Raw genomic sequence first — 72089 nt, 5'->3', positions numbered from 1 at the left:
TCCCATGAGGTTTTACTCAACAGATTGTCCACTTGGTGGGAACTCTGATCCATCCAATTAAAAACACATCAGGATCTCAATTATAATTTAAAACCCAGATTTGTGAATCAACCATTTGGTTCCTGCACCTCAGGTACAGAAATAAAAATTTTTGTTTTAAGTTGGCCAGCAAAATCCTAACAAGATCAAAGTCATAATCAAATATCTTCATTTTAATGGCCACACATTCTGTTAAATAAACCAAAATACTCCAGCAATGGCTCCGAATTGACTTCCAAATTTCACTTGCTTATTAATTAGATCTGAAGCTACTTTTCACACATTCTTATTATTAATAATGAGCTGTCCATAAATTTTCCTGCACTTTTACATAGGTACTGCTTTAAAAATACTTACCATGTTGGAGTCCCAAGAAGAACAGATAAACATCAATTATTCTTTTTTTTTAAGAAAAAGGAGAATATCCTTTACTTTTCTTAGTGCTTTGTTAGCTAAATTCAACATCTGTGGTCCTGCCACTCAGTACAGCAATGGGGAAACTTTTGCATCTTGTTAATATTAATTGAGTCTATGTGTCTTGAATTTCAATGCATTTTACCTTGATAAGCCAGTCATTACAGTTCTCTGTAGAAATAGTTAACAGGAAGAGCTATGCATTCAATATAATTAGAATATTACTGTTTATACAAGATGGACTCTGTTCATTTAGAACAAAGATGCTACATTTAATTAAATTTCTCAGTTAGTAATAACTAACGCCCCATCCTTTAATAATCACCCTCATTCTTATCTTCAGATTTTTTTTTGTTTAATAGACTTGCACTGGAATCCTAAAACAGGTCAACCATAAAACTATTAGATAAAAATGTTTACTGTATTTCTGATCATCTGATCACCCTGACACATACTCACTTGGTTCTCCAAAACAGCCGACATGTGCCTGGGCTTCTGATATTGTAACTAAGTACATCAAAATGGACTGGGTTTTAAGTGTGTTTTACCTTCTTCTTTTCCTGGATCTAGTTTTGCAAGAAATATTTGACAACCAGATCATAATATTAAACTAACATTTGAGGTATTTCAAGAACAGGTTCTTTCTTTTAATTCTCTGCTAAAACTTCCGGATCTAGCCACTTACTCTGCAGCTGCAATGCTTGCATATATAAAAAAAAACATTATTTCGTGTGACAGGTTTCTATTTCCTTCCTGTTCCTTCTCAGATGTAAGTCAGTGGAGTGCAGTGGTCAGATTGGAACCAAGGTTCGCCCAGGTTTAAAAAGACAGATTTCTTTCAGCTCAACATATGTGCAGGCATAACGTAAATCAGGAATGAGAGTAAATATCCAATCATTCCTGTGATTTTTTTGGACTACAGGGTTTTCTGGTTGCCAACCAAAAATAATAATCTGGCATCTACTTCATTAAGTGCCTGCATATCTCAGTTACTCACATGTGATTAGTCCAATACTGATATAACAAATTTACTGAGGGTTGCCATTACATCTTTTTAGACTCTTTACCTGACAATTAACTCTCACAACTTCTTTTCCCAACCCTTTAATATTGGAGGTTTGATCTCAATTTGAAATGTAAAACAAAAGAATGCAATAGACGGAACTGAGCAATCTCATAACGAATGGTTCTGATCAAAGCTCTGCTGTCCCATTACTTCCAGTCATACATAATGACAGACAATTAAACAGCTAAAGGAAGAATATCCACATCCTCAACAACAACAGGGTCCAGTGTGTCAGTGCCAAATATAACCCTAAAGCATTTGTAATCATATTCCCTCAAAAATGCTGAAGAGATGATCTATTCCAGCTTCAAATGACAGGGAAGCAAGGGAAAATCTTATCTTCCTACTGCATTCTACTCTCTTGGGATGGCTCCTCAAAATTTTCAGCAGCAATTATTGTGTCCTTCATGCAAAACAGTATTTATTACCCTGCTGCTGCCTCTGTGTGCCATCTTATCCTGAAAGAGAGGAGGAAGATTCTCTGTGAACATCAGGCAGTCTGCTAGGGTGATGAGGCTGTCATCGAAAAATAGCTGACCATCTGTACAAGCTATTCTCCTGCAAGAGTGACAATTGCTGCAGCTCTAATTATGTGATGTTAGGTGAAGCATATGAATGCTAAGTATCTGCTTATCTGGTGATGGGTGTGGCATTCTGATAAATATCTGAGACTGATTGTTAAGTTGGTAGCATATTGTATTTGAAGATGTAATCTCTGTCCTCAACAATTAATGTGATGTCAATAAACATCTTGTAATACTTCAATCTGGGTCATTGGCTCCCAGTGCCACTGAAAGGAGTGGCTGGAAGTTCTCCTGGTCCCCTGTAGATGGGGGATATATTTCCCACAGATCTAAACATTGAGGAAGCTACATTCTGTATTTGGTATCAGCTATATCTGAACCAGTGAAGTTTTTTTCACCGATGTTGGATGTGAGAAATGGAAAAACGCTCCATCTTCCAGTACATATATCTTCCCTCCTGCTCAATTTAAAATCTCATTTAACTTTGCAGAGGTTTTAAATTAAGAAATGTTATTGGCATTCCAACCAATTTTTAAGCCCGAGACTTGAACTGGCAAATTTAATTAAATGCATTCTGAGGCAAAATGGCACTTAGTTATATCAGCATGTACAGAAGGCTTGAAATCACTCTGGTGCACAACATTAAAAGGTAATTTTATGAATTTGCCTTCCAGAAATTCAAATCCAAAAGTCAGTTGGCCCAGAGGAATGTAACATAACTAATTTCAATTGAAAAATAATGTACTCTTTCGTCTACATCTAGGAAGGCTGGGTTAAGCTGTATGCCGATGACTGCACAGTGACAATAAAATCTCTGCTTACAGAATATCTTAGGTCCTACTGTTTTCTGGATACTTAAAAGAATGCTATACAAATAACTATTACAAAACTTCTCACATTTATTTTGAAAATTCTAGCTGTGCAATCGTTCAGAGATTCAGAACATCAAAATGATCAGGATCTATTACTAGTAACAGCATGGTTATTAGTCCTGTTTGTTCATTTCTCCTCTCTTATTCTCACTTCCATACACGACATGGAGTAGGCTAGTTAGTCCATCCAGTTTAGTCACCATTGTATCAGATCTTGGCTGATCCAGTCTTGACCTCAACATCAATTTTCCACTCTATCCTCATACCCCTTGACGTGCTAATCCATTTATCAGCAAATTAGACTGCTGTACACTCAGTCTTCATCCAAGCCATCATTATAGATTGCAAATAGTTCAACCCCAGCACTGATCTCTGAGGCACCCCACTATTCTCTGTTTGCCAACCTAAAACTGACCCATTTAAACTCAATGCCACTCACACAAAATGCTCGAGGAACACAGCAGACCAGGCAGCATCCTGAAGAAGGGCCTCGGCTCAAAACGTCGACAGTTTACTCTTTTCCATAGATGCTGCCTTACCCATTGTGTTCCTTCAATATTTTGTGTGTGTTGCTTTAGATCTCCAGCATCTGCAGACTTTCTTGTGTTTGGGCTTTTAAGACCAGTCTCCATTTTGGGTAAGGCAACCAGCCCCTGTTCATATCAATATATTATCCTCAACTTTATATGCTGTTGTGCAGTAACTTAGTATGTGGTACCTTAAGAAATGGCTGTTGGAAAACCAAATGTACAACATCAATGAATCGTCCCTTACCCATCCTACTTGCTACATTGTCAAACAAAATTTACCTTTCACAAAACCTTGTTGACTTTGTTTGATTATCTTTTATTTTCTAAATACCCTGCAATCAATAACTTAATTATAGAGTCCAGCATTTTCCCATGGATAGATGTCAGCGCAATTGTACAATTGTTTCCTACTTCCTATATCCCTCTTTCCTTGCAGCATTTTCTTTCCCTGGAACCTCTCAGAATTGAAAGGAGTTTGGTACATTCGAACTAAACTTTCCATTACATCTGACTTTAGAATCAAAGATGTAAGTAACCAGAGCCAGGGAAGTTGCAGGCCTTGACAGAGTCATAGAGCACCACAGTACAGAACCATGCCATTCGGCCCATCTAGCCTATGCTAAACAACTATTCTGCCTAGTCCCATTACCCTGCACCTGGCTTATAGCCCTCCATACCCCTCTCATCCATGTCCTTATCCAAAAATTGAACCCGCATCCACCGCTTCCACTGGCAGCTCATTCCACACTCTCAGCACCATCTGAGTGACGAAGTTTCCCCTCATGATCCCCTTAAACATTGGTACATACGGTAGAACCAAACATCCCAATACATCTGCCTTCAGAACCAAAGATGCAGGCCATCAGAGCGAGAGAACTTGTGGGCCTTTAGCTCCTTTTATTTGTTTAGTATTTTCTTTTAGTGAGAACCTTAGCTTTAAGTCCTTGTAGCCCATGATTATTTATTATTTTTGAAATATTTTGGTGACATTTACCATGAAGATTTATCTAAAAAGTATTTAGAAGCTCCGTCATTTCTTCTATTCGCATTATTAATTCCCCAGTCTCATCATCTAGGGAACCTATGTTTACTTTGGCTACTTTTTCTCTTTTTATACGACTGGAAAAACTCACATCATCCGTTGCATCTTATTTTCATACTCCACCATCTTTATAATGTTTATCATCCTTTACTGATTCTTAAAAATTTCTCAGTGCTCTGCGAATTTGTACTTTTTCTTTCCAACTGAAGCCATCCTCAACCTCTTGAAACGTAAAGTGCTAGGTCCAGTAGGATCTCTGGCAAGCCATCTCACGTGCCCAGCGGCAATTACGGACCAAATCTGAATCACTGAAGGATGCTTGACAGCTGTGGCTGGGCTTGTACACCGTCATCTTCTTCAGTGAAACCAAAAGACATTGGTGACAAGACTTCACTCCCAGATGAGCTCAATGCCTTTTATGCTCGCTTTGACCATCAAAACATGGAGGCAATTTCACAAACTCGCACATCTCCCGATGACCCTGTGACTTCAGTCTCTGAGGCTGATGTGACAGCATCCTTCAAGAGGGTGAACCCACGAAAAGCATCCGGATCAGATGGGCTACCTGGCGGAATACTAAAGACCTGTGCTGATCAACAGGCTGGATATACTGATACCTTTAACCTTTTGCTTTGGCAGACTAAGGTACCCACCTGCTTCAAGCAGGCTTCAATTATACCGGTGCCTAAGAAGAATGGGGCAACCTCCCTCCATGATTATCATCCAGTAGCACTTATACCTACTGTGATGGAGTGCTTTGAGAGTTTGGTGATGAAATATATCAACTCCTGCCAGAGAAGTGAATTGGTTCTGCTCCAATTTGCCTCCCGTCACAACAAGTCCGCCGCAGGTGCCCTTTCACTGGCTCTTCACTCTGGACAGTGAAGGTGCATACATCAGAATGCACTTCATCGACTACAGCTCAACATTCAATACTATCATCCCCTCAAAGCTAATCAATAAGCTTCCAGACCTTGGTTACAATACCTTCTTGTGCAATTGGATCGTCCCAATTCACTTGCAGACCCCAGTCAGTTCAGAATGGCAAAAACATCTCCTCCACAATCTCCATCAGCACAGGTGCACCACAAGGCTGTGTGCTTAGCCCCCTGCTCTACTTGCTTTATTCATATGACTGTGTGGCTAAGCTCATCTCCAATGCCATATTCAAGTTTGCTGTCAACACACTGTCATTGGCCAAGTCAACATATGGGGGAGAGATTGAAAATGTGGCTGAGTGGTGTCACAAAACAACCTCTCACTCAATGTCAGCAAGACCAAGGAGCTGATTATTGACCAGGAGGAGGAAACTGGAGGTCCATGAGACAGTCCTCTTTGAGGGATCAGAGGTGGAGAGGGACATCAACTTTAAATTCTTCAGTGTTATCATTTGGAAGGATCTATGCTGGGAACAGCACTGTAACACCATTACAAAGAAAGCTTGGCAGTGCCTTTACTTCCTTAGATGTTTGCAAAGATTTGGCATGACATCTAAAACCTCGGCAAAACCTCTATAGATGTGTGGTGGAGAGTTGCATCATGGCCTAGTATGGAAACAACAATGTACTTGAAAAGAAAATCCTACAAAAAGTAATGGATACAGCCCAGTCCATCACAGGTAAAGCCCTCCCCACTATTGAGCACATCTACATGAAGCGCTGTTGCTGGAAAGCAGCATCCATCATCAAGGATTCCCACCATCCAGGCCATATTTCTTCTTGTTGTTGCCATCAACAAGCAGGTACAAGAGCCTCAGGATCTACGCCACCAGGTTCAGGAACAGTTATTGTCCCTCAACCATCAGGCTCTTGAACCAGAGGGGTACCTGTGCTCAGCTTCACTCACCCCATCACTGAACTGTTCCCACAACCTATAGACTCACTTTCAAGGACTCTTCATCTCATGTTCTCGATATTTATTGCTTACTTACTTACTATTATTAGTATTTTTGGGTTTTTTTTGTATTTGCAGTTTGTTGTCTTTTGCATATTGGTTGTTTCTCCGCCTTGTTGTGAATTGTTTTTCACTGATTCTATTGTGTTTCTAGTACTTACTGTGAATGCTTCCATGAAAATGAATCTCAGGTTTGTATATGGTGACATATACAGAAAGTACTTTGATAATAAATTTACTTTGAACTTTGAACTAAGTAGCCATGTTTCTGTAATATTCTGATAGAGCCTTTCTTCATCACTAAAATGTAACATTGCTGTTTATGAAGTAGCTCTTCTAATGACAGCAATTGTTGACCTACCATTTTGTTCTTTTATTTATCTCCTTTCTTCCATGCTTCCTCAATTCCCTTCCCACTGTCCCTCATTTCCTTCTCCCTTCATAATGTAAGGATCACTAGGGACAGATATTACAGAGACTTAGGCGATCCAAACAAAATGAAAGATTTATTACAGAAGTTAACCAGCAAAACCAACAAGAACTCAGGCAAACTATACAGAATCTTGGAAGAACTGAAATCACTCATGATACACAGAAGAACTCTGTCAGAGTTTCACCAAACAAGAATCCACACGACTGAGCAAAGAGGGGTGGGCATGTCCCCCGAAATACACCCTGGAACACGTAGGAGTGCAAGACATTGAAAATACCGTGCTAATTAAATTATCCCAAGTTGAATAAAAGAGATAAATACAAAGAGAGCTTAAAAACCCTATGATACCAAATGAGAGACCTGCAGAACAAAGTGAAAACCCAGAGCTAGTCCAAAGACAAACAATGAGACATAAAAGATAAACAATCCAAGGAACACTGCAAACCCGCAAGGTGATACTGAGAAAGTACAATCTACATACTAACTGAAAAACAAATTCATCTTTTTCCTTGAAAAACAACCCCTGGTTGTGACACATAAAGACTGGAAAAAAGGGGGAAGAAGCAAGATTGGCCACAGACGTGCTTTCTTCATAATTGCATAAATGTGTTGAGCCAAGGACAGAATCTCAGAGATGTTGACACCCAGGAATTTAGAAGTGCTCATCTTTTCCACTGTTGACCCCTCAATGAGAATTGGTGTTTGTTCTTCCATCTTTGCCCTCTTGAAATACACACATTCTTTGCCTTCTTGAAATACACACAATGTGTGCCTCCTTGGTCTTGTTATGAATTGTTAAATTGATATTGTTTAAGTCACGATTTAACAGTATTGATGCCATGCTTCAACAATCTCCAAATATTTTATGAGCAGCAAAAGAAGCAATAATTAAATCTTTCTGTGGCTTGACAAAAGAGTTTTCTGCAAATTTGTAACAGTAACACAAATGCTATAAATCTTAGTCTACATTTTCTAATTACAAGTACAGCTTTTTAATTAAGTTGACCAACAGGTTTCCAGCAGCCACAGAAAATTCATTCTCACTGCCCTAGCTTCCAGGTCACCCAATATGAGAGAAAATAAGTGGCTAACCCATTAGATCACAGATCGGGGAAAACTCATATCATTTGTGTCTACGGGCTTGGCATCAGAGTAGTAATAATACTTGAAATAAAAATACTCTCTATTTGGTGGAGACAGTTCTCATGCTCTAATGAGAAATTTAAATTTAAATATACACTATTTGGTAGTCACAACTCAGAACACAGAAGCTAGTTGAGTAGGCTGTAATAGATTAAAGTGCTGCAAAAAAAATCCCATTCAGAGTTTGGAGTAAATTTATTTCAAAAGTACATACAGTCCTGTGCAAAAGTCTTAGGTGCATATATATAACAAGGGCGCTGAACCCTTTTGCGCAGTACTGTATTTGTCAATGTGGAGTGGAGAATGAGTTTGAAACTCTGGTGAAGAAACGAATGTAGGGAATAATGTAGGGAGTGCCAAGAGAGGGGTATGGGACAAGTGGCAGAGAAGTGCAGGGGCAGGGGTTGACACAGACATACCCAACCTGAAACAAGAGACAAGTTCATTTGATTCCAATGATTTAATGACCATTCCAGAAGTCACTCTGGTGCTGCCAGCTCCCTTCTCCTTTCCCCAGCCATGATTCTCCTTTCCCTGCCCCCTTCCCAATCTTAGCAGAGACCCAGATCAGAATCAGGTCATGAAATTTGATCTTCTTTTGCAGCAGTATTGTGCAATACATAAAATTAATGAATAAATATTGAGAATGAGGTGAATAGTCCCCGAAGGTGAGTCCATTGGTTGTGGGAACAGTTTAATGTTGGGGCGAGTGAAATTGAGTGACGTTATCCCCTCTGGTTCAAGAGCCTGATGGTTGTGGGGCAATAACTGTTTCTGAACCTAATGCTGGGGTTCCTGAGGCTCCTGTACCTTCTTCCTGATGGCAGCAGTGAGAAGAGAACATGTTGCGGGTGGTGAGAGCCCTTGATGTTGGATGCTGCTTTACTGTTATAACACTGCATGTAGATATGCTCAATGGTGTGGAGGGCTTTACCCGTGACAAACTCATCCATATCCACTACATTTTTTGTTCAAGGTCATTGGTATTTCCATACCAGGTTGTGATGCACCCAGTCAGTGTACTCTCCACCACACTTCTACAGAGGTTTGGTAAGGTTTTAGATGTCATGCCAAATTTTTGCAAACTGCCAAGAAGTAGAGGCACTGCCATGCTTTCTTCGTAACAGCACTTATGTGCTGGGCACAGGATAAATCCTCTGAAATGATAACACTGAGGAATTTAAAGTTGCTGACCCTCTCCACTTCTGATCTCCTGATGAGCACTGGCTCATGAACCCAGTTTCCTCCTCCTGAAGTCATTAATCAGCTCCTTGGAATTGCTGACATTGAGTAACAGGTTATTGATGTGGCACCACTCAGCAAGATTTCAATCTCCCTCCTATACGCTGATTCATCACCACCTCTGATATGGCCAATGGTTTTGCTAGCAAACTTAAATATGACATTGGAGTTGTGCTCAGCCTTACAGTCAGAAGTATAAAGTGAGTAGAGCAGGGAACTAAGCACACAGCCTTGTGGTGTACCTGTGCTGATGGGAGATTGTGGAAGAGATGTCGTTGTCAATCCGAACTGACTGGGATCTGCAAGTAAGGAAATCAAGGATCCAATTGCACAAGGAGGTATTGAGGCGAAAGTCTTGAAGATAATTGATTAGTTTGAGAGGATGATAGTATTGAATAATGAGCTGTAATCGATAAGGAGCACCCTGATATAGTCTTTGCTCTCCAGAGCAAATGTTTCAGGGTTTAGTGAACAGCCAGTAAAATGGCATCTACTGTGGATGTGTTGTGCCAGAAGGCAAATGGGAGTGGATTCAAGTCGCTTCTCAGGCAGGAGTTGATGTGTTTCATCACCTATCAAAGCACGTCAGCACATTGGATATTGTGGATTCTTTGAAAATATTCCCTCTCTCTCTCTAGGAGAACTGTCCTAGGTTTTCATTCTGCAATTGCCTTGCTATAATTATATATTTATAAAATATGTTAAAATAAGTGTTATTCAGTTCTATCCTTCATGCCAAATAACAATTTTCACAGATCAATTGTTCAAGACAATTATTAAATAAATAAATGAGATTTTCCATCAATGAATAACTCTACTGCAACTACCAGAATAAATTGCACTTACATGATGCATTGCTACTGGAAATTCAGCAGGACTGCACTACGGATGGAGAAATAAATAATTGACTAAATAGAAAAATGTCTAAAGGACATCGCACAAAAAATGGAGTAGACATTGAGCCGTTGTTATAGAGTTTAAAAAATTATCTAATAGCTTTCTCAAAGAGAAGTTTCAACTGCAAATACGTGAAGTTTTGGAATAGGTTTTAATTTTTTCTAGCAGAATTTCTGATGTTGTGGAATCCATGACAGAAGAAAGGAACAGTCAATATTTCAGTTGATGATGTTTCATTTGCAGGTTGATAATGATATCTTCGGATAGTGTTGTATCGGATAGAGGGAGCCAAAGAAAGATTATACCACATTCCAGTAGTAATGACACAGAGGTGACAAGCCAATTTTTACAGGCGTTTCATTCCAGCACGGGAGAAGTTAGTATGGAATCTGACTGAGAACTCTCACTTAGAGGTGTGCGAATTCCTGCAGCATCTTATGACCCTGTGATCTCTGTCTCAGAGGCTGACGTCAGAACATCCTTCAAGAGGATGAACCCTTGCATCAAGCCCTGTTGGTGTACCTGTTAGGTCTCCGAAAATCTTTGCCAACCAGCTGGCAGTAGTGTTCAAGGATATCTGTATCTGTCACTGCTGCAGTCCTAGTTTCCCTTCTGCTTCAAAAGGGCAAAAATCATACTGGTGCCCAAGAAGAGCAGGATGAGCTGCATCAATGACTTTCACTGAATGGCACTCACATCTACGAAACAAAGTGCTTTGAGGGGGTGGTCGACTGTTGCCTAAACAAGGACCTGGACCCACTTTAATTTGCCTTTCATCACAGTAGGACTACAGTGGACTCGTATTCATATAGTTAAAATGATGATTCTACCGAAATTTTTATATTTATTTCAGAATATTCCTGTTTTTTTGACTAAGACGTTTTTTGATCGGATTGATTTTATTATTTTATCTTTTATTTGGAATAATAAAAGACCAAGAATTAGTAAATGTCATTTACAAAAATTGAAAAAGGATGGAGGTCTTGTTTTGCCTAATTTTAGAATGTATTACTGGGCTGTTAATCTGCAATATATGTCTTTTTGGTTATACTGGGTTGATAAGACTGATCGGCCAATTTGGGTAGATCTGGAACTAAAAGTTGTAAAACAGTTTTATTTAACTTCGTTATTGGGGGCTCCTTTACCTATGCAATTAGGTAAAGTTGTTAATTTAAACTCATACCCATGATTAAGTATTCTTTACAAATTTGGCTCCAGTTCCGCAATTCTTTTAATCTTACAAAATTTAAACTTTGTAGTTTAATTTACCTAAATTTCTTTTTTAAGCCTTCTTTGAGTGATCCAATTTTCCTACTTTGGAAAAATAAAGGTATTAATTCTTTTTTGGATTTATTTAAAGAAGATAGATTGATGTCCTTTGAACAATTAACTGATAAATATTCTCTTTCATATTCACACTTTTTGCAATACCTTCAAATTAGACATTTTTTACAAAAATATTTAAGTAATTTCCCTTACATATTGGAGGCTGACCTGTTAGATACTATTATGAATATGAATCCTTTGATTAAGGGTTCTATTGGAAGAATTTATAATGTATTATTACAATGGAATAAGTGTCCTTTGTCTAAGATTAAACAGGATTGGGAAAAGGAACTTAAATTGACTTTTATGACGGAGGATTGGATGCGGATATTGAAGTTGGTTAACTCTTCTTCAACTTGTGCTAGCCATTTATTGATTCAATTTAAAATTGTACATTGTTATCATTTGACAAAAGAGAGACTTTCTAAAATTTTTCCTAATGTTGATAGTCATTGTGATAGATGTAAAACTGAGATAGCTACACTGACACATATGTTTTGGTCTTGTTCTATATTGGAACAGTTCTGGAAGTTGGTTTTCTCAACAATTTCTAAAGCACTTAAAATTAATTTACAACCTAATAAATTAACTGTGCTTTTTGGAATAGTTCCTCAAAATATTCATGGTATTTCTGTGCCTGTCTAACATGTTATTGCATTTGTTACATTGATAGCTAGGAAGGCCATTTTGTTGAAGTGGAAGGATACATCAGCTCCCACTTTGTCACAATGGTTCTCTCAAGTGATGTTATGTCTTAGTTTGGGGAAAATTAGAAGTCGAACCTTTGAACCTTTATTTGATCTTGAGAAAAGATGGGGCTCATTTGCTCGTTATCATCATTTGAGTTAATTGATATAATTTTTCCACGATCTAATTGTAAACTCTTTTAGTATATTTTTTTTTCTCGCTGGTGGTTTGATGTTTATTTTTAGAAGCTTTTTGTATGACGCATGGCTCCGGGGTTGTACACCTAATGGGTTCTCTTTTTTTTTCTCACTTTCCTGCTTAGTAGGTTTTTTTTTGTTATCACAAAATTTTGTTTTCAATCTTTAAGATGATGGGTTTTTTTTGAGGCATTGTAAGTGTTGTTACTTCTATGTACTCATGTTATTTTTCCTATATATATATACAATAAAAAGATTTGAAAAGAGAAAAGGACTACAGTGGATACAATCTCACTGGCATTCCACTCAGCCTTGGATCACCAGAACAATAGCAATACCTATGTCAGTTTTTCTGTCTATTGACTACAGCTCAGCATTCCACACAATCTTACCCATAGTTCTAATGAAAAAACTTAAAATCCTGGGTCTCTGTATCTCCCTCAGCAACTGATCCTTGACTTCCTCACCAGGAGACCACACTCTGTGCAGATCAGAAATACCGTCCCCTCACTGACAATCAACACTGGCGTACCTCAAGGATGCATGCTTAGCCCACTGCTCTACTTTCTCTACACCCACGACTGTGTGGCTCGGCACAGCTCAAACACCATCTATAAGTTTGCTGATGATACAACTATTGCTGGCAGAATTTCACTTGGTGACAAAGAGGTGTACACGAGTGAGGTTGAGTGGCGTCATAGCAATAACCTTACACTCAAGGTCAGGAAGATCAAAGGATTAGTCGTGGACTTCAGGAAGGGTAAGTTGAGGGAACACACATCAGGGATCAGAGTGTGAGCAGCTTCAAGTTCCTGGTTGTCAACATCTCTGAGGATCTATCCTGGGCCCAACATATTGATGTACTTACAAAGAAGGCATGCAGCAGCTATATTTCATTAGAAGTGTGAGGAGACTTGGTATGTCACCAAACAATTTTTTACAAATGTACAGTGGAGAGAATTTTAACTGGTTGCATCACTGTCTGATGTGGAGGAGTCACTGCATAGGATCGGAAAAAAGCTTCAGAAGATTGAGAACTCAGCCAGTTCTATCATGGGCACTACCCTGTCCATTATCGATGAAATCTTCAGAGGGCGATGTCTCAGAAAGATAGCATCCATCACTAAAGACCCTCATCACCTAGGACATTCTCTCATCTCAATGCTACCATCAAGGAAGAGGTACAGGAGCCTAAAGAGATATACTCAACATTTCAGGAACAGCTTCTTTCCCTCCACCAGAAGATCTCTGAATTGAAAATGAAACAATTCCTCAGTATTTTTCACTCTCTTTTTGCATTATTTAATTTATTTTAAGATATATTTCTCATTGCAATTTATAGTTTGTATTACTATGTATTGCCATATACTGCCGCTGGAAAACATTCTGTTTTTGATTCTGATTCACCATGTCAAAAGCTTCAGAGAAGCTGAGGAGAGATAATGCAAAATGGTAAGTACCTAGGAATAATTTGTGTCTTCATTAGGACCGTTTCAGGTAACAATATTATTAAAGGGGATCAAATTTCTGGAAAGATGAAAGTATTTAGAAAGCTATATTATTTATAAAGTATTTATAAAAGAGGATCTGGGCAATAATTTTCGATAATGAGGGTATCCGTTAATGGGAGAAGGCAGCTTTTATTTTATTTTTCCAGTACAGGCATTCTTGCTTGTTGACAACTGTTTATTAACTTCATTATACAATCCTATTCCACAAAAAAAAAGCTTATTGTACTTAAATAATGAAAAAATTCCTTTAAGATAATTTTAACATAAAACTCTCTGTGATATTGCCAACAGGTCATATAATATTCTAAATAAATAATGCTATTTTTTTCCTCAAAAATACTATAATTGGCTCAGCTGTTGCAGTTACATAATCTATGACATAGAGCATGTACCACAACACAGAAACATTCAGAATTGGTTATTTTCTGACATTTCAAGAGAAAAGTCTGTTCAACGGATTACTAATGAGACAGCAATAACCTTTTGATATAACGATTAGAAGAATCCGATGATTTAGCTTGTGTCTTCATTGCCTGCAGTTTTCTCATTGGACAAAGCCTTAAGATCTTACATTTCACAGTCTCATGGTTCATCTGCAGTTTCAAATTAGTTATCACCAAAATTTGAATTGTGTTTAAAGTGCTGGTTAAAGAAAACCATTCACTATGCTTTGTTCTATAATATTATTTTGACATAGTTATATTTGGCATAGGTTTCAGCATTAATAATGTTTTTGTCATCTATATAACTTCTTTCTCCTTCCACAGTCTAAGTTTACTTGGTATTGATTCTGTCATCAATCTTTATTCCCTAGCAGTCCAATATCATTACTTTATTAAGTAAATGCTCCTATTTCTCCCAGTTCTCATTTAAAGCATAACAGAGGCACAGGAGGTGTATCCATTTGGGTTACCTGGAGAAATCGGCAGTAGCAGAACATTGCATTCGCAATAGCCATAGGATTGACTTTGATGGCCCAAAACAACAGTGCCGTGCCAATGGCTTTTGGGACTGCCTAGTAAAGGAAGCCATTGAAATAAAACTAGAGGAAAAGAATTTTAACAAAGATGAAGGTCTCACTCTAAGTAAGAACTGGAATTCAATTGTAAACAAGGTGGGAGAGCAGAAATCTGATTGGATGAGGACTAACCAATCAGGAGGGATGGACTACAGGGGTATAAATACCACCAGACCAGATATGCACAGGCATCAGCCCTGAAGAGGATGGCAGAGTTTGGCATCAAAACATCAGTTATAATTGATACTGCTACCTAGCTGGAAGCCCAAGAAGAGTTTATTCATTGTAACTTTCTTGTTCAATGTTGGTATATCAGTTTATCCTCACACTTAGTAATATGCTTACTGTTTCTGGGCATGCCAATTTCTCTTCTCAAAAACTTCCTCTTTATTGTAACGGGCACATATTTCATGATGGGTTGGATTATGTTTGATTCATTTCATAGTATGTACATTCATCTGCAAACATTTTTATAATATTTTGACATGTTAAAAGCTTTTCACATTGCTCCTAAGTTGAGAATCAGATTCACATGTAGCCCTGCCATCTAGTTCAACTACAATTATAGCCCCAGATGGCTACAGTAATTATTATGCATTATATGCAATACGATTTTCTCTTATTGGGGAAGATACAATACTCTCAGTTTGAAGATCATTAAAATTAAGCTCTTCTTCTCCAATTCTGTAATCACAATGCAAATTAAATAATCTGCTCTATTTGAGGCAGATGTTATAAATATGAGACTTGGCATAGAGCCATACCTGTGGTTCGCACATATTGCTGAATACTGGCGTACCTTCATGATTTTCCTGTCCATTAATGTTAACAAAAAGAAAACTTCATCCACTGTTCAGCACTGTTTCCCACATAATTATGAAGAGGTTATATAAGGAGTCATTTCTGTAACAATTTGAATCTAGTTAAAATCTCTCAATCTATTTTTCTTCTCCAAAAACAAGTTCATCAGATGTTTCTCTATAATCTTGACTTTAATGTTTTGTAATTGCCATTATTTTTCTGTCAATTTGGTCCAATGGATTCATTCTAGCATAACTTAAACATTGCTCTGTTCACACAATTGTTGTAGATGTTTCTTTTCCAATGAGGAATTAAAGTAGATCATTATAACTCTAACTAAATGCCTTTCAGTTCTACTTTGTTCTTTATTAGCTCTGTTGACAATAGTCGAAATGAATTTGACAAGCATGTGCATTTACCTGTAACTTCATGATAACGTAATGATTTTTTTCTGAGGGTGCTGAACTGCTGGGCCTCTATGTTCCCTCCAATCATTACAATTCCCCTTCAACTGTAAAAAGCCCGGAATTCCACTAATCATTGCCATCAAGTGATATGGAAATGCACAGACTCAGAAATCCTCGACAAACTGAGGAAATATGGAAATATAAAATGTATCCAACTGTTACTTCTGCTGTTAAAAGGTTGCAATTTTATCATTGAAACAAAATATTCACATAGTAATTATAGCATCCCTAAGGTGCACTTCAGTATTTTAAATGCAATCATGAACAAGGCACACCAATGGTTATACTGTACTTCATTAGGAGTTTGAGGAAATTTGGCATGGTACTAAATGCTCTAGGAAATTTCTACATATGTTCCATGGAGAGCATTTTGACTGGTTGCATCACATCTTACTATGGAGGATCCAATGCACAGGATCAAAAGGGTCGTAAACTCAGCCAGCTCCATCACTGCACCATCACTAAGGACATCTTCAAAAGGCAATGCCTCAGGAAGGCACCATTCATCACGAAGGACCCTCACCACATGAGACACCTCTTCTCATTACTGTTACAAAGCAACAAATTTCATTACATACTATGTCAATAATAAATCTGATTCTAAATCTCAGTCCTTTATTCGTTGCCCTACTTTAGGCCATTTTTCCTTGTAATATGGATCTAAATCATATTGCAAAGTTAAATCTAAAAAACATGAAATGAAATTTTCAATTTCTAATCTATCACAGTTTAATGGAGTTACTTAACTGAAATAATATAACATGTCAGTCGTGTATGCATGCACCAAGTAAATAGTTTATCTCATCTGTATTTGATATTGAGAACTATAAATTATTTCAAATACTGATAAATGAGAATAGAGAAAGTTAAATAAAGTCTCTCCTTCTATTTATTAACCATGACACATTACGAAAGTGCAAATGCAAAATTCAATAGTTACAGTACATATGAATCTAAAACAAAATGGAAGCTCAGCAGGGGGAGAAACAAGAAGCTGATTTTTCAGATTAATCATATCAACAGAATGTATTAAAATAAATTTTGCATCTTCCAGTATCACAATCTGATATATGCATTCAGTTATTCCAGCAATAAACATCTCTGGTAAACTTAAAGTCCCAGATAGTGAAGAGTGAACAAAGATGCTTTCACACCCACAACATGATGGCTCTTGCAAAAATGTGATACAGTATTTTCACAAATGCCAGGAGCATACACATTTTGAGACTGCCCACATATTGCCAAACAACATATTAATAATAATGATATGAAATAGGACAAACAACTGTTGGAAATCTTACCTACTTTTTCTTTTGTCAGACAGTTTTGACAAGTCTTTTGTGTATCAGAATACAACTCTTCATTTCCAAATTCACATGAAGGCCACAAACAATACTCTACATCAAAGCCCTGACAAAACATGATGATAGCATAGTACTATACCATGATTTTGATTAAAGCTATAAACTGTCCTAAGTGTTTCCCACAAGCAAATCTTCCTTTTCAAGGGAATAACAGATCTAACTTGGATCTATCTATGTATGGATTCCTGTATGGCAGGTTTACAGCATTTTAACTATTTCATAATGCAATGTCTATTATCAGTCACAATCAGGAATTTTAACTACAACTCCAACCTCAATACTCATGCCTTACTGTTGTCAGCGCTAATAATGTAATTTTCTTGTTTCACACGTTTTGACTTTTTCAATAATGATAGCATATTTTTACTGATCGAATGTCAGAATACTGCAGAGGGGAGTAAGAACAACATTGCACGGTTTCTCTTGCAAACAAATCTGATTTTGAAATGTGAGCATATCCATTAGGTGATTTGTTAAATCTGTGACAATGCAATTTCAATATAATTGATGGAAATATATTATTTGAAGCTTCATCTGATAACAGTCCACCTTAATTGCATTTTTCAGCAGCACTCAGATTTATTTGCTCTCTTCACAGAAAAATAGATGAAGGCAAATTCTGTAAATCAAAACTATGTCAACAAAAATAGAAGCAGTCATTTCTAAAATTATTACATTTCTGGATAAGAAATGAATTAAATGACTTCTGAGTCTTACTCTATTAAGACTAAATTTAATGGAAACTATTTGTTCCTCCTTAGCAACAAAAACAGTGTCAAATGGTTTCCATGGTAACCATGAAATGGCTTTAATAAGAAAGCTGTATTCCATGATCCAAATGCAGAGTATTTCAAACATTTTCTCATTTATTAGTCCGCAGCATCAAATTGAAATTCTATAGTTTTATTCCTTCTAATGGCAGTGATTATTTTCTGCCACTCCTGTCTGCTTATGTGACACGCATGTATCCAATGCTCATAATCAGGTAAAGCCTGTTTTTAAAATGTTAAAGTGTACTAGTAGTAGCTAAGTTGTAAATACATCGGGAGACATTAGTAGCAAGACACACAAGTTTGAAAACATAATGACTGAACTATTAAAAGAGCTTCTGAATCTGTAATAAGTCATTAAGATCACAAGATCACAAGACAAAGGAGCAGAAGTAGGCTGTTCGGCCCATCGAGTCTGCTCCGCAGCTCCCCCATGAGCTAAACTATTCACCCATCTAGTTCCAATTTCCAGCTTTTTCCCCATATCCCTTGATACCCTGACTAATTAGATACCTGTCAATCTCCTTCTTAAACACCCTCAATGAATGGGCCTCCACAGCTGTATGTGGCAACGAATTCCACAAATCCACGACCCTCTGGCTAAAAAAATTTCTCCTCATCTCTGTTTTAACTGGTACCCTCTAATTCTAAGACTATGGCCTATGGCAGATACAGATTCAGAATCTCATTCAATAGTTTGGTTAGTAAAGGCAGCATAAAACTCAGTCATAAGCTAAAGGAAGTTAGTTAGTTACTGCCTTTTACGCTGCTGGGGTTTAGGACAGCAATGAAGGTCCTCTATCTCTGTCTGCCCTTGGCCATCTTCTCTGTTTTGCCCCAGATGTGGTTCAGGGTCCTCATTTCCACCCCTACAGTATGGCGCCAAGCTGTCTATGGTCTCCCGCATTCTTCCATCCTTCAGGGGTCTGATGAGGTGCTGTCCTGATGATGGAGTGGCCTCTCTTCTCATCACATGCCCTATCCATTTCCAATGTTCCCTCATAATGATTGTAGCCATGTCCTCTTGGTGACACTGAAGGAATAGGGTGTGCTTGGAGATCTTTCTAGGCCAGAAAATACAGAGGATCTTACGGAGGCTCGTGGTTTGGAATGACAACAGCTTGACAAGTACATTCTCTGTCATGTACCAGCACTCTGACCCGTACAAGAGCGTGGACAGAACACTGCTCTGGTACAGCTTCACCTTGGTGTGGATGCTGTACTTGACTTATCCTCATATGGTGTTTATTGATCTGAAGATGCTTCTAGCTTTGCTGAGTTTGCACTGGATGTCATCCTTGCTGCCACGATCCTGTTGAATGATGCTGCCCAAGTAGGTGAATCTGTCAGTTGTGGGTAAGTCAACACCAAATGCCTCAATGGGACGAGTAGACTCAACATTGAGGGCCATAGTCTCAGTCTTTCTCTGGTTGTCCAACCTGTCCACCAGAGGTACACAGGTGCTGAGTTTTCTCTTACATGTGCTGGTACGTACATGATTCATACCTCCCAAAAAACAATTTTGGTCTTGATTTTGGCAGTGCTTAGGCCTTCCTTCATTGTGCCAGTAGCTTCCTCTCATTTTTCACTACTGTCAGTCATGCAAAAGTTGGGTGGCTACTCAGGAATACTGTCACACACAGATATAAGATACTTTACTGTTGTTTCCGTAACAACTTTTTTTGACCAGTTAGCCCTGAGCTAAACCCCAGAATCTGGAGGACCAGTGGACCACTCTTAGTCTGGCCTGTTTGGCATGGTTAACCCTACCAAGAGTGAAAGCACAAAGCCCTGACTCCAGCCAACATAGCTCTCTGGGTCATTGAGGCACACAAGCCTCCAAACCCTATGACAAGGCTGAGGTTCTTTTGGAGGAAGGTAGAAGAACGTTCCTACTTAATTAGAATGAGTTAGGCAATTTCCATGAGAGTAATTTACAATTAGCCTCATATTCTGTGCAAAACAGCCAGAGTTTACATGATCGATCACTGTTCAATGACAGTTCTAGGATTCATAAGGAACAAACATCATGCGTGAACAATGGTAGTATATCTCCATAGTCAAGTAGTTCTCCAAAAACAATAACATAGGCTCACACATGAAGAAAAGGAAGTAGTGTAAGAAACTTTACAGCTGCTTGCTGTATAGCCATGAAAGATAAAATGTTATGGGACAAAGGTGGGAAAGGATTATAAAAGGAGTCACAAAAGACTGCAGATGTCGGAATTCTAGAGTGAAAGCAAAATAATGGAGCAACTCAATGAGCCAAGCAGCATCTATAGAGGGAAATAATCAGTCAGATTCCTGGATCAGGACCTTCATCAGGAATGGAAACAAAGATGGGAGATAACCAGTATAAAAAGTAGGGGAAAGGGGTGGAGCAAGAGCTGCCAGGCGATTAGAGAAAGATGGGCTGGGAAGGGAGGGCACGAGGGGGAACGATGCAAGAAGCTAGGAGGTAATGGGTGAAAGTGACGCAGGGCTGAAGACGATGGAATCTGATAGGAAAGGACAGGGAGCCATGGCATAAGGGACATGAGGAGGGGCACTGGTGGGAGGAATGTGTGGGTAATGGTCTGATTGAGAGGGCAGGGGAGGGCAAAGAGAAGGGGTTATGGAGTGGATAAGGGAAAATTAAGGGGGACAGAAAGAGTGGTTTCTGGAGATTACAGAATTTGATTTTCATGCTATCAGGTTGGAGACTACCAAGGCAAAATAGGAGGTGCTGTTCCTCTAATCTGTGCCTAGCCTCAGCTTAGTAGTGGAGGAGTCTGAGGAGAGACATGTCAATGTTGAATAGGGAAGAAGAATTAAAATGACTGGTCATCTGGAGGTCTGGGCTGTTATGGCACACAGAGCAAAGGTGCACAGTGAAGTGATCCCCAATCTCCATCAGTTCTCACCAGTGTAGAGGAGGCCACACTAGGAGCAATAAATAACAGCGATATAGAGGAGGCCGCACCAGATACAATCTAGATGGATTCACACATTAATGACTGCCTGACCTGGAAGGGCTTAGGGTCATCACTGGTGATGAAGGAATTGCCAAATTAGTCACAGATGTACTACATAGCACAGTTGCAAGGCTAAGTGTCTGGAGGGGGATCGGTGGGTAGGGATAAGCAGACAAGGGGATGTCTGGAATATATTTTTAATCTTCTCCCTTGAAATTGATGCACTGATGAATATGACAAATCCCTGGCTGATTTTCAACCCTATTGGTGGTGTGTTTCAATTACAGAGTTGCAAAGAAATCACATTAAATACTTGACCCTAGGTTATTAGCTTTAAGTTTTCACTGCCACCAAGGATACTGGATTAAGAATTGCAAGAAAGTAGTTCTCAGGTCTCACTTATAATATTGTAGAGAGCTCCAGCTTCCTGTTCGATCTTCACACCCTGTTCACTTGAGTAAATAATTAAATTTACATCATTTCTCCACTCTCTGTGACTCTCGGGTAAATTATGAAGAAAAAATATTGCATTTGTGATACCATTTGTCTGGTCAGCTTTGAAACCAGTAGATGGTTTTCAGGGCAGTTCACCTGCAGGTTCTTCTCCAAGTCATAGACTGTCTAAATATGGAAATATATTACTATTCCTTTATATTCACTGGCTCTAAATCCTGGAGCTTCCTCTGAAATAGCCCTGTGTTAGTAGTTCCGCCAGAAGATCTGCAATAGTTCAAGAAGGCCACCACCTTTTCATGGGCAAATGAGGGTGGCTAAGAAATATTGGCCTTACTGGAGAAGTCCAGATCTGTGAGCAAGCAACGCACAGATAGTGCAGAAGGAACTCAGCAAGTCAGCCACCACCTATGAAGGGGAACAAATAGTGGATGTTTTGGACTACGACCAAAATGTCAAGTGTTTATTTCCCTCCATAGATGCTGAATGACTTATTGAGTTCCTTTAGCATTGTGTGTGAGTGTTGCCCAATATTTCCAGCATCTGCAAAATACCTTACATCTACATATTTATTTGCTGGTAAATACAGCATGGCAACAGGCCCATGCAGCCCAAATGAACCCGTGGTGCTCAATTACCCCCATGTCACCAATTAACAGCTAACACAAACATGAGAAAATCCGCAGGTTCTCGAAATCGAAAGCAATGCACACAAAATACTAGAGGAACTCTGCAGGCCAGGCAGCATCTATGGAAAAGAGTAAACTGTCGAAGTTTTGGGCCAAGACCCTTTATCGGGACATACAAACCCAAGTAGCTTTGGATTGTGGGAGGAAGCTGGGGCACCAGAGGAAAACCATGTGATCATGGGGAGAATGTATAAGCTCCTTACAGACAGTGGCGGAATTGAACTCAGGTCACTGGCACTGTCATAGCATTATGCTAACCACTACACTGCCCAGTTACCCATGTCCAGATCTATTTTGTTTTAGTCCATTTATAATTGAATTCATAATTTCATTTATAAATTGAAATCCACCTATCTCCAGGTGAGGTCAGTGACATTTCTGTTGGTTTAGATAATTAGGATTTTTTCTGTGCCCTAATTCAATTTCCTCCAGAAGAAATGAAATGTCTGATTTAGATTTTTTCTTTTCTGTTCTTTTATTGTATCTAGATGCCATTTTCAGATAAATTCTAGATATTCTTGAAAAATATCATAGAGAAAAAATTGGTTAAGCAATTAGAAGAAAAAAAATAGTGAAAAGAATAAGGTTTGTTATTTCACTATCTTTCTGGCCGTTCCTCACTTAAGTGGGACACCGAGAGTCTTTTAAGTCATGCAAGTGGAACTCCCTTTTTAAAAGTTTTACTTGATTTTCCATGGCAGAAAAATGTCAAAGAAAATATTTTCTCCATTAATGGAAATAGTGTGGCTATTTCATTTATATGCTGAATCATCAGTCTTGGTGCACAAGGTTATCTTGATCACCCTAGGACATCAAACTAGATTTAGCCCAAGGAGCTGTCACAATCAGAGAGACAAATGACACAGAAACAGGCCCTCCAGCCCATTGAATCCTTACTGAACATCATGCATCCAATTTTATACTAACCCTACACAAACACATTTTATTCTCCCCTCAGTCCCATCAGCTCTTTCCCCACATCCCACCATTCACCATCAAACTAGAGGCAATTTACAATGGCTGTTTAATCTCCCAATCTTCACATTTTTTTGTGATATTGAAGGAAACCGGAATTCTGGAGATAACCCACAAAGTCAAAGGGAAAATGATTAGGATTGAACCCTAGACTCTGGAGATCTGAAGCAACAGGTCTACTGGCATGTGACTGTGGCATCCTGGCACTAAGCAGGAACTGATCAATTTTCATATTTTTCCTATACCTTTAATTTAAATGCAGAAATTAAACCTTAGCATTCTCTGTTGAAGTTTGTTAGATATTTGACGTATTTTTAAGACCATGATATTTGGAGTTACTTGATCTGTCAAATGAATCTGAAATGTTGCTAACTGATTGGATTTCAGAAAATTGCGGTCCTGCTTTATCAGTTTTTGGTGGATTCCCCTGGTTCCTTAACCCACCGTGTTCCTTCCAGCACTGAAAGAGTGTTCGTTACCAATAGTGTGGGAATAGAATTAACTAACCTTAGAGAATCATTCTGCTGGGAGGGAGATTTCTCTTTTGCCCTACTCATTTTATTTGCATCTCAGCTCTGCTTATTCACATTTGATAACTATTTTAACTAAAATGCAGAATAGCAATATATTTCCAAGATGGGCTATGATTTGGAGAAGATTGCGCAGATTATGATGTTCCCATACATCTGTTCTCTTCCCATTCGTGGTGGAGGTCACAGGTTCAGGAGGAGCTATTGGAGTAGCCTGGGCAAGTAAATGCAGTCTAATTTGTAAATAATCTGTTCTTCAACCAAATTTGCCAGTTGTGGAGGGAATAAGTGTTTAGAATTGGGAGCATACTATTACATTCCCAATGATAAATTCACCGATGACACCATTGTTGTTGGCAGAATATCAGATGGCAATGAGTATTGTCACAACAACCTTAGACTCATTGTCAGCAAGATCAAGGAATTGATTGTGGACTTCAGGAAAGACAGAATACGCACCAGTTCTCATTGAGGAGTCAGCAGTGGAAAGGTTGAGCAGCCTCAAGTTCATGGGCACCAACCTCTCGGAGGATCTATCCTGGACCCAACACATCAATACAATCAAAGCTGTACTTTATTAAGTGTTTGAGGTCTGGTATGTGACTAAAGACTCTTAGCAAATTTCTACAAATGTATGCATTCTGACGTGGTATGAAGGCTCCAATGTGCAGGATTGAACGGGACTACAGAGAACTGTGGATTCAGCCAGCTCCACCATGGACACAATCCTCCCCCACCATTGAGGACATTTTCCTCATGAAAGTGGCATCCATCTCCAAGGACCCTCACCTTGCAGGACCTGCCCTCTTCTCATTACTACCATCAGGGAGGAGGTGCAGGAGCCTGAAGACCCTCACTCAACAGTTTAGGAACAGCTAATTCCCCTCTGCCATCAGATTTCTGAATGGTTCATGAAAACTACCTCAGAATTCCTCTTTTTCACTACTTATTTTTGGTAGCATAGTTAATTATATGTTTTGGACTGTACTACTGCCGCTAAACAACAGATATCACTTCACATATCAGTGATAATAAACCTGATTCTGGTAGGCCAAATAGATGACAGAAAAGCCTTGGGGTATCCAGGAGTGTTCAGTGCAGGATACCCATATTTTCATGTGCTTTGTTCATCTTAGTTTATGGTCATTGGTAACCCCCAAGATGCCATTGGAATGTCAAGTTAGAGCATCTCTTTTAGTTAGTTCCCAGCAATTTAGCAGCGTGAATGCTACTTGCCACTTACCAGTCCGTGCCTAAATGCTGCTTAGTTTGCTAAATGTAGGTACAGTTATTTCATTTGCTGAAGGCTAGTGAATGGGATTTTTTCTTGTTCTACCTCACTGCACTGTCGAATTATCTGATCTGTATGAACAATATGAAAGGCAAGCTTTTCACTATAACTCAGTACATGGGACAATAATAAATTCTAATTCCAAGTTTTCAGACAGAGATGATTGATCTCTAGCAGCCGCAATAATTGTATTAGTCAAACCATTACAGCATTTTTCTTTTGGGACCAGATTTATCAGTCCACCTCACTCAAAAGCTTCTCTGACACCAAGAGCAGTGAATGCCACACCATTTCTGGAAATCATTTCTTCGGTACATGTTAAGAAAGCATGTCAGTTACCTTGGCAAAATCCAAACTTAGCAATGGTGAACAGGTTATTAGGTACTGCCAGATACTTTTGCCTACAACAGCCTCCATCATTTGATAATGATAATGATTAAGCTGGTAAATGAGCAATTGGATTGGGTTGCATTTTTCTAAATAGGACATACTTGAGCATTTTTCAACAGTTTCTACAGAGCTGCTATTTCACTGGACCAGCTTGGCTGAAGGCAGTTATTTGCTGGAGTTGCAGCTGGGATATTGTTTGGTCCCATTGGTGTTTCTGTATCTTGTGGTCTTAGCTGTTTGGAGACTTTATGACTCCAACATTAAACAGCTTAAAAAGAAGCCCTTTGGCCCACTGAATCCATGGTAAATATCAAGCACACATTTCATAGAATCATAGAAATCTACTGCACATTTCAGGCCCTGCCAGCCATATAACCTACTCTAGAAACTGCCTAGAATTACCCTACACCATATCCTTCTATTTTTCTAAGCTCCATGTACTTATCCGAGAGTCTTTTAAAAGACCCTATTGTATCCGCCTCTACTACTGTCACTGGCAGTGCATTCCAAATACCCACCACTCTCTGTGTGGAAAAACTTACCCCTGATATCCCCTCTGTACCTTCTTCCAAGCACCCTAAAACTCTGCCCACTCGTGTTAGCCATTTCAGCCCTGGGAAAAAGCCTCTGGCTATCCACATGATCAATGCCTCTCATCATCTTACACACCTCTATCAGGTCACCTCTCATCCTCCGCCGCTCCAAGGAGAAAAGGCCGAGTTCACTCAACCTATTGTCACAAGGCATGCTCTCCAATCCAGGCAACATCCTTGTAAATCTCCTCTGCACTCTCTCTATAGCATCTACATGCTTCCTGTAGTGAGGTGGCCAGAACTGAACACAGTACTCCAAGTGGGGTCTAACTAAGGTCTTATATAGCTTTAACATTACCTCACGGCTCTTAAACTCAAACTCACGGTTGATGAGGGCCATCACACATTACGCCTTTTTAACAACATTGTCAATCTGCACAGCAGCTGAGTGTCCTGTGGATACAGACCCCAAGATCTCGCTGATCTTCCACACTGCCAAGAGTCTTGCCATTTATATTATATTCTGTCTTCAAACTTAACCTACCAAAATGAACCACTTCACACTTACCTGGGTTGAACTCTATCTGCCACTTTTTAGCCCAGTTCCACATCCTATTGATGTCCCGCTATAACCTCTGACAACCTTCCAGACCATCCACAACATCCCCAACTTTTGTGTCATCAACAGACTTAGTAACCCACCCTTCTACTTCCTCATCCAGGTCATTGATAAAAATCACAAAGAGGAGGGTTCCCAGAACAGATCCTTGTAGAACACCACTGGTCACCATCCTCCATGCAGAATACAAACCATCTACAACCACCCTTTGCCTTCTGTGGCCAAGCTAATTCTGGATCCACAAAGCAAGGTCTCCTTGGATCCCATGCCTTATTTCTTTCTGAATGAGCCTTACTGAAATCCATGTAAATATTACACCCACTGCTCTACTTTCATCAATATGTTTTGTTACTTCCTCAAAAAATTCAATTAGGCTCATAAGGCATGACCTGTCCTTGACAAAGACATGCTGACTATCCCTAATTAGATTATGTCTCTCCAAATGCTCATAAATCCTGCCTCTCAGGATCTTCTCCAACAACTTCCCCACCACTGAAGTAAGACTCACTGGTTTATAATTTCCTGGGTTAACATTTACATTAATACAACACTAAAATGACTGTGTTCTCCCCAATCCCCATCAAGTATCCTAAGATTCTAATGTAAGCACTTGGGGTAATTTACAGCAGCTAAACCTCAAGTCTTTAGAATGTGGGAGGAAACCAGGCCATGCAGAGGAAAATCATGAAATCAGAGGAAGAATAAGCAAACTCCACAGAGACAGCAGCAGAGCTCAAATTTCTTGAACTATGAGACTACAGCTGTGCCACCATGCTGCTTTGGTCTTTGAACATTACATGTGCTAAACTGAATTAGTTGGAGAGCATCTTCTGTGAAGATGGAGATAAAATCAGGATGGACCATTCCAACTGACCATTAAATAAGTAAATGAAGCATTTATTATAATATCTAGTTAATAACAAAAAAAATGAAAAAGGTTGAGCTTGCACCCAGACAAATCAAATATTTTTGGATTGCACAATGTTACATTTATGTAAAATCTCAACAGCAAGACTAGAGAATACTGAAAAAGTGAAAATAACCTTTGAAAGGTCAAAAGTATTTAGCACTATGCAAATAAGAGAAATTTCTCATCAACATAACATTAATTAAAATTCTACTTAAATTTGTCACATTTGATAGCTAATTAATGATAATAAAAGCAATTCTGGAAGACAGAGATAATTACAAGTGCGGGGCAATATGGATTTAACTCTCTCGTTTCTACAATTTTACTCATTCTACAAATGACTGGGCAAAGTTCCTTTCTCTTGAGTGAAATTTTATTTAGAACATTGAACAGGAGAGGATCAGGTCTTCTGACAATGATGCCAATTTAAAATATTTTGAATACCAATCAAACTTGAATGAGTGTCTCTTTTGTATCCTTGATAACTTAAGACTCAGAAAGATGCATTAGCCTCTCTGGCCACCAGACCTGTGAACCCACTGATCACTAGAGTAGATGCCTGGTGATACTTTTTAAATGCTAAAGGACAGCATGCATAATCCTGAAGTCATGATCTATTCTAGAGATTTTACATAAATGTAACATTGTGCAATCCAAAAATATTTGTGCAGTTCATGGGGTGGTGCATCTCATCTGCTATTTACACCGTTTCTGTACATTCCTATGTATGGCCTTAAGGTTCTCAGTATCATCCTGAATACTCATACTCTACTTTGAGGGCATGGACCAAAGATTCCCAGGAGTGAATCCTTCAAAGTACTTTGAGCATATCCTTGAATCTTTTCCTCTTCTGGCTTGTCATCTACTGCAACAAAGTTCAGAAGTAGGGCACCTGTTTTAGGAGGCATGTCAGGCACTGCCCGTCACGATAGCCCACAGACTACTAGGACATCAGGTGAGGTTTTTTTTGTATCAGATCTGAGGTAGTGATTTTTAAACACATTTTGCACAGCTATACTGGCATATTGAAGGCAGCAATTCATTTTATCAGGAAAATACCTGCCTTTGCATAAAGATAGCTCCAACTTTTTTTTCGGGGTGCTGTCACGTGTCTTCACTGTGCAGGGCACTGTAGTGTATTGGAAAAGGTTTGCCAAAGGACCTGATGGTGGGATTCAATGCAGATTCCAAAGCAGATGGAATTTGGTGCAAGGGCAAAAATCCATTATTGTTTCTTCAAGCAAAGATGGTTAAATGGGAGATCACAAAGAATAGGTATACAGAAAAACTAATGCCAATTGAAATGTAAAACAAATAGCATAAAAATCAAGAGAAATATGGATTAAGATGAAATCCACTAATTTGCTATGAGCTCTGAATGAAGAGATGGTGGAAGCAAGATGAATTAATATTTCCAAAAAGAAACTAAGTATTGAACAGAGAAAGGACAAGGAAGCAGGGCACGATGGCAGAATTATTCCCTTCTTTATCATGACATAAATCCATCTGTTGCAAATGTTAAGTTTTGATTCAGGCTGAAGCTAGTCATTAATGCACAACTAGGGAACAAACTTAAGATTATATACTGTTATTCAAACAACAAACGTCTTCACTTTCTTCTATATTGTGGTCAGCATCAGACTCAAGTTTATTATCACTGACGTGATTTGAAATTAGTTGTTTGTAACAATGCAATACTGTACATAAAAAATTCTATATATTACAAAAAATATAAAAAAATAAAATGGTGCAAAAAGAGAGGAAAATAGTGAGGTAGTGTTCATGGAACATTCTGAAATCCGATAGCAGAGAGAAATAAATTGTTCCTAAAAATTGTGCATGACTTCAGGCATTTCCTGGATGGTGAGGGTCCAAAATGATAGATGCCACCTTTTGAAGATGCCCTCAGTGATGGGGAGCCAGTGCCCATGATGTAGTTGGCTGAGTTTACAACTCTCTGCAGCTTTTTCCAATCCTGTGCATTGGCACCTCCATACCAGACAGTGATGCAAATAGTTAGAATGCTCTCCACAGTACATCTACAAAAATTTTCCAAGGGTTTTTGATGACATACCAAATCTCCCCAATTCAGAATGAAATGTAGTCACTGTCAGGCCTTCTTTGTAATTGCATCAATATGTTGGGCATAGGATAGATGATTTGAGATATTGACACACAGGAACTTGAAACTGCTCATTCTTTCCACTACTGACCCTATGATAAGGATTGGTGTTTGTTCTCCCACCCTCTCCTTCCCGAAATTCACAATCAATATCTTGTTCTTACTGATATTGAGTGCAAGGCTGTTTTGTGACACCACTCAATCAGCCGATCTCATGCCTGTACACCATCTTGAAATGGGTCATAAGGTGCTGATTCCTTACTACTACTATTCAATATCCAATTGATCATCATGAGTGTCTCTGAATGGAACCACAGTAAACAGGCAGACAAGTGCTGCTGCTAGCACTGGACAACTTCTCAATTGTTTTAAAGAAGAAATACAGAGCTTTCCAAGTCCAATGGGGTGAATTTTAAACCAATTTCAATCACATACAGTTGAAGTCAGAAGTTTACATACACCTTGGCCAAATACATTTAAACTCAGTTTTTCACAATTCCTGACATGTGGATTATGTGGATATATTGAAGCAACATTCAATACATCAGCCAGGAACTTAAAACTTGGTCACAAATGGGCAATGACCCCAAGCGTACCTCCAAAGTTGTGGCAAAATTGCTTAAGGACAACAAAGTCAAGGTATTGGAGTGGCCCTGACCTCAATCTAATAGAAAATTTGTGGGCAGAACTGAAAAAGCACGTGCAAGCAAGGCCTACAAACCTGACTCAGTTACACCAGTTCTGTCTGGAGGAATGGAAGAAAATTCCAGCAACTTACTCTGAGAAGCTTGTGGAAGGCTATCCAAAACATTTGATCCAAACTAAACAATTTAAAGGCAATGCTACCAAATACTAACAAAGTGTATGTAAACTTCTGACCCACTAGGAAAGTAATGAAAGAAATAAAAGCTGAAATAAGTCATTCTCTCTACTATTATTCTGACATGTCACATTCTTAAAATAAAGTCGTGATCCTAACTGACCTAAGACAAGGAATGTTTTCTAGGATTAAATGTCAGGAATTGTGAAAAACTGAGTTGAAATGTATTTGGCTAAGGTGTATGTAAACTTCTGCCTTCAACGGTAGTTTCTTGTAACTGTATGTCCCTTACATGACCTCTGAAAGGTTCTGTGGAGCTCACAACATACAGCAAGAACAGCAATGTGCATTCTATTGATGTCCCCTCTCCATAGGTTAGCGAGGTTGCAAGCTAAATCCAAGATTCACAATCACTGCATTATTGAAATTTTTGGTGCTTAATTATCCTTAAAGAGCCTCACACAGAAAAAACAGCAGCAGGTACATCAGAGTGAAAGGGGGGGGGGGGGAATCACTTATTAAATACAGCACAATAGTTCTTCTAATCAGTCCTTCCCTGGTAGAGCCAGTTAAACATTCAGGCAGGTCTGCTTAAGATATTATTAGTTTAAGAAATGCTATTAGTGCAGGAAGAGGAAGGATATGGTCATTGTGTAGACAGAAGGAATTAGTTTATTTTGGCATTTGATTACTAATTAATTCAGCACAATATTGTGGGCATATGCATGTGATCTTGTGTTCTCTTATACATATTTTTTAGTATATATTACACACACACACACACACACACAGTATAATAAAACCCATGTGGAAGGGTTTCCCTCTGGTGTTCACCCAACCTAATTACATAGTATAAACACAAAGGGAACTTCTGGAAACATGTTATCTTATGTTTGCAAAAATGTAGTGAAGTACTCTACATCGTATCAACTTCTGTTCAAAGAACACAGTAATATCAATCTCAACTGTACTTTGTAAATTGCTGTTTAATTTTAATTTTTTTTTGCTTAGCAAGTTTCATTTATACCTGGAAGATTAATTGACAGAATACAGCTTTGTTGATAAAACTGCTTGTACTTGGAATAATTATTTTAATATCAGAATATAAATGATGAAACAGTCACAGCATCTGTACCAACAGTTTTGTAGTTTCTACAAAAGAGAAATCAGAATACATATCACAACAAAATAACATCTCAAATTGCAACACTATAAAGATTTTTTTCTCCAACAGCAAACATTTAGTGAGCTAACACTGAAAATGGATAAAGTAGAAACTTCAGAATTTTTAAAATATTCTGTTTATAATTGATAACCAATCATAACTGGTGAAATGAGAAAAGTACAATCCTATATGCATTGGTCCCTATAGTATTTTGAGCCATAGATGTGTTAAACATCAGCATTTATACTAACAGAGTTGAAACACCACTATCGGAATTAATCAAATTGGCTCTTATTAAAGTAAAATGAACAGTTGAGGTATAAGTCAATCTAATGCAGTTTCTGAAAGTTCAATTTAAAGCACCACTGCATTTCAACCAAAATGCTACAAAACATTGACGTTTCATTGATGCTACTAATGCAAATTTGTAACAGACATCTTAGATATAGTTCAGAAGACATTTCGATCCCTGCTGTTACTAAACTATGCTACAGCTAGTAGACAGAGGGTTCAATAGAAGTAACAAAGTATAGGAAAATTTTTCCTTGTTTGAGATATTAAAGATAATTCAACACTTGAACTTGCAATAAAATTTAGGGATTCTATCAAAAACATGGAAAATCCTTGCATACTTCTGCATAGTAAAATAATTTAATAATGTTTAAAAATATACATTTCTGAATGATAAGGAGGTAACACTTTTAACTCAATCTTTTTTGTTGGATTAAAAGCAAACACAAGGAATTACTAGCTACAACTTTATCTCATGCATTTTCCCAACAATTAAGAACTAGTGGTAGACAATCCACTTTTAATCCAATTTTGCAATTAACAATTCAGTTGGTGGAGCATCCACAGAAAACTCAAACTCAACGTGACATCAAATTCATTCCCTCGACACATCTGAAAACTTGTCATAGTATGGTTTTTGATCACTACAAGTGACAAGCTAAAATTTCCAAGAATGCACAGCATTAAATCAGTTGCTGTTAAATAACACAGTTCTGTTCTTTCTATAAATTTAAATAAGTCACCTAAACATCCATTAAATAGAGTATGATTATCAAACAACTACATATTAATATGGAAAAGTCATTTATACTGATACCATGCATTGTTGGATACTTGTGACAGCAAACATTTCAATCACTTTTAAGAAATTCCTGGACAGGTACATGGAGCTCAGAAAAAGAGAAGGCTAGGGTAATCCTAGGCAATTTCTAAGGTAAGGACATATTCGGCACAGCTTTGTGGGCCGAAGGGCCTGTATTGTGCTCTAGGTTTTCTATGTTTCACTGCACCAGTGGCTACAAGCTACATGTATTGACTGTCATTATGGTGGAAATTATGCACAATATGTATTGAATATTACCATCTTATTAAAAATTGTGCTGTTGCTATTTTCTTTAGTTACTATACACTTCTTTACCAAAATTAACCTGCATCAAAGAAAACTTGCACTATTTACACGTGACTTTCACACAGAACACCATCTGTTTAGTCTTTATCTTGGACAAGTTCTTCTCAGTGTTCCAATTGGTTGCTTCCTTGAGAAAGACTGTCAATGCTCTGTTTCTCTGACTGAGAATGTACTGAGACTTGAACAGCAATCTCTTGACACTCCTCATGCATGTACGAGTCATCAGATTCCCCTGCAGGTGAACAACTGCGTTGCATTTCAGTAGCTATAGTATAGATCTCGTCATTACAGCCTACTGCTTGCCCTTCTTTGTTTTCTTCATCTGGGGCCTGTTCGGCATCATCCATCCGCACAGCCTCAATGATTTCCTCTACAAACGCTCGGCAGTTTAAAATAAGAGGTGGAAGAGGAATGCTCCGAGCAAGTTCTTCTATATACCTGGCAAACTCCATGGTCTTAAATTGAGTTACTTTAGCCAGCTCAAGTGTCTTTGCTGATGTGATGATAGGAATGCGCTTTGCAATTTCAAATGCTTTCTGTAACTTTTCTGCTCCTTCCATTTTGAAAAAGTCATTGATTGCTTTTTCAGTTTTCCTGAGGTGACTGCTCATCATACAGAGGCGAGTGATGTTCAGTATCATAATAATAGAAAAAGCAATCAGGCAAACTATCATATAATAAATACCCATATCGCCTGTGGTAAAGACAACACGCAGAGTGACTGTGTAGTTTGAAGTGCCATGAGAGTTTGTTGCAACACATGTGTAACGACCTCGATCTGCAAATGTAACACTGGTGATGTTCAGTTCTCCACCGTCTAAAATAAGCCATTTTCCAACTGTTTAATTAAGAAAGGAAAATTAGTCTTCATAGAAGCAAATGACACACAAATTTAAACATCATCTCTCTTTACAGTAATCATGCTGCAATACCAGTTGGCTCTGCTCACCCATTCTTTCTCCATCAACCTACAATTTGTTTTTGTTACTTTACATATTTTTCCAGATTCTTTCAAAAATTACTAAATCCACTTTAACCATCCTTTCAGACAGTGCAAGCAGGCTCATACATTTCACTGCTAAATATCTATTTCCCTAAGTTGCACTTAATTCTACTGTCAGCTGACATAAATTTGTCTCTCCTGGTTAGACCCCTTTCCACATAAAAGCAAGTTTCTTATACACTCTATCAAAACAACTCCTGATTTCAAATATATGTATTGTTTCTCTTTAGCCTCAGATCTAAGAGCAATTTCAGCTTCTCCAACCATTTCACATAATTGTTGTACCTGACGTCCATGAACATAATAAATTTCCTCTGCGTTCGCCCGCAACTCCTAGCTCAGTCCTTCCTGATTAGCCTGTCATTACTGTGTTTCACTGCTTGCTTTTTAAACTGCTGCCTAACATGCAAGTTATCCAGTCCTCTAGCAACATTCCCAAATCCAAGAAGTATCTGTAGACAGATTCTGCTTCCATTGCTCAGCTACTTCAGATGCCTCTTATCCATACCAAGGCATTCTTCAACTCCAAGTACTGGCACCATCTCCCCCACGGCAGAATGAAGCCCCTAATGTCAACAAAGTAAACCACATTTCATCTTCAGTCCCAGCACTTAACAACCTTCTCAGATTAATACTGAATTTACCATCTTCAATTAAACTGCTCTCATCATTTCCTAATTTCATGCTTATGTCCCTTTCCCATCCTTTTTTAAAAACCTTATTAATAATCACTAATCATATCCATATCAGCTATTTTGTTTTACCAATCCCCATATAGTCTTTTGAACTGAATCTCACTTCTCCCCTCAGCTCTGCTTTGCAAACTGACACTACTGATCTCTTAAGAGTACACGTTTGCACCATCCAAGCATAATTGACTTGCAAATACCAATTTCTACAAGTGGTTGCTTTGTAATGCAAAAATATAGCCTTCTCTAAAACTGACACTTCACTCACTACATGATAAATTATAGAGATTTTACTTTTAAACTGTAACTTCAACCTTTCATACAATTCCATGGGTCCATTTTTTATTAAACCACTTTTAATGAATTTGCTTTGAAAGGATATAACAAGATATGAAAGAAATTAACACAAATTATAAATTACACTACCTGTTTTGCTGTTTTCCTCAAGGAGACTTCCCTTTGAGTTGTACCATACAACGTTGTAAATCTGGCTACTGTTCACCTTGCATTCAATCAACACACTTGCTCCTTCTTTCACTATTAGGTCACGGTGTGTTGGTAGACTTGAAAGGAAATTAGATCCTTGATGTGGCACAGAGCTAACCCTTCGCACACTGTTAGAACTGTAATTTGCGCCATTATGTAAACCACAAACAAATACACAAAAATTAAAAGTCAAAATTACTGATAAACCTGGATGCTTCATTGGATAATGAAATTTTTAACATTTACAATAGTTAAACCTATTGTATTCATGCAAGTGTACTGCAGATCTCTGGAATGTGATGCAAGTTCCTCGTGAACATATAGTGTTACTTCAGTCACCACGAAGTTTTGTCAGGTTGGGTAGTATGTATATCCATGGTCTACTAAAAATCTGTAATTACAAAGACAGAAATTTATAAATACATAAACATATCAAAGAATTAAATGTCACACAAATTTTCCATTAGCTAATCATAACATACTTCTGGATCTATTTAAACAGCATTTCTCTAGAATATACAAGATACAAAATAATTGTTTCACCACTTACCTCTAAATAAAGCTATAGACAGGTTCACAGTTTAAAAAACATTTGCCATTACATGATTGAGATTTTTTTAATAAACAAAAACAGCAGATTTTATTACATTCCACTATTTAATATTACAATGGCTTTGGGAAGCAGCACTGTAACAATATTAGACTGAATCAGAAAAGCACAGCTGTGCAACGGAAATAAAGATATTCCTACTGACTGTGTAAGCGCTAGTAATAAACCGTTATCCTTCACACAAAATTGACAAACTATACAGTTTAGTTTAGAATTGTCTTGCAAATTAGTTTTCACAAGACAAAGTTACAGTTATATATGTTTAGAGATCACTATAGCTGCTACAAAATCTTATTGCTACCTCGTCCTAATAACCCTAAAAATAATAAACTAATACCCCATGGAAACAATAGCACAAGTCTCCCAAAAGCTTTGGCAATGATTTATCCATCAATATGGCCATTACAGATTGCCTGGTTATCTCGTTGTTGTTTGCTTCCATGTTTCCTAAATTGTATTAGTGACTAAGCTTTAGAAGAGTGTATTTGGTATAAAATCCTACATTGCAACTGTGACCGAAATCACTGGAGATACACTGAAGCTGGTGGTATAGAAGTCGTTATTTATCACAACAAGCAGGCATCACTAGACACTCTCTGGGTAGAGGCTCACCAATCCAAAGGGACATCACATTTTCATACCCATAAGATCAAAAGGTAAAAATATCTGATACAATTTCAATAGTTACAATAACATCATTTCCTTCAATATTTTGAGTTGACAATGCTTCCTTTGAATTTCATATCTACAGTAACAGACACCTCTGAATGTTCAAACACCTTTGTCACAAAGTAATTCACACAAATAGTCTACAAACTTCTGGGGGAAGAAATCCCAGACACTCAGGGTCATCTCTGAGTACACAAATATCATAAGTACACGAAAGCTATTGATTTCCTATATCTGTGACCATGTCTGATATGCTAAGTGATCTGGTCTGTCAGCTTGAACTCAGTCACAATGGTGCAAATAACTAAGCCAATGTTGCCCAGTTTGATGCAAGCCAATTAACACAACCCCATTGTCTTAACATTTTGCTCTTGCATATCCAATCTCTGGAACAGCCTGCGCTTTTAGCTTCAATTTACAAAAAATCTGAAAGCCAATTGCAAGCTTTCTGAACTTATTTACATTTAAAATAAGAACTGAAGACTGCTTAATGTTTGATTAATATTTGCTGATATTAACATGACTTTAGAATACTTCCTAAAATCCTATGCCAAAAGTAGAAGTGAAAGCTTTTGTGTAAATGAAAGATTTTTGTCTTTAGTTGCACCGTATCTTTTGCATAACAAGTTGGGTAAAAAGAAACTACTTAGTTTATCAAGTTATTAAAAAAAATCATCCTTAAAAATTGGTTTCCAACACTGAAGTTTTTTTTTTGAACAAAAGCAAAAATATTGATTCCTCCATACATGCCAAGTAGTGAATGATACACAATTATACTTTCCACAATAACCTAACAATATAGCTCAACATCAATGGTCAAATATCCTCCCATCCACGGGTCCACTGACCCCTTGCTTAATGGTATTGGTCCATAGCATAAAAGAGGTTGGGAACCCCTGCTCCCATCAGCTGCTGATGATTTAAAAACAAATTTCCAAGTTAAATTGAAAGTCACCTTTCCAAAGACTAATCATTAAGATACAACTAAAAAGAACCATTGAATCCAAATACAAGTTCTGAACAAAAGTGTAAAAAAACTTACTAAATTCTTAGCAACAAAATGCTGGAGGAACTCACCAGGTCAGGCAGCATCTATGGAAATCAATAAATAGTCAATGTTTTGGGCCAGGACCCTTCTTCAGGACTGGAAAGGGGCAAGACACAATAAAAAGATGGGGGTGGGGAGGAGGATAACTGGAATGTGATAGGTGAAGCCAGGTGGGTGGAGAAGTTAAAGGGCTGGAGAGGAAGGCAAATCTGACAGGACAGGGACCATAGGAGAAAGGAAAGGAGAGGACCTGGGGGAAGTGATAGGCAGGTGCGAAGAAGAGAGGCCAAAATGACAAATAGAAGAGCGGGGGAGGGATTTTTTTTTAAACCAGAAGGAGAAATCAATATTCATGCCATCAGGTTGAAGGCCCCCCCAAATGGAATATAAGGTGTTGCTCCTCCACCTTGAGGATGGCCTCATCTTGATATGTCAGAATGGGAATCAGAATTAACATATTTGGCCACTGGGAAGTTCCGCTTTTGGCGGATGAAGCAGAGGTACTCCAATTTACAACAGGGGAACCAAACACAATAAACGACACCAGTGGATTCACAGGTGAAGTGTTGCTTCACCTGGAAGAACTGTTTGGGGCCTGAAAGGAGATGAGGGAGGTGAGTGGGTAGGTGTAGCATGTTGGCCATGCAGGGATAAGTGCCAGGAGGGAGATTAATGGGGAGGGTCCAATAGACAAGGGAAGAATGGAGGGAGCAGGTAAGGACAGCGTCAAAGGTGGAGGAAGGGAAACCCCATTCTTTGGAGGAGGAGGATATCTCTGATGTCCTGGAACAGAAAGCCACATCATGGGAACAGATGTAGCAGAGACAAAAGAACTGAGAAAAGGGGATTTTTACAAGAGACAGGGTGGGAAGAGGTATAGTTAAGATAACCGTGGGAATCAGCAGGTTCATTCAAGATGTCAGTCAACAGTTGGCCTCCAGAGATGGAGACAGTGAGATCAAGAAAGGGGAAGGAGATGTCATTTGACCAAGTGAATTTAAGGACCCGGTGGAAGTTAGAGGCAAAATTGATGAAATTGACAAGCTCAGTGTGAGTGCATGAAGCCGCACTAATGCAGTTGTCAGTGTGGCTGAGGAAGAACTGGGGAGCATTACTGGGGAAAGACTTGGAACATGGAACATATGTAGCCAACGAAGATGCAAGCATAGCTGGGGCCCATGCAATTGCCCGATGCTACCCCGAGTCTGGAGTGCCAAAGAAAAAACTGTTGAGGGTGAGGACTAGTTCTGCCAGATGGAGGAGGATATTGGTGTAAGGGAAACTGATGAAATTAAAATAGAACTTTTTGGCCGCAATGAGCAAAGGTACGTTTGGAGAAAAAAGGGTACAGAATTTCATGAAAAGGACACCTCTCCAACTGTTAAGCACAGGGGTGGATCGGTCATGCTTTGGGCTTGTGTTGCAGCCAGTGGCATAGGGAACATTTCACTGGTAGAGGGAAGAATGAATTCAATTAGATACCAGCAAATTCTGGAAGTAAACATCACACTGTCTGTAAAAAAGCTGAAGATGAAAAGAGGATGGCTTCTACAACAGGATAATGATCTTAAACATCACCTCAAATGACCTCAAAATCCACAATGGACTACCTCAAGAGGGGCAAGCTGAAGGTTTTGCCATGGACCTCACAGTCCCCTGACCTAAACATCATTGAAAATCAGTGGATAGACCACAAAAGTGCAGTGCATACAAGACAGCCCAAGAATCTCACAGAACTAGAAGCCTTTTGCAAGGAAGAATGGGTGAAAATCCCCCAAACAAGAATTGAAAGACTCTTAGCTGGATACAGAAAGCATTTACAAGCTGTGATACTTGCCAAAGAGGGTGTTACTAAGTACTGACCATGCAGGGTGCCCAAACTTTTGCTTTGGGCCCTTTTCCTTTTTTTATTATTTTGAAACTGTAAAAGATGGAAATAAAAAGTAATTTTGCTTAAAATGTTAAATAAATGTGTCATCTTTAACTTTATGCCTTTTGGAAATCAGGTCATCTTTTACTCACTTAGCTATTAGTAACAGAAATTTTGACCAGGGGTGCCCAAACTTTTGCATGCCACTATAATTATCCAAATTCCATTCATCCTTTATACTCTAATATTGTTCCCTAAAATTTCTAGGACGTTCCTTTATTTCCGTTTATTGTTCTCTTTTTTTCTTTCCTTTTTTTTATTTGCAGTTCCTATCTTTCACACACTGGTTGTCCGCCTTGCTGGTGCAATCTTTATATCATGGTTATTGGATTTATTGACTCTGCCCGCAAGGGTTGTATATGGTAACATATATGTACTTTGATAGTAAATTTACTCTGAAGGGCAGACACATAACTGCTTAATTTGTCGGTTATTTCCATACGAAAATACAAATGAGACTTACAGTCAGGTTTATGCTAGTGCAATTGCGAGCCCACTGGCATAAATTACTGTTCCGGAAAGCATCCGAATCATTTTAAATATTGAAAAAACAGATGCAAGCTGAAGTTTCCGTGAACACTTGAAGATGCGCAATGTCACGTCAAGGCATTGAAAACAATGGAATACTAGTTACAAAGCCTTTCACCACAGGGCACATAACCTCCCACAACGAAGTCCCTTAACACAGGGCTGCGCAACAGAGACAGAAAATCCGCCACTCGCCTTCCCCTGCTGATAACTGACCTTGCACTCCATTAGACTCTTCGCTTCGACTAGGGAGGCCGGAACACGCGTGCGCACCAACCCTTCACTATAGACGATCGGTCCTAAACACAGCCGAGTCTGGCATATCTCTGCCTGAGCCGCAGAGTTCCTCCAGCAGTTCGCTTACTGCATCAAAAATGTAGTTGATCTAATGTTATAACCCTCCCGTCAAATATATCCTACGAGGTCCCATTAAGAAAAGCACACACACCCCCTTTATCATCCCCACAACTCAGGTCGTTAGCCATAGGTACATGCGCAGTAAGATGGTACCGTCTCCCTGGAGGCTACGCAGTAAGGACGGTACCGGAGGCCTCCGGTGGAGCATGCGCAGTAAGATGGTACCGTCTCCTTGGCGCCTACGCAGTAAGGACGGTACCGGAGGCCTCCAGTGGAGCATGCGCAGTAAGATGGTACCGTCTCCCTGCAGCCTACGCAGTAGGGACAGTACCGGAGGCTTCCCCTTGGAGCATGCGCGGTTTTATCGCTTCCCTGGGTGAAAGGTGAGTGATGTGGCTGCGTGGCGGTAGAGTAGGCTGCACTTCAGGAGTTGGGTGAGTCATGGGCTGGTTGACAGATTGGGAATGCGACCGGACGGCGTAGTTTAGGAGGCGGCGAGTGGGATTGCAGTGAGGGGCTTTGACCCGATGCATAAGGGGAGGTGGGGAGCTTCCATTTCTGCTGCACCTTTCACGGTCCCGTTCACTTTCAGTGTAACTAGTGTTTACACTGCCTTTGAAGCCCGTCTGTCGGGAAGTTCGGAACTCATGATCACATAAATAGAGAATAATTGGTGTATTTTTCAGCTGAGCACTAGAATATGAGTTGTCTGACTGGAAAGGTGGAAGATCTCAGCGGGTCAAGTAGCATCTACGGGGGGGAAAAGTGTAAGTGGACTTTTATACTTTTTGTTTCCGCATCTGCTGCTTGACCCCCCCCCCAAGTTCTTCCAGCGTTCTGTTTTTATTTGCAGTTTCCTTTGTCTTGTGAGTCTTTCTAATGTGTTAACATTTGGGCTTAGCTTTTTTTAACGACATTATTACATTCTGGACAGTGAGAAAGTTTTAAAGTTTGGGTAATATATTTTATGATAATACATCTTGCTAACCATCAAAACGTATATTTTGTTGACATTTTATGGATGGATTTAGCATCATTGCCAAAAAGGATGAAAAAAATTAATGTGCATTATGATGAGTTTTGTAATCTTCTGGGTCTATGGACAGAAGAATGAAACATTTTAATTTTGTAACTTGAATGAGCTTATGAAAACAACTTAGGAGTTTTAAGAAAGTGTAAAATATAAATATACAATTGATACCAGGATCTGGGTTGAAGACAAGAAGAGTTTATTCATCATATACACCTGAAGAGCACTAGATCCTTTTTCAAATTTAAAAGATTTCTGATGACAAGTTTGGGTAAAACAAAGTTTATGTCAGAAACTGCAGCAGATAGCTAGGAATTACGTAAAATATATAAGCTGAGTAAATATTGAAATATTCAAGAAGTAAAAGATAAAGTATTAAGGAATTTTTGCATCTTTGAAAATCAAAACTAAGCCCTAAACAAAATAGGACATTTGTGACACTGCGTTAAATTCAATGATTTCAGATATCTGGCCTTTCCCATTTTCTAGCAACACTACGAACTAGCTCTGTTTTCTCTCTCCACAGATGCTATCTGACCAATCTGTCTTGGACTCCTCCTTGTCATAAATATTCCCTGTATTTTACTACTTCTTTACAGGTCAGTAAATTTAAATTTAGTTGTTAAGTTATTGGGGTTCCTTTTAAGCAACTATTTAAACCAGTTAGAATCTGGGATAATCAATATGGCTTTCTGAAGAAAGACCACTTCTGACAAAATTGATTAAATTTTTTCAGGATTTAGCAAGGAGGATTGAAGAAGGTAGTATTTGATATAGTAGACAATAGACAATAGGTGCAGGAGTAGGCCATTTGGCCCTTTGAGCCAGCACCGCCATTCACTGTGATCATGGCTGATCATCCACTATCAGTATCCAGTTCCTGCCTTATCCCCATAACCTTTGATTCCACTATCTTTAAGAGCTCTATCCATCTCTTTTTTGAAAGTATCCAGAGACTTGGCCTCCACAGCCTTCTGGGGCAGAGCATTCCATATATCCACCACTCTCTGGGTGAAAAAGTTTTTCCTCAACTCCATTCTAAATGGCCTACCCCTAATTCTTAAACGGTGGCCTCTGGTTCTGGACTCACCCATCAGCAGGATCATACTTCCTGCCTCCAACGTGTCCAATCCCTTAATAATCTTTTATGTTTCAATAAGATCCCCTCTCAGCCTTCTAAATTCCAGAGTATACAAGCTGAGTCGCTCCAATCTTTCGACATATGACAGTCCCGCCATCCTGGGAATTAACCTTATGAACCTTCGCTGCACTCCCTCAATAGCAAGAATGTCCTTCCTCAAATTTGGAGACCAAAACTGCACACAGTACTCCAGGTGTGGTCTCACCAGGTGCAGCAGGTGCAGGTACAGCTGCAGAAGGACCTCTTTGCTCTTATACTCAATTCCCCTTGTTATGAAGGCCAGCATGCCATTAGCTTTCTTCACTGCCTGCTGTACTTGCATGCTTGCTTTCAGTGACTGATGTACAAGAACACCTAGATCTCATTGTGCTTCCCCTTTTCCTAACTTGACTCCATTTAGATAATAATCTGCCTTCCCATTCTTACCACCAAAGTGGATAACCTCACATTTATCCACATTAAACTGCATCTGCCATGCATCTGCCTGCTCACCCAGCCTGTCCAAGTCACCCTGTATTCTCATAACATCCTCCTCACATTTCACACTGCCACCCAGCTTTGTGTCATCGGCAAATTTGCTAATGTTACTTTTAATTCCCTCATCTAAATCATTAATATATGTTGTAAACAGCTGCGGTCCCAGCACTGAACCCTGCGGTGCCCCACTGGTCACCGCCTGCCATTCTCAAAGGGACCTGTTAATGACTACTCTTTGTCTTCTGTCAGCCAGCCAATTTTCAATCCATGTCAGTAGTCTGCCCCCAATACCATGTGCCCTAATCTCCTATGTGGGACTTTATCAAACGCTTTCTGAAAGTCCAGGTACACTACATCCGCTGGCGCTCCCTTGTCCATTTTCATAGTTACATCCTCAAAAAATTCCAGAAGATTAGTCAAGCACGATTTCCCCTTCGTAAATCCACGCTGACTCGGACCAATCCTGTTACTGCTATCCAGATGTGTTGTAATTTTATCTTTTATAATTGACTCCAGCATCTTTCCCATGACTGATGTCAGGCTAACCAGTCTATAATTCCCTGTTTTCTCTCTTCCTCCCTTCTTGAAGAGAGGGACAACATTAGCCACCCTCCAATCCACAGGAACTGATCCTGAATCTATAGAACATTAGAAAATGATTACCAATGCGTCCACAATTTCTAAAGCCACCTCCTTAAGTACCCTGGGATGCAGACCATCAGGTCCTGGGGACTTATTGGCCTTCAGACCCAACAGCCTATCCAACACCATTTCCTGCCTAGTATAAATTTCCTTCAGTTCATCCATTACCCTAGGTCCTTTGGCCACTGTTACATCTGGGAGATTGTTTGTGTCTTCCCTAGTGAAGACAGATCCAAAGTACCTGTTCAACTCTCTGCCATTTCAAAGATTGGTGTTATAACTTATATGGAGGAGTTTTTTTTATTCATTTACCAGATGTGGGTGTCACCATCTAAGCCAGCATTTATTGCCCATCCCCAGTTGCCCTTGAGAAGGTGGTGATGAGCTGCCTTCTTGAACTACTGCTGTCCCTGATGTGTAAGTACACCCGCCGTGCCGTTAGGGAGGGAATTCCATGATTCTGACCCAGCGACAATGAAGGACCGGCAATATGTTTCCAAGTCAGAATGGTGGGTGACTTGGAGGGGGATTTCCAAGTGCTGGTGTTCCCAGGTATCTGCTGTTCTCGTCCTTCTAGATGGTAGTCGTCGTGGGTCTGGAAGGTGCTGCCTTAGGAACTTTGGTGTGTTGTTGCAGTGCATCTTGTAGATAGTACACACTGCTACAACTGTTCGTCAATGGTGGAGGGATTGGATGCTTGTGGAAGGGGTACCAATCAAGTGGGCTGCCTTGTACTGGATGGTGTCAAGCTTCTTGAATACTTATGGAGCTGCACTCATCCAGGTGAGTAGCGAGTATTCCATTACACTCCTGACCTGAGCCTTGTAGATGGTGGACAGGCTTTGGGGAGTCAGGATGTGAGTTACACCACAGGATTCCTAGCCTTTGACCTGTTCTGGTAGACACAGTGTTTATATGGCTAGACCAGTTCAGTTTGCTGTCAATGGTAACCCCCAGGATTCAGTGATGGTGGTGCCACTGAATGTCAAGGGATGATGGTTCGAGTCTCTCTTGGTGGAGATAGTCATTGTGTGGCTCGAATGTGACTTGCCACTTGTCAGCCCAAGCCTGGATATTGTCCAGGTCCAGCTGCATTTGGCTATGAACTGCTTCACAACCTGAGGAGTCACGAATGGTGCAGAACATTGTGCAATTATCTAAGAACATCCCCACCTCTGACCTTTTGACGGAAGGAAGGTCATTGATGAAGCAACTGAAGATGGTTGCTCCTCAGACACTTCCCTGAGGAACTCCTGCAGTGATGTCCTGAGGATGAGAAAATTGACCTCCAACCGCCACAACCATCTTCCTTTGTGTCAGGTGTGATTCCCACCAACGGAGGGTTTTTCCCCTCGAATTCCCATTGACTACATTTTAGCTAGGGCACCTTGATGCCGTACTCGGTCAAATGCTGCCTTGATGTCAAGGGCTATCACTCTCGCCTCACCTCTGGTATTTAGCTCTTTGGCCTATGTTTGGACCAAGGAGGTGATGAGATCGGTCGCTGACTGGGCATCTGTAAGCGGGTTATTGCCGAGTAGGTGCTGCGTGATAGCACTCTTGATGATCCCTTCCTTTACTTTGCTGATGATTGAGAGTAGGCTGATAGGGCAGTAATTGGCTGGGTTGGATTTGTCCTGTTTCTTGTGTACAAGACATAGAGGTATACTTTATACAGGATATAGAGAAGTATAGGTATATCCAGAGTCAGGCAGATATTGAATGTGGTGTAGGATCAGGATAACCTTAGAGCATGCATTTAAGGTGAGAGGTAGTGATTTCAAAGGAGATGTGAGGGGCACGTTTTTACAGAGTGCTGAGTGCCTAGAATGTGCTGTCTTGGGGGGGTGGTAGAGGCAGGCATATGAAAGGCTCTTAGGAGTTGTTTCGGTAAACCATGAATGTGAGGAGTATGGAAGGATATGGGCATTGTGTAGGCAGTAAAGATTAGTTCATTTAGCCACGTGAATTGGTCTTGCACAACATTGTGGGCCAAAAGGCCTGTTGCTGTGTTGTACTGTTCTATGCTCGTATGTCCACAAATTTTTAGAGGACAAGTTTGTTAAGTGGTTTAGAAATAAAGCACAGAATGCTTTCCTTGACTATGCAAGGCGTAAAATATAAAAACAGAAAATTCAAGCATTGGTCCATGCCCCGAGGGCAAAGGATGTGTCACTGTTGCGGTCCTTTTGTAGGATTTGCCCATTACTATAACAGGTTCTGCCAAACCTGGTTACTATGCTCCTCCCCCTGAACTCACCATAACAAGATTGAATTCAAGAGGAGAACTAATAATGGAGATGCTGATGGATTTATCCTTGGAAAAGGAAATACCTGAAAAATTTAAAAAATACTACACTCCTCTTGACATATTCACCTTAATGCAAATCAAAATTTCCCTGTTATGGCAGAGATTATCCAAAGGGAAACCAGAAAAGGCCCCACACAGTCTCAGGTCTACGTGGCTGGAATGTGGAACAGAAACTCCAGTTTCATTGTTTTTACCAGCACCAAAATGAACCTGCCTTGACTGGGATTGCCTTATGTGGGAATTGAAAGTTGTTGTACCATCCAAGCTGAGAGCTAAAGTGTTAGAGGAGCTACATGCTGGTCATGTAGGCGTGGTCAAAATGAAAGCGTGGGCTTTAAACGCAAACAACAGGAATTCTGCAGATGCTGGAAATTCAAGCAACACATATCAAAGTTGCTGGTGAATGCAGCAGGCCAGGCAGCATCTCTAGGAAGAGGTACAGTTGACGTTTCAGGCCGAGACCCTTCGTCAGTCCAGCAGATTGAGCGACTTGCCTTGCAGTGTTGGGGATGCCAACATGTCCAGATAATGCCAAGATAATCTTGCGGAAGAAAGAAGTAAGGTATCCAGAACTGTCAGAACCACTCCCTGCGGTCCCAGAGTCAACTTTTACAACCACCACAGAGGAGGCCCCAGAACCTGAGATTGTTTCACAGCCACAAGTCTCACCTGCCAAACAGAGTGATCCATCCCTCCTTGTCAAGAAATATATTATCCTGCAAGAGTGAGTAATCCACCACAGTGATTAAATGTTTAGGCCTGGATAGTAAATTTTAGATTTTATAGTAGTTGTGTGTGTGTATAACTAGAGAGCAATTTGTTACATATTTGAGGTGAGTGCTTTCTATATTGAGTTGGAGTTTAGCTAAGTGGGGGGAGTGTCCTTTAATATTTCAGTAATATTGTAAATATATTGCTTGATTAAGCATGCTTTGTTTATATAATGCATTGAGGGTGATATGTAAAAGTATGTGAATGGCATATGTCATCACGCCACCAGGTCATAAGTGCGCAGCTTGCTTTAAATAAAAACACTTTACACACATCTCTCAGGCTCCGTTGTTTTTCTTTTGATTCATTTTAGAGTTACAATACTTAACACCATACATCTATAGAAATGTACTAGAGTCATGGCTAAAAATGGTACGTTTGGAGGAGGGGTGGTGTTTGTTCAGTTGATTCTTTGGACGAAGTTAGTTTTATGAGAAGAGGTCTAGTCATATGGGCATGTTTGCTGCAATTTAGAAGAATGAGGTTATCTTATTTTTCACCTTAACAGTTTGAGAGAAAGCTTCCCTGATCTACAATCCAGAACTCAAGCAATCTTACTTCACTCTAGGCTTGTGAATCATTTAGATTTCTCCATTCCAGAGGGTTGTGGACAATCAATGAGTATATTACAAAACAAAATTGATAGATTTTGGGGCACTGAAGAAAGCAAGGGTGAAGTGGATAGACCAGTATTACTAATTAAGACACTGAAGATTGATCTTACTGGAGCCATACAGCCATTTCCTGTGTTGATAGAGTTCAGAGAGTCCTACAGCATGGAAAGTGGCCCTTGGCCTGACTGGTCCATGCCAATCAAGATGTTCCTTCCTAATTAGTCCCATTTGTCAGTGTTCGTCCCATAACCTTCTAAACCTTTCCAATCTACCTGTCCCACTGTCCTTTAGAAGTTGTTCTACCTACCTCAACCACTTCCCCTGGCAGCTCATTCCATATATGTACATACCTCCTCTGTGTGTAAACAATATATAACAAAAAAAAGAGTTGCTCCTCAGTTGCTGTTAAATTTTTCTTCTCTCAATTTATGCCCTCCAGTTCTTGATTTCCTAACCCTGGGACAAAGATCGAATGCACTAACCTTATCTATGCTCATCATGATTCTATACATTTCTATAAGATCGCCTCTCAATCTCCTACACTTCATGGAATAAAATTCTAGCCTCTCCCGCCTCCCCAAAAACTCAGTCCGTCGTGTCCTGGCAACATCCTTAAAAATCTTTTCTGCATGTTTTCCAGTTTACTGGCATCTTTACTGGCAGGGTGACCAAAACTGAACAGAATTTTCCAAGCACGGCCTCACCAGTATCCTGTAAAATCAGACCATGACCTCCCAACTTTTTTTTTGATTCACCCCTGACTGATAAAGGCCAGTCAAAAGCCGCCTTCACCACCCTGTCTACCAGTTTGTCCACTTTCGGGGAATCATGTACTTGTAAATGTTTCATATAGTTGCTGTGTAACCATGGCGATCTTGTGTTATCAATTGCCAATTAATTTGCTTAGTTTCAGACACATCAAAGATGGAGGAAATGGGATCTCCTGGGGTACCAGTGGATAAAGATTCTTCAGTTTCAGAAGGAAGTTTAAGTGGTGCAGCAGATATGGGAGAAAGTCATAAAAAGGATGTAACGTTGCAGCAATCCAAGTCTGAACTTGGGAAGAACACTACAAACAATGCTCAAAATAAGGACAATGAGTCTGCTGAAAATAAACTTCAGATGATTGAAAGTAAAGGAAAGACGTCAGTCGGCATGACAAGAAAAAGACCAGAATCAAAGCCATCCACTCCTGGGATAACTGAACAGCAACCCCCAGGAATTGATGACAAGGTAAACAATATTGGATATTCTTTTCCTCATAATTATTTAGCCTTTATTAAGTGCTTCTATGTTGCCTTACTTCAGCAGTTCCCAACCTTTTTTATGTCAGGAGCTCCTATTATTAACTGAGGGGTTAGTCCGTGGACCCCAGGTTAGGGACCCCTGCCTTAATTGTATTGACAAAAAATTGGCTTTGTTGTCCAAAGGATGAATGTCAAAGTGAGAAATCTGATTGCCATTATACCACAATGGTGCTACTCTCAAGAGCTCATTCTTACCCTTTGTCATCAGGCTGTATAATGAGTCAACCTCTAACAGATGACCCCCTTCTGTTAGATTGATTGAGGTAACTTTTTTAAATTCTTTCTTACTACTTTTTTAATATTTGTATATCTACGCACTTGTAATGCTACTGTGACACTGTCATTTCGTTTGGCATAAATGAAGTATCCGTCTACCTGTTTTGCAGCCAAAAGTCGTCTCTGATCAGGAGGCAGGAAGTTGGGGCTACTGGGGAAATTGGGGGAAGTCACTGCTTACTACAGCAACAGCCACGGTAGCATCTGTTGGTGAGTTCATTGGTGTTCTTTTTAAAATATAATTTCTGCAACATCTGGTGACTGTTATTTTTCCAGAAGTTTTTTGACTTCTTTGGTAATGTGTATACAACAGCAAATTCTCCCAAACAATGGGATGTGACATCAATTGGGGGCCTGGATGTCCGACATAATTGCAGTTGAACCAAATTTTCTGTATATCTTACAATTACTTGGCCTCTAACCCACCCCCTCAGTTACACTGCGTTTTGAACTCCAGGATTTCAGGTGAAGCCTGCTGCCATTCAACGTCAACCCCGTGTAGTCAGAACCCTGGCGGCAGAGAGTGTGGGAGATGAATAGGAGGAAAGAGTTTGAGTATAGGAATGGGGGGGGGGGGTGGGAAGTTGAAGAAAAAGAAATGAATGGGAATGTGATGGTGAGGGGGCAGAAGAGGACAGGTTGGGATGTGTGTAGTAATTTGTGTTAATAGAAAGTCACACTGAATGGAGGAGGGGAAGATGTGAACTGAGAGCAAATAAACTCTTAAGATCTTTTCTCTGTCTGGCCCTACCCCCAAACACACCTCTTTTCCAATGACTACCATCTCTTACAGTGGGTGACATTCATTTCTCCATTATTAACATAGAATACTGGAGATACCAGTTTTTATTTTCAAAGTAAGGATGGAGCAACAATGAACTTGGATTTTTTGAAATAAAAAATTAAGTGTTGCTTCATAGAACATAGAATAGTACAGCACAGTACAGGCCCTTTGGCCCACAATGTTGTGCCGACCCTCAAACCCTGCCTCCCATATAACCCCCCGCCTTAAGTTCCTCCATATACCTGTCTAGTAGTCTCTTAAACTTCACTAGTATATCTGCCTCCACCACTGACTCACAGTGCATTCCACGCACCAACCACTCTCTGAGTAAAAAACCTTCCTCTAATATCCCCCTTGAACTTCCCACCCCTTACCTTAAAGCCATGTCCTCTTGTATTGAGCAGTGGTGCCCTGGGGAAGAGGCGCTGGCTATCCACTCTACCTATTCCTCTTAATATCTTGTACACCTTTATCATGTCTCCTTTCATCCTCCTTCTCTCCAAAGAGTAAAGCCCGAGCTCCCTTAATCTCTGATCATAATGCACACTCTCTAAACCAGGCGGCATCCTGGTAAATCTCCTCTGTACCCTTTCCAATGCTTCCACATCCTTCCTATAGTGAGGCGACCAGAACTGGACACAGTACTCCAAGTGTGGCCTAACCAGAGTTTTACAGAGCTGCATCATTACATCGCTACTCTTAAACTCTATCCCTCGACTTATGAAAGCTAGCAACCCCATAAGCTTTCTTAACTACCCTATCTACCTGTGAGGCAACTTTCAGGGATCTGTAGACATGTACTCCCAGATCCCTCTGCTCCTCCACACTACCAAGTATCCTGCCATTTACTTTGTACTCTGCCTTGGAGTTTGTCTTTCCAAAGTGTACCATCTCACACTTCTCCAGGTTGAACTCCATCTGCCACTTCTCAGCCCACTTCTGCATCCTATCAATGTCTCTCTGCAATCTTTGACAATCCTCTACACTATCTACAACACCACCAACCTTTGTGTCGTCTGCAAACTTGCCAGTCACCTTTCTACCCCCACATCCAGGTTGTTAATAAAAATCACAAAAAGTGGGGGTCCCAGAACCGATCCTTGTGGAACACCACTAGTCACAACCCTCCAATCCGAATGTACTCTCTCTACCACGACCCTCTGCCTTCTGCAGGCAAGCCAATTCTTAATCCACCTGGCCAAACCTCCCTGGATCCCATGCCTTCTGACTTTCTGAATAAGCCTACCATGTGGAACCTTGTCAAATGCCTTACTAAAATCCATATAGATCATATCCACTGCACTACCCTCTTCTATATGCCTGGTCACCTCCTTAAAGAACTCTATCAGGCTTGTTCGACACGATCTGCCCTTCACAAAGCCATGCTGCCTGTCCCTGATCAGACCATGATTCTCTAAATGCCTATAGATCCTATCTCTAAGAATCTTTTCCAACGGCTTTTCCACAACAGACATAAGGCTCACTGGTCTGTAATTACCTGGACTATCCCTACTATCTTTTTTGAACAAGGGAACAACATTTGCCTCCCTCCAGTCCTCCAGTGCGATTCCCGTGGACAACGAGGACATAAAGATCCTAACCAGAGGTTCAGCAATCTCTTCCCTCGCCTTGTGGAGCAGCCTGGGGAATATTCTGTCAGGCTCCGGGAACTTATCCGTCCTAATGTATTTTAATAACTCCAACACCTCCTCTGCCTTATTATCAACGTGCTCCAGAACATCAACTTCACTCATGTTGTCCTCACCACCATCAAGTTCCCTCTCATTGGTGAATACCAAAGAGAAGTATTCATTGAGGACCTCGCTCACTTCCACAGCCTCCAGGCACACCTTCCCACCTTTATCACTAATCGGTCCTACCTTCACTCCTGTCATCCTTTTGTTCTTCACATAATTGAAGAATCCCTTGGGGTTTTCCTTTACCCTACTTGCCACGGCCTTCTCATGCCCCCTTCTTGCTCTCCTCAGCCCCTTCTTAAGCTCCTTTCTTGCTACCCTATTTTCCTCAATAGACCCATCTGATCCTTGCTTCCTAAACCTCATGTATGCTGCCTTCTTCCACCTAACTAGATTTTCCACCTCACTTGTCACCCATGGTTCCTTCACCCTACCATTCTTTATCTTCCTCACCAGGACAAATTTATCCCTAACATCCTGAAAGAGATCTCTAAACATGGACCACATGTCCATAGTACATTTCCCTGCAAAAACATCATCCCAATTCACACCAGCAAGTTCTAGCCTTATAGCCTCATAATTTGCCCTTCCCCAATTAAACATTTTCCTGTCCTCCCTGAGTCTATCCTTTTCCATGATAATGCTAAAGGCCAGGGAGCAGTGGTCACTGTTCCCCAGATGCTCACCCACTGAGAGATCTGTGACCTGACCTGGTTCGTTACCTAATACAAGATCTAGTATGGTATTCCCCTTAGTCGGCCTGTCAACATAACTGTGATAGAAATCCGTCCTGGACACACTTAACAAACTCTGCCCCATCCAAACCCTTGGAACTACTCGGGTGCCAATCAATATTAGGGAAGTCAAAGTCACCCTTGATAACAACCCCGTTATTTTTGCACCTTTCCGAAATCTGCCTCCCAATTGCTCCTCTGTATCTCTGCTGCTACCAGGGGCCCTATAGAATACTCCCAATAGAATAACTGCTCCCTTCCTGTTCCTGACTTCCACCCATACTGAATCAAAAGAGGATCCTGCTACATTACCCATGCTTTCTGTAGCTGTAATAGTATCCCTGACCGGTAATGCCACTCTTCCTCCCCTTTCTCACCCCCTTATCCCTTTTAAAGCACTTTTAAAATCTTATTAAATTCCACTTAGATTTTGGAACTTCTTTGCTTGCTTTTTAAGTAGAAGCCGCAGTAGGCCTTTTGGTCCTTTGAGAAGATTGAGACAAAAGATTATAATTAACCTTTTATCTCAGTGCTTCATTGCTACACTGTTTGATGCCTTGAATATTTAAAACCATGTCTCTGTCTTGTATGTAGTTCAAAACTCAAATTCACAGCCTATTTGAGTCTAGCCTCCTATGAATATTTTATAACTGTAGGCTTTTTGTGTCATTGGCATGCACCCAACAGTCTGGCAGAGCAGAGATAATTTTTTGACCAGTGTTCCATCCATATCAGTGTTTGACCCTGAGCACACAGTCCTTGCCAATATAGTGATCCATGGCCCTCCTTTGTGCATCTAACTACCAGTGGCAGCTATCTCAAAGCACTGGAAAAAGTCCACCAGTACTTTCTCCACAAAATCTTCTGAATTCCCTGGAAGGTTTAAGTGAGCTGAAGCTGATACCCTTGCGCAAGCTAATATTGAACTCCTAGTAGTGTCATATCACCAAACTGGACAGGCCTCATTTTTTTATGCACCCAACCCTAGACTCCTGAAGCAGATGCACTTTTCAGAGCTCTCCCAGGGATAGAGATTACAAGGCAGATAGATGAAAGAAGTCAAGGGTGTTCTCAGTCTCCTTGAGGAAAAGCATCATTGCCACTGACTTCTGTGAGTATTCTGTTCGTGATCATGAAAGAAAGGAGAAGGGGCATTGGGGCTGTTATTGAGATGCTGAAGGTGTTCATCAAGAGCTCATAGAAGACCCAGGTAAATCGTAGAAGTGCACCTGCAAACTGCCCATTCATGCAGTCCAATGGCTATCACCTGACCCTCTTTCCCACCTTGGTAACATGACTCACTTCAGAATCCACAAAATGGGAATGGAAGTAAGTCATCCTCAATTTCCCAGGGAGTTCTTCAAAGGACAGTACATTTCCAATTTGCATTTTTGCTATTCTGTGGTCCCTATGGATATCTTTACTGATTAATCCCAAATTAGCACTTTCACATTACAGTTTGCTGAAACCGATAAAGATCATTTTTAACAAAAATTAGTTTGTGTAAGGTGGGGAACAAATTCAGAAAATCAATCACTTGAAAGAGCAGTATGTTTACCTCTTCCTCCACCTCTACAACATGACATTAACAATATTAATATTTAATTTTTGTCACACACATTGTAGTTGGACTTGAATCTAATGACTTGCATCTCTGAAGCTTCAAAAACAAAGTTAATTAAAATCACTTAAAGCTGATTATAACATGATAATGAAATAACTTGATATTTTTCTTTGTTAAAAGTTCGATAATGCTGATAGTTCTATCAGCCAAGTTGTGATTTGGGATGAATATAAAAAGTCCATGAGAAGATTTGGTAGAGAACATTATCGGATTAGCTTAATTAATCATCAAGTAACCTCAAATGCTAACAAAAAGAGGCGTATTTAGTCATCTTTTTAACTTCAAATAATTTCAAGATTTTTTTGTGGAGAGAAAGGTGCAGATTTGAAGATCTTTATCCCAGTTATTTTTTCCTATATTTTTCTGTTTTATCTAAGCAATGATTTGCTTAGTCTTTGATCTTGTTATCAGGTAGGGTTGTGAACAGTAAAACTTCCCATCTCTTCATTACACTTCAAGTGAATAGATGTTTGTATTAGGTATAAAATACTACCTTGATTTGAAATGTTAAAAGGAAAATAAATGAAAAAGTGAAACAGTGAAGCAGTTGCAGAAGGAAAATGGGTTGATGAAAGATTTTGATTTGGAAGTTTCTGATAGGACATAGAATTCAGTAAAACAGAAGAAACCTCCCTGTTTGCTGACTTGGTTTCCAGTACGAAATAAAGATAAATTTACAATGGTTACAGTGACTGCTGATTTTCACAGCAAGTGTAAGTAATTTGGTAACAGTTGGGGTAAACACTTTCGTTAGTTGGGCAACACCAAGTTGTCTGTTTTGTAAACTTATTAACTACTTAACATGTCTATTTTATTGCTGTAGGTCATGGAATTTCCCATGTGATCGAAAAAGCTGAGTCCTCTCTTGGAATTCCCAGCCCTACAGAAGTTTCAGCAGAAGCAAGATTATCTGATGGGGACAAAGGTAGTCATTTGATAATGGAGTTATTTCTAGCTTCTGGAAGGTTATCATCCAGAAATAATTAAATTGTGAAATGGTAAGGGATAACGAGGCCAGTGACAATCTTATTTAAGTTGAATAATCTTCTGCTCTGCCTCTCTATTTTTGATATGTGTGTGAGCTGATGTGACTTAAACATAGAAAATAGGTGCAGGAGTAGGCCATTCGGCCCTTCGAGCCTGCACCGCTATTCAGTATGATCATGGCTGATCATCCAACTCAGAACCCTGTACCAGCCTTCCCCCCCATACCCCCGATCCCTTTAGCCACAAGGGCCATATCTAACTCCCTCTTAAGTATAGCCAATGAACTGGCCTCAATTGTTTACTGTGGCAGAGAATTCCACAGATTCACCACTCTCTGTGTGAAGAAGTTTTTCCTAATCTCGGTCCTAAAAGGCTTCCCCTTTATCCTCAAACTGTGACCCCTCGTTCTAGACTTCCCCAGCGTCGGGAACAATCTTCCTGCATCTAGCCTGTCCAATCCCTTTATAATTTTATATGTTTCAATAAGATCCCCCCTTCAGTCTTCTAAATTCCAGAGAGTATAAGCCCAGTCGATCCAGTCTTTCATCATATGAAAGTCCTGCCATCCCAGGAATCAATCTGGTGAACCTTCTTTGTACTCCCTCTATGGCAAGGATGTCTTTCCTCAGATTAGGGGACCAAAACTGCACACAATACTCCAGGTGTGGTCTCACCAAGGCCTTGTCCAACTGCAGTAGTACCTCCCTGCTCCTGTACTTGAATCCTCTTGCTATGAATGCCAGCATACCATTCACCTTTTTCACTGCCTGCTGTACCTGCATGCCCACTTTCAATGACTGGTGTATAATGACACCCAGGTCTCGTTGCACCTCCCCTTTTCCTAATCGGCCACCATTCAGATAATCTGTTTTCCTGTTTTTGCCACCAAAGTGGATAACCTCACATTTATCCACATTAAATTGCATCTGCCATGAATTTGCCCACTCACCTAACCTATCCAAGTCACCCTGCATCCTCGTAGTACCCTCCTCACAGCTAACACTGCCGCCCAGCTTCGTGTCATCCGCAAACTTGGAGATGCTGCATTTAATTCCCTCATCTAAGTCATTAATATATATTGTAAACAACTGGGGTCCCAGCACTGAGCCTTGCGGTACCCCACTAGTCACTGCCTGCCATTCTGAAAAGGTCCCGTTTATTCCCACTCTTTGCTTCCTGTCTGCCAACCTATTCTCTATCCACATCAATACCTTACCCCCAATACCGTGTGCTTTAAGTTTGCACACTAATCTCCTGTGTGGGACCTTGTCAAAAGCCTTTTGAAAATCCAAATATACCACATCCACTGGTTCTTCCCTATCCACTCTACTAGTTACATCCTCAAACTATGAGATTCGTCAGACATGATTTTCCTTTCACAAATCCATGCTGACTTTGTCTGATGATTTCACTGCTTTCCAAATGTGCTGTTATCACATCTTTGATAACTGACTCTAGCATTTTCCCCACCACCGATGTCAGGCTAACCAGTCTATAATTCCCCAGTTTCCCTCTCCCTCCTTTTTTAAAAAGTGGGGTTACATTAGCCACCCTCCAATCCTCAGGAATTAGTCCAGCATCTAAAGAGTTTTGAAAAATTATCACTATTGCATCCACTATTTCTTGGGCTAATTCCTTAAGCACTCTGGGATTTATCTGCCTTTAATCCCTTCAATTTACCTAACACCACTTCCCTACTAACATGTATTTCCTTCAGTTCCTCCATCTCACTGGACCCTCTGTCCCCTACTATTTCCGGAAGATTATTTATGTCCTCCTTAGTGAAGACAGAACCAAAGTAGTTATTCAATTGGTCTGCCATGTCCTTGCTCCCCATAATCAATTCACCTGTTTCTGTCTGTAGGGGACCTACATTTGTCTTAACGAATCTTTTTCTTTTTACATATCTGTAAAAGCTTTTACAGTCAGTTTTTATGTTCCCTGCCAGTTTTCTCTCATAATCTTTTTTCCCGTTCCTAATTAAGCCCTTTGTCCACCTCTGCTGGGCTCTGAATTTCTCCCAGTCCTCAGGTGAACCACTTTTTCTGGCTAATTTGTATGCTTCTTCTTTGGAATTGATAATATCCCTAATTTCCCTTGTCAGCCACGGGTGCACTACCTTCCTTGATTTATTCTTTTGCCAAACTGGGATGAACAATTGTTGTAGTTCATCCATGCGATCTTTAAATGCTTGCCATTGCATATCCACCGTCAACCCTTTAAGTGTCATTTGCCAGTCTATCTTGGCTAATTCACGTCTCATACCTTCAAAGTTACCCTTCTTTAAGTTCAGAACCTTTGTTTCTGAATTAACTATGTCACTCTCCATCTTAGTGAAGAATTCCACCATATTATGGTCACTCTTACCCAAGGAGCCTCTCACGACAAGATTGCTAACTAACCCTTCCTCATTGCTCAATACCCAGTCTAGAATAGCCTGCTCTATAGTTGGTTCCTCGACATGTTGGTTCAAAAAACCATCCCCCATACATTCCAAGAAATCCTCTTCCTCAGCACCCTTACCAATTTGGTTCACCCAATCTATATGTACATTGAAGTCACCCATTATAACTGCTGTTCCTTTATTGCACACATTTCTAATTTCCCATTTAATACCATCCCCAACCTCACTACTACTGTTAGGTGGCCTGTACACAACTCCCACCAGTGTCTTCTGCCCTTAGTGTTATGCAGCTCTACCCATATTGATTCCACATCCTCCCGGCTAATGTCCTTCCTCCTCTGGTATCTTTTTTTGTCTGATTCCATCAGCTGTGGATATCTTGCCTAATCAGCTGTTCCTTATATGATTTGGGAAATGGCCATGCAAAATGACCCAACATCATCTAAGTTTCCTTTTGTAAAAAAGAAATGAAGAATTGCATACTCGTGCCATATAGCATGTCCAGACAAATAAAGGGTATTCAAAGCATTAGCAGGGATGGCATCTTGAGCATTTTGTTGAAGTTGTTTGTTCGTAGTAGTTGCTTTCCCTAATCAATTTCCCTGAGGGAAAATGACAGCCATTCAGTTTAGGAATGAATCATTGAATTCATTGATGTTGGGCATAAAGTTAAGCTCAGTCTTAGTCCCCAGTGCCTGATGCATCTTCTTTACAATTCACAACAATGTTTTTCAAAGTGAGATGAATTCATAATAAAAATCATTAAATCAACATCTGCTATACACAGATGACACTGTATATGTTCAGTGTAATGAATTGCAGATCATAAGCAAGTTATCTGATACGTGTACTGTATTACATATACTAACTTCGACACGCTAATGAAAAAATTGGGGGCATCCAAAATATACGTGAATAGTAAAGATATATATATTGAATTGTTTTTGCTCCATCAGTGAGATACTTTATAGCTCTCTTGGCCTTAATAATTTGATGTGAAAATCAGCAAAGTCTCCTTTTTACCTTTGGAAATCTGAACTTGGGTGATTTGAACAATAGTCAGCTAATCATAAACACAACGCAGTTTTTAGTTCTTGGTACGCTTATGACAGTGGTTTTAAATCTAAGTCATATGTTCCAGCCAGGAACAAAAATAGAACAGCACCTACTTTTAATATCTCAATAAAATCCTTGGAATTACATGAGACAAATGGAACAAAAACAAAATCTGTGAGAGAATCTGCCTACTTCCGCTGGCTGGGACGTGTGGAGCTCATACTACTTTCATCTGCTGAAGCTTTGCAGAGAAAGGCTAAATTACTGCAGCGAAAAGATCACGCAAAGTCTCAAACAAAAGTATGCGTTCTTACCGACAACCAAAACAGCCTAGGGCATATCCACTTAATCTGGAGAGACCAGGTTAATGCTTTTGCAGTCATAGAAAGCTCCAAAAACTGCATGTTGAAACTTTGGCTTCCACCTAGCTAGTGGACATAGCCAAGGAGTAGTTTCACTGCTCACAGAACAGGATCTTTTACCAGGGTGTGCTGGAAATTGTTAACATAATACATCACCACCTTGCATTTGCAAAGTTAGTCATAGTCACACAGTACAGAAAGGAGCACTTTTGTGCCGTGCTAGTGATGAAGCACACATTTAACTAATCCCATTTTATTCTTCCCACATTCCCATTGACTTCCCCAAATTCTGTCATTCACCTGCACATTCGGGACAATTTACAGGGCCAATTAACCTACTGATTTGTGCATTATAGGGAATGTGGGAGGAAACCAAGAAGATCTCATGGAGATCATGCAAACTCCATGCAGACGATGGATCACATGGAGAGCATGCAAACTCCATGCGGGCGATCACATGGAGAGCATGCAAACTCCATGCGGGCGATCACATAGAGAGCATGCAAACTCCATGCGGGCGATCACATGGAGAGCATGCAAACTCCATGCGGGCGATCACATGGAGAGCATGCAAACTCCATGCGGGCAATCACATGGAGAGCATGCAAACTCCATGCGGACAATCACATGGAGAGCATACAAACTCCATACAGATGATCACATGGAGAGCATGCAAACTCCATGCGGGCGATCACATGGAGAGCATGCAAACTCCATGCGGACGATTGATCACATGGAGAGCATGCAAACTCCATGCGGACGATCACATGGAGAGCATGCAAACTCCCTGCGGGCGATTGATCACATGGAGAGCATGCAAACTCCCTGTGGTCGATCACATGGAGAGCATGCAAACTCCATGCGGACAATCACATGGAGAGCATGCAAACACGCTGCAGACAATCGATTACATGGAGAGCATGCAAACTCCCTGCGGACAATCACATGGCGACCGTGCAAACTCCCTGCAGAAGATCACATGGAGAGCATGCAAACACCCTGCAGAAGGTCACATGAAGAGCATGCAAACTCCATGCGGACAATCACATGGAGAGCATGCAAACTCCATGCGGGCAATCGATCACATGAAGAGCATGCAAACTACGTGCGGACAATCACATGGAGAGCATGCAAACTCCATGCAGACATGGAGAGCATGCAAACTCCCTGCGGATGATCGATCACATGGAGAGCATGCAAACTCCATGCGGACGATCAATCACATGGAGAGCATGCAAACTCCCTGCGGACGATCGATCACATGGAGAGCATGCAAACTCCATGCAGACAACTCCATAGTTCAGGATTGAGCCTGGGTCACTATTACTGTGAAGCAACTACCTCACTAGCTGCACCAGTGTCCTACCCTGTTGGACCACCATTTTGAAGAGGTAATAAATAGAGGACTGCATAAATCCAAGTAATTAAGGATGCATGTTTCTTTGTATTAGTAATACATAATGTGTGTCTAATTATATTTAGCAATAATTTAAGTGCGGAATACCTTTTTTTTTTGTAAAACAGCAGGATTAGAGGATTTTGAAAAAGGCCCTAGAACTAAAGATGAAACTTCCTCTCCAACCAGTGGGGCATTTGGGATGTTTTCTACCATTACCACTGCAGTTCAGAACACAGTGAGTGGTTTAATTAATGTTAATAACATTCAAATGTATAATTATCTCTAGTAATAACTTTATTTTAGAAAACTGAATTGTAACTCTTTTTCTTATTGCAGCTCACCAAATTCCTAATTCTTTTCGTCTGCTTTTAATGAAATTGGTTCCTTTCAAATTGATTTTTTTTTCTATAATGTTGTTTAAATTTCACATTGTCATGAAATAATTCCATAACTATCTAAAATATTGGAACTATTTCTATGATTAATTATTTGATTAATACGGATATCAATAAAATTTACTCAATACTTTTAAAGATGCATTGTTAATGAAAAGCTGCAGATGCTGCAGGATTTCTCTTGGCCCTCCCAGTTATTATTGTAATATTCATTGTGGTTCCAAATAAGGCCTGTATTACAACCCAGAAAAAAAATGTATGGCGTTATTTTAGAATTTAAGCAGTCATTCATTATGGAACATTGTACTGAAATAAGTATGAAGGGAATATTTACATTTTTGACAAAAATTTACTTAAAAGTTGAAGTATCTGAGAGGGCAGTTGGTTTCATGTTCTCTTGTGCTGTAGACACAAAGCTTTAAAAGCCTTTAATATTCATATATACTCTGACTATTCATTGAAAGCATTTAACTATGAGGTTTTTTTTTTACATATTTATGCTATGCAGTACTAATATTGATAACTTCATTTCCAGGGGAGAACTGTACTAAGTGGTGGTTTGGATGCCCTTGAGTTCATTGGTAAGAAAACCATGGATGTTATTGCAGAAGGAGATCCTGGATTCAAGAAAACACGAGGCCTGATGCACAGAACAACCACATTGTCTCAGGTGCACATTCAACTTTGATAAAATTTAAATTATTATTTTTTAGTTTTATAAGTGTCTGAGCATGTCATGGGAAAGATTCACTGTGATGTGACTGATGCAGCCATGGCACTTTCCATATTTTATCATATAACGTTAAGGAAGGAGATGTTAGGCATGCTCTGTCTTCATCAATGGTACTGAGGTTGAGAGTTTGAAGTGCAATAGCCTGACCTGGTCCAACCACATAGATGCTACAGCCAAGAAAGCTCATCAACACCTCAGTCTCCTCAGGAGGTAAAAGAAATCTGGCTTGTTGCCATCAACCCTTTCCAATTTTTATTGAAGCACCTATCTGGATGTATCATGACATAGTGTGGCAGTTTCTCTGCTAATGACCACAAGAAACTGCAGCATGTCGTGGACACAGCTGTCCATATTTCTCATTGCCTTGGGAAAGTATCCAATATAATCAAAGATATTGCCTGCCCTGGACATTTATCCACCTTCCTTCTTCCATCATGCAGAATGTACAAAAGCCTGAAAGCACAGTCCATCAGGTTCAAGGAGCATTTCTATCCTGCTGTTATAAGACTATTGAATGGTCTCCTGACTCCTGACCTCACAGCCTACCTCATTATGATCTGGAAGCTTTATTATCTACCTGCACTGTACTTTCTCTGTAACTGTTCCACTTTATTCTGCATTCTATTATTGTTTTACCTCATACTACCTCAATGCACTTTGTAATAATTTCATCTGTGTGAACAGTATGCAAGACAAGCTGAACCCACAATAATAGACCAATTCTAATATTTATGATCTTACTTAATCTTAATTGCAAATGTTTGTGCAGGTGTATGACTATTCCTAAGGAAATGTGCATTGATTTCCAGAGCAGACAGAACTTGCCTGAGAACACCTCCAAAGGCTTTTTGCTTGCATTAGATAAGTCTTCTCTAGTAGTGGCATAGTGTGGAAGATTTGTTTTATTCTTTTCAACATTGGGTCTTTGACTTATGTTATTTTTCTAAGTGAAAATTTTTCATTGTTTTTTATTGGGACTGTTTCCATAGAAATCAAAATTTAGTATGCATATATTTATGCTTTTTAATATATGGACTGATCCAAATTTTTAGCTGTATAATTTGCAAGTAAGATGAGTTGAGTATTGAAAATTGGGATGATGTATTCGGATATCTCTAGGTATCAGAATCGTGTGAAGGGAAAGTCAGAAGTACGATGGCAGTGGGAAGGATGGATAACCCAGAGGTGTAACAAAGGTTGCTAGTTTAAGAAGCACAGTCTTTGGATGTTTGTAATGGCAAGGATAATTAAGCAGCAGGGGGAAGGGAATGGAAAATGACGCTGTATGACAATATCCAGAGAGGTTTCTTGTGCTCGTACATTTGATGACATTCAGTGTGGGAATAATTGTTGAAAAGTGGCTACAGCAAAAAAGAGTTGGTAAATGACACTGAAGAAAGTAATAAGATAGTATTTTGTACTTGGGAATACTATTTTAGAATTTCTTGAGCTTTTTTTTAGTCATTCGTATTATAACATTCAACTGAAATAATTGTAAACAGGAGGTGGTCTGATGCTGGAAGCACATGCAAAATGCTGGAGGAACTCAGCAGGTCAGGCAGCATCTAGGGAAATGAGTAAGCAGTCACCGTTTTGGGCCGAGACCCTTTTTCAGGACTGGCATGGAAGAGAAAAGAAGCCAGAATAAAATCTAGGGGGATGTTGAGGTTGCATGCAAAAACGGAAATATTTATTAGTATTATAACTTTCAGACAACCATTCCCTTGAAGATTAATCAACTGAGTAAGCAATAAATTTCATATTCATTCCACTTTCCTATACAGAATACTGTCTTGAGATTGTTCTGCTTGAATTTTCTCTGTAGGTTCTGAGGGAAGCAAAAGAAAGAGAACAGCAACAACAGCAAACAGCCGATGAACTTTCTGTAGATGTACAAAAGAAAGCTAATTATGGAATTTTGTTCGACGAATTTCAAGGTCTATCCCATTTGGAAGCTTTGGAAATTTTGTCCAATGAAAGTGAAGTAAAGGTAAATCAGGAAAAAGAAAATAATTACATTTTTGTATGTTTCTTCAGCATTATTTCCAGTTTTGCTTTTGACATTGAACCCAGGCCCCCCCATACAAAATACTACTTTCTCGGAGGACCCAGAAATGCTATATTATTATATTTTGTGATTAAGTTTAAATTTGTTAATTTTGCTAATATTGAGAATGTACATTTGTTGTGCATATATTTTAATATGCTCTGTGTACCTGTAGATTTCATTAAGGTGTAAGATATTGTTTTAGCATACCCACTGCTGATCATATTCACTCGAGAAATGTTCATTACTTTCCATAGGTTAGATCAGTGGTTAGTTCCTTGTCTGGAGAAGCTGTTGAAAAATTGAAGGAGGAATTGGAGACTATTAAAGAAGCTTTTGCATTGGTTGAATTTGATGAGGAGGAGGAAGAAGGGAATGAAGGTACAACGTACAGCCCTTTAGTGCTGTCAGATTTTCATTGGTACTGACTATTTTCCTCAGCCTGTTCATAATCTTTATTAGTTTGAAATGATTTGTGTTATCCATAACTTTAAAAAAAAAACACCTTACTACCTTTTATATTCAGTACCCTGTTTATAAAATTGTCCCATGTCCTTTTTTAATTACCTTATCAACTTGCTAAAACTCCTTTGAGATAACCTGTGAATACTTGCACTCTGTCTGTACAATTGTCATATAAACAGGTTTTCAGTTATATTGCCTCTCTGTATTGTGCCTCTTTAAACAGGAATATTATGTCCGTCAGTCTTTTGGAGCTATTTTGTCTATTGATTGAATGCCTCAGAGCAAATAATAATGAGTGATAAATACTGCTTTGTCAGTTTCACCCTGAGAATAAATGTCTTCCATAGCTGAAGGTTATTTTGGTTTTGCAGGAGATGATGGGTCTGGATTTGTAAAAGAAATATCTGATTTGTTATCAGAGCTGCATGTAGCTGTGACATCTGACAAACTGGGCAAAGTAAGTGTATATTGATTTCTCTGTCACCAAAGTAATTTTATTGGTGTAGTTTCCTGCAGCTTCAGTTCTTTTATGGGGGGGAAACGATTCAATTATTGTAAGTGGGGGTAGAGTGTTTCAGTTATTGATGTGGTTTTAATCGGATAACAAACTGAAGCTAATAAGCAACCATTTGTAAGCCAAATTTTGCACATTTTGCCTGGCATTTACAGAATAATATTATTCCATGTTTTTGAGAACAAATATTCTTTAAGTTTATAATGAATCAGGTGGCATGTTTCTGTATTTAAGTTATTTGATTTTAAAAAGAATTACCAATTATTTTTATCATGCTGAATTAAGTAGCACAGAGTCTTTTCCGTGTTTGGCAACATGACATTTTATTTTATTAATGTTGGGACAACATATTTTATTAATGTTGGCATAACATCTTGATGTGCTTCATGTTAAATCTTTGGGGAAGTTATGTTCTCTTACGTTCTGAATTACTCAAAATTTTTGTTTGTTTCAGGCTAGAAAGAATGCAAGTGATTGTTTAATTGAAGTAAACTCTCTCTCACTGGTACAAATAGAAATGGCATCAGAAGATAAAGAGAAAGAAGGACAGAATGAGAAATCTACATCTGGCTTGCACCAAGATCACAAAATTTCAGTTGAGGTAATGTATTAGTGGCCACTTTTATAATTTCAGGAGAAAGCTTAACCTATTATGTAAATAACAAATGCTAATTCTTTTACATATGGTTCAGTATGCATCATTCTTAAACCACAAATACTTATGTACATCAAATTCAGTAATCTTTTTGTATTTTTGTGTTGGTTTAGTCTTTTCCCATCCTGAAGTGTTATATAAAAGGGAAAATAAATTTTGCAATCAAATTTCAATCTGTTTTGTGGTTTTCCAATAAAATAGTTTGGTTTGCTTTTTCTTGATTGTAAATATTAATTGAGCACAGGAAAATTACACTTGGTGTTCTAACTCAAATTTTGAATTTATTTATGTCTCTGTACTTCACAGAATATCCGTACATCTGCTGTCAGAAGTTTGGCAGAGCTCACTGCTAGGTCCATTGAACAGTTCCATAAAGTGGCAGAACTAATTCTTCACAGCCAGAACCAGGATGTGGGGATGTTGGACCGTGCCAAAACTCTATCTAAGTATGAAATTTTTAAACGTTTCATAAAATGCACAGAAGAGACTCACTTCAGGATCTTAATGATGGTTAGCTAGTGCAAGTAGAATCATGTGTACTTTAAAAGAAGACTGATACCATGAATCCTAGTTTTGCCACTATTGTATTGTATTTGTGCAGGAACAGTATAACTTGGAAGTTTCATATACCAACAGATGAACTTGGTCTTGGATGATACATTATTTGTTTCTAAATTGACAATCCATTTACAGGCTGGCAAATAATTATTACCAAGGGCATGATATTAGGCTGGATGCCAATTTTTATCACTTGTGCCAAGACCTAGTTTCATTTTGTGAATCATTTCAGGGTGTCAGGTAAATAAAGCCAATAAAATGGTCAATAATATTTTGAATGACATAATTGATCATGAGTTCCTTGGAGAGTAAATAAATTTCAATGCCATATGCCTAAGCCACGTTTCTGGTTCTGAGTATTCTGTTGTAGAAAGGATACTTAAATGTGTAAAATGCACTGAACTCCATCCTTAAAAATACTGTGATTTTTAGTCTCAGTTATCTAATTTCTCAATGACCAGATTTTTTTTAAGGTAACACATCATATACTTTGCCTACCTGGATAGGGTTTATCCATTAAGGTAGACCTTTGTCAGTGCAAAGAAACTTGCAATATACTGTATCATTCAAATTCCCCTGATTCCTTTGTTTATTATTACATGCTGAGTTACTCCTAATCTCTCACCTCCTTCAAATGAATGATAAGATATAATGATAAGAATGGAAGAAAATAATCTGTAGAGTTGCAATACTTAATTGTGGAGCATTATTTCCTAATTTCATTTTTTCTTTACAGATTGACTGTTGTCTTGTGTAAGGAAGTGGCTGTCCTTTCTAAACAGTTTACGACTTGTTTAACAACGATAGGGGTAAGAAGCAACTTTTTCTCTTGCAGGAGCTTTTATAAAATCTGTTGATGAGGATGGTGATGTAATATAGAAATCACACCTAATAACGTCTCAGTTGGCTTTGCATTGCATTGTTTGACCTCAATCATCTTGGCTATTTGGGATGTTGCATTAGCTGAACTTATTTGTGAAAACCTCTGGTGGATGGAAGAAAGTAGTAAGAGTGATAATTTTTGTGCACATTTCAATGAAGCACAGAATACTTGTTGGACTCTCATTCCAGATTTGTTTGTTTAAATTTCTTAAGCATGATTTAGTTTTAAAAATAATATGTATATATTGACTTACAATTTTTTATTCTATTTTAATATAAAACATATTCATTTAATTTCTCTACAGGTTAAAGAGAAGGCAGACATTCTTAATCCATTAATTACTGGAGTATTTTTGGAGGTAAATTTCTTTCAATTAGTGAGTTCAGACAACTTTTTACCGATTTAGTTAATAAACTAATGTAAACCAAAATTCCAATACTTATGCACATAGTCGACTAAACTTTAGATCTGCTGATTTAAAACAGAGAATTATACATAGATTAAAAATAAACAAACATATGATCCTTGTGAATGTTGCATTATGTTGGAAGTGCCTTCTCAAATCAGATGTTAAATCAAGATGCCACCCAGCTAATATATCTAGAAATAAACATTCCTCGGAATTATTTCAAGAAGGGATGTTCTGGCCAAAATTGCGCCCATTAACACCATTAAAAACCAGTGTAACTGATCATTTATTCATATATGATTTTAGATTTTTGCTGTGTCCAAATCAGATTTCTGTTTCTTGTAAGTAACATTAACTATATTTAAGCAAAATCTCATTGGCCAAAACCAAAGCCCAAATGACATACATGTTGCTATGCAAATAAGGTATTCTTAGTAACTAACATTTAGTTGGAATCCAAACTATTAGTTTATGAATTTTACTTTCACAATTAAAAATCATGCATCAGTTTTAGTAGCAGATTGAACTACAGTGTCTTTTTGGATAATAACAGAAATATATTTAGTGGTCATTATTGCTTTGGAAATCATACTTTGCCTGTGTTGAGTGATTACACTTCAAAAAGCCATCACAGGATACAACCACCCAAAGGAGTATTTAACTGATATAAATGCAAAGTTTTCCAAAACATCAAGGATGATTTGGGTAATTTTTATTATAGATCGTTGCAAATTACAGTATATAACAACTTGAAAATTTGAATTCTACAACAAGCTTCTGAGATAGCATGTATATCAGCACAACATAAGTAGAAAGCATAGGCCATTCAGCCCCTCTTGTCGCTCTACCATTTTGTGAAATCATACCTGACTTTTTTTGTTTCAGTGCCACTTTTCTACATAACCCCATATATTTTAAGCCTTTAATATTTTTTTAAACTTTCAAATTATGTCTAAAATGTACTCATTAGCTCATCTACAGTACTCTTGCGTAGAGAATTACAAAGATTTATTACCCTCTGGGTGAAGAAATTTCTAATAGATTCTGTCCTGTATAATTTACTCCTATTTTAAGTCTGTGACTGAATTCAAGATGCCATTGGTAGGAAAACACCGAAACTCCACATCGAGTCATTCAAGCTCTTTAAGAATTTTGTATGTTTCAATGAGATTCAGTCATATTCTTTTAAGCTGGAAAGAGTATTGGTGAAGTCTGTTTAATTTCTTATTGTCCTACAAGCTTACCATCTCAGAATTCAATGTGATGCATGTTCACTATGATCCTTAAACACAGGAATTGCTAGGAAAACTCAGCAGGTCAAACATCATCTGTAGAGAAAGAAATAGTTAATATTTTGGGTCAGTGGCCTAACCAGGCTACATGTCATACTGATCACAGATGTACAACATAATGACGACTTTCCGGTTTATTTTGTTTCTCATTTTCCCTTCAACCTTTGCAAGTGAGGTTTCCAGAAAAGAGAAAAATAAGGTGATACTATAGTATGTTTATTTAAAATTTGTGATCTCTGCATCATGGAATTTAGTAAAATTGATCTTGCAGCATGAATAAGGAGGCACGTTTGCAGAATCCATCTGTGCTAACTCAATTGTAAATATAATTGTTCTTTTGGCCAAAGGAAAATCTTGCTTTTCAGCATTTTGTAAATGGTTCGAACTTCTCTTTCAGGCCTCCAACAGTGCAACCTACATTCAGGATGCATTTCAGCTCTTGCTTCCAATTCTTCAAATTTCTCAAATCCAGACTTGCTTGAACACAACGTAGTGACTGGCTTAATTTACTTCGCAATGAAATTTTTTTAAACCTGTGAATTTTATCACAAAAAAATCATCTACCAATGTGGATTGTTTTAAGATGCATTTTGTAACACTCAAAATGTTTTTTGAGAAAGGGCAGGGAGATCATTTCTGGATGAATTGCTTTTCTCTAAAAATCCATTGCTGTATGAATGTAAAGTATTGGGTCATAATCTCCAGCATATAATATTATAGTTTCTTTCTATGCATTAAAGAAAATTTCCTGTTTCTCATAATTACTTTCAGAATGATTGCTGAGGAACAAAAATTATAGAAGTATAATAGCAATGTTATTTTTCATTACTGATCTTTCTACAGAGTGAAATGTATATTGGGTAATACTACATGTAAATTAGAAAATAATTCAGAGAATATTTAAGTGGAAATGCTGTGCCACAAATTATGTCCTTTACCAGTGGCTGGTCATTTGACCAAATACCATTTTAAGCACTTCTATTTTTTTTTTTATCATTGCCTCCAAAGCTTTTCAAACAAATTCACAAATGGTAACGAGCAGATTAATGTGAAAACTATGCTGTGGAGTATAACTGAGTATGCAGCATTTTCATTTGTGTTTTTCTACATATCACTCTAATGTAATATACTTTGTACTTAAAGCACTATAGCTTATTCTTTGAAGTATGCATTTTGCCATTTAAAGAAATATTCTGAGAGATAAGATGAGGTGGTTTATAAATCCAATGGTTTTTATTTAATAACTTGTTTGTAGGGATAATATATTTCTAGTATCTTTGCAATATTATTCATTGCCTGCAAAGGATGATGCCAGTGAAAATAGGAATGAGTTTTGAGATTTATTTTGTGCATTATTATCAACCATTGTTTACTATCATTAGTGTACTTAACACTTAATGGGCAAGCAGCAACATCCTGGTATCCAGCTGCTTGAGATCTCATTTCCTGTCATTTACTTGAGTTCATAATTACATTTTTCATGAAGTGAACTATTTGTTATGCTTAATTAGGTCTAACATCACCTGGAGGAAATAGTGTACAATTTAACTGTATTTCCAGTTTTGGACACTGAATAGCCATCAGAATAGAACAATACACATGTAACTTCAGTTCTCCAGTATTTAGTATATTCCTATAATGTCAGTGATTTTTATTGCTGATGTGCATTTCTCATAATTACATTTTTTTAAACCTGTAAGTTTATAATTTATTGGGCTGCATTTTGTTTGTAATAACTTTTGAGAGCCTTTTCACAAATGCCGCCTTTTAAAAGTACAAATAGTTGCTTCCAAATTTTTGACATATCAAACTTTAGGTTAAAAGCTTTAAAATGGACCTTTTGTAAACAATCAAATTGTAAAAATTAAAGTTTCTGATAACTATTTTGATCATTTGAGAGTTAGGATCTGACTGTTCTAGTCACTTGTCTAGTTTGTAAACCACCCGCTGGTAATGAAATGCCAAGTATACTCAGAAGCCACTAAATAGAGAATTTATTTGAGTTTCACTTAATAAATCAGTGTGTATTAATTACAAATGGAGTGAATTTGGCTGTCGATTTGTATGCTGATATCGATCCCTTCTTCAATTCCCTTCTTCACATATGTAGAAGTTGTCTATGAGACATGAACTTTGAACTGTTTGAAACTCAGGATGACTCAGTTCTTCAGCTAGTTAAATTCTTCAGATGTTGCCATTGTGATTGTCAACTGAAATGTGGCAAGATCTTAAAAATGGCAAAGGTATCAAATGTGTTTGATATTGGTTGAGGGAGAGATACTGTCCAGAACATCCCACTTCTTCAGTTAGGGCCATGGAACTTTAACATTTGCCACAGAGGATCTGAGTTTGTCACAGTGAAGAGACACCTCCTTTGACACTGTCTTTTTATTGAATTTTAGAGTCATCCTAGAATAAATGTTAAGGTGTGTGAAATGTAGCTCAGGTTTGCAACTATCCTACTCTGGTGGACCCTTTACTTGGCATGCTGTAAATACAGTGTCACTGATAGAGCATCAGATGTGGACCCATTAAACTCTTAATGGGTCATATCTCCCAAGTTTCCAATGGGTGGTGTCTTTTTTCAGTTGACCGGTTTGCAGCAACTCGAATGAACCGGAGTAGCTCAGCAGCAAAGCATTTTGTATACTATGCTGTTGGAATCTTTAGTGATCCAAGGTTTTCAGTGCACTTGGTTAGTGAGCATTGAAATGCTTCTGACAGCACAAAGGAATAAGGTCTTGGATCAGTCTTTGACTTGGAAGCTACGTCAAGCTAATGTCAGGGAAGGAATACAATGTTGACCTCTGGTTCTGCAGTTGGTAGGGGATATAGAATGCAAAGTACAGTAATATTTTAATAATCATGCTCTCAGGTGACTGACAAAAACATCTGAGGACTCTCAGCTGTGACATTATTCAGGATAGGGAGGGTCACAGAGATCCCTCTCCATTGCCAAATAACATCACCATGAGAAAAGCATCCAAGCATTTTGGTGTCACCAAAGGAGACCAGACATCCACACATCAAAGCAGAGGTGGTTTGTCATATGACTTCTCCAGTAACCCCTCCTCCACATCCCAAGCCCCAGGGCACAAGATGTTTGATTCAGTAGGGTAGCTTGCCACAGCCAGCCAGCCAAACTATAGGCAAATCATGGGGAAACACTTAGTCCAATAAATAAAGTTGATGAATATTAATTATAAATAATATAAACATGACTTTAAAATGTATGGTTATTTATTTTCATCACTTGTAATTTACATTGTTTGATCAGTAAAATGGAGATATATTTAGAACCTCTCATCTCTGGATTTTATTCATAACTTGAAAGTCACTGATGTCAAATTTTAAGTATCAATTAGAAACATTGTGGATGTTTTCAAATCACTGCTAATTAAATTTCTTTATGTGAATTTTGGGAAATTACAACTATATTAACCATTGGAAAGAATGATAATATTAGTGCCAAGGTTTCTGTTCAAAAATAATGGCTTGCTCATTTAGGACAGAGGAATTTTGTTTTGTCTTCTGAGTCATGAATATCTAGAACTCTTCCTCAAAAGGCAGTTGAAATGGAGCTTTTGATATTTTTATGGCAGAGACAAGAGATTCTTTCAAGCAATAGATGAAAGTTTACAGCAGAGGATAAGAGTGCAGAATTGGTTTATAGTCAGGTCAGCCATGATCTTGAATAAGAGCAAGCTTTAGAGCATGAGTGGTCTATTCCTAATCTGCATATTCATATGTAATATATTGGGGGAAATGGGTAATAACTTGAAACGCTGTATGTAAGCCTAAAGTTATCAAAGGTTTAGCCCTCTTTTGAAAACATACACAGTAAATATTACCTTTACCTAATGATACCTCGCTTGTTTCTTTCCCTTGTGATTATTTAAGCTTTTATTAGCACCTCGCAAACCAAATGACTCACGTTGCGGATCCCCATCAGGCTTTGTGCCTTCCTGATTTGGAAATAATTGTTTTTCTCATTGTTGCTGGTATTCCCTATTTAGCATCACGGTGAGAGAATTTCCAACCTTGCAGTTTGGGTATGTGGCCTACTTAAGTTTCTCCAAGGACCATTATCGATGG

General features: G+C 39.0%; 2 protein-coding genes across 8 annotated transcripts; one reads left to right on the top strand and one right to left on the bottom strand.

Annotated features, from left to right (window-relative positions):
• Window positions 1-31276: 31276 nt before the first annotated feature.
• Window positions 31277-40747, bottom strand: LOC140200484 (microfibrillar-associated protein 3-like). 3 transcript variants are annotated; one of them, XM_072263876.1, is made up of 3 exons: window positions 40287-40747; window positions 35226-35676; window positions 31277-33945 (listed from the first exon to the last, which is right to left on the bottom strand). In XM_072263876.1, the coding sequence occupies exons 2-3, from the start codon at window positions 35503-35505 to the stop codon at window positions 33212-33214; spliced, it is 1014 nt and encodes a 337-aa protein (XP_072119977.1). In that variant the 5' UTR covers window positions 35506-35676; window positions 40287-40747; the 3' UTR covers window positions 31277-33211. The 3 variants fall into 3 exon arrangements, with proteins under 3 accessions (XP_072119977.1, XP_072119979.1, XP_072119978.1); XM_072263878.1 differs by having other exon boundaries at window positions 40519-40747; XM_072263877.1 differs by lacking the exon at window positions 40287-40747 and adding an exon at window positions 40006-40181.
• On the top strand, window positions 40740-71852 carry LOC140200483 (protein FAM114A2-like). Of its 5 annotated transcripts, none has more exons than XM_072263872.1 (16): window positions 40740-40810; window positions 41114-41194; window positions 41984-42056; window positions 48321-48646; window positions 49107-49206; window positions 54659-54760; window positions 60169-60278; window positions 60974-61108; window positions 62997-63161; window positions 63476-63599; window positions 64055-64140; window positions 64652-64798; window positions 65159-65298; window positions 66147-66219; window positions 66598-66651; window positions 68392-71851. In XM_072263872.1, exons 4-16 carry the CDS (start codon window positions 48338-48340, stop codon window positions 68485-68487), a joined length of 1641 nt encoding a protein of 546 aa, XP_072119973.1. In that variant the 5' UTR covers window positions 40740-40810; window positions 41114-41194; window positions 41984-42056; window positions 48321-48337; the 3' UTR covers window positions 68488-71851. The 5 variants fall into 5 exon arrangements, with proteins under 5 accessions (XP_072119973.1, XP_072119975.1, XP_072119972.1 ...); XM_072263871.1 differs by having other exon boundaries at window positions 40806-40861; XM_072263874.1 differs by lacking the exon at window positions 41114-41194 and having other exon boundaries at window positions 40746-40810.
• Window positions 71853-72089: the final 237 nt, after the last annotated feature.

The sequence above is a fragment of the Mobula birostris genome, chromosome 7 (assembly GCF_030028105.1).
Source record: "Mobula birostris isolate sMobBir1 chromosome 7, sMobBir1.hap1, whole genome shotgun sequence".
NCBI classification, from domain to species: Eukaryota; Metazoa; Chordata; class Chondrichthyes; order Myliobatiformes; family Myliobatidae; genus Mobula; species Mobula birostris.
This window is presented reverse-complemented; position numbering and strand designations above follow the sequence as displayed.

Coding starts and splice junctions, on each gene's coding strand:
- LOC140200483 (XM_072263872.1), top strand. CDS start 48,338: ATGGAGGAAATGGGATCTCCTGGGGTACCAGTGGATAAAGATTCTTCA. Junction 64,141..64,651: donor CATCTGACAAACTGGGCAAA/GTAAGTGTATAT, acceptor TGTTTGTTTCAG/GCTAGAAAGAATGCAAGTGA. Junction 66,652..68,391: donor TTACTGGAGTATTTTTGGAG/GTAAATTTCTTT, acceptor CTTCTCTTTCAG/GCCTCCAACAGTGCAACCTA.
- LOC140200484 (XM_072263876.1), bottom strand. CDS start 35,505: ATGAAGCATCCAGGTTTATCAGTAATTTTGACTTTTAATTTTTGTGTA. Junction 33,946..35,225: donor TGAGGAAAACAGCAAAACAG/GTAGTGTAATTT, acceptor TTAATTAAACAG/TTGGAAAATGGCTTATTTTA.